This window comes from Helianthus annuus, unplaced genomic scaffold (assembly GCF_002127325.2).
Source record: "Helianthus annuus cultivar XRQ/B unplaced genomic scaffold, HanXRQr2.0-SUNRISE HanXRQChr00c001, whole genome shotgun sequence".
Lineage (NCBI taxonomy): Eukaryota > Viridiplantae > Streptophyta > Magnoliopsida > Asterales > Asteraceae > Helianthus > Helianthus annuus.
In genome coordinates, this window is record NW_023395517.1 from 304,702 (window position 1) to 376,432 (window position 71,731).

The following is a 71,731-nucleotide window of genomic DNA, read 5'->3' on the forward strand; positions in this document are numbered from 1 at the left end:
TAAATTGCCATTTTAGTCCATGAGGTTTGTCCAAATTTGCCATTTTAGTCCAAATAGTTTTTTTTCGCCTCTAGGTCCCTGACTTTTCCCTTTTTTTGCCATTTTGATCACAGACACTAACTCCATCCAAAAACCTTATTTTTAACTAGGGGTATTTTGGGGATTTTCATTTTAAATATTTTCAATTGCCATTTCGATCCAATTATAAAAAATAAAAAAAAAATTCTAAAAAATAAAAAAATCATAAAAATCTAAAAATCATGAAAATTTTTTAAAAAATCAAAAAAATTCAAAAAAATCATAAAAATTCTAAAAAATCATAAAAATTCTAAAAAATAAAAAAAATGCTAAAAAGTCAAAAAATTCTTAAAAATAAAAAAAATCATAAAAATTCTAAAAAAATAAAAAAATATAAAAAATCAAAAAAAATTATAAAAAATCATAAAAATGCTAAAAAATCAAAAAAATCTAAAAAATTAAAAAAACTCTAAAAAATCATAAAAATTACAAAAAATCAAAAAAAAATCTAAAAACTCAAAAAAAAAAATCTAAAAAATAAAAAAAAATTCCAAATATATATAGATATTCACATATAGATCTATGATAAATCTACCGTTTCTGTTCGTTTAACGTCGTTTGATGACGTATCGGTGTGATTTGACGTTTGTTTAACGGTTTCTGATGTGAATTTTTTTGCCTGTTTAGCGTCGTTAAGTAACGTATCAGAGATTTGTCGGTTTCCAATGAGATTTTTCTCTCCGTTTAGCGCGTTAAGTTGTTTATTAACAGATTTGACAGTTTTTGATGTGATTTTTCCTTTTATTGTCGTTAGATAACATATGAGAGAGATTTAACGGTTTTAGATGTGATTTTTCTGTTTGTTTTAACGTCGTACAGCGAACACAACGCCTGAATCGGCGGATTCCGGCGACTTGGATACCGAACCCGAGAATCAGTTGGTTAACGGATCTAACGGAAACCTAGAAACTGGTGACAACAAACCGAAAAGCGGAAACGGAGTGAAAACCAGCGGTGAGAATTTTTTTTAGATTTTTTTTTATTTTTTTAGAAGTTTTTGATTTTTTTTTATTTTTTAGAATTTTTAGAATTTTTTTTTTATTTTTTAAAATTTTTTGATTTTTTAGAATATTTTGATTTTTTTGAATTTTTATGATTTTTAGAAATTTTTGATTTTTTAGATTTTTTTTATTTTTTTTTTATTTTTTAGAATTTTTTGATTTTTAGAATTTTTTTTTTATTTTATGATTTTTTTTTTAGATTTTTTTAAATTTTTTAGATTTTTTTTGGATTTTTTAGAATTTTTTTGATTTTTTAGAATTCGATCAAAATGACAATTGAAAAGTCTTAAAATGAAAATCCCCAAAATACGCCTGGTTAAAAATGAGGTTTTTGGATGGAGTTAGGGTCTGTGATCAAAATGGCAACAAAAGGGAAAAGTCAGGGACCTAAAGGCGAAAAAAAAATTATTTGGACTAAAATGGCAAATTTGGACAAACCTTAGGACTAAAATGGCAATTTACTCTAAATTAATAAAACGCCAAAACAGTCATAATTATTGTGAAAACGCCATAATGCAATAAAACGCCAAAAACTCCCAACCTATAATAAAAGTAATTTGGAGAAGTATTATTAAAAGCTAAAAATGGGAAAAAACACCAAAAGCTACTTAAAGCCATTAAAAAACGCCAAATTTGGAAGATGGAATGTCTAAGACCATAAAAACTCATAAAACCTGAACAAAACAGTAAAAAAATACACACAATAACTGAAAAGACGGCTACTTTATTAATATCATTTATTATAAATAAAATTCCCGCCTAAATAACGCGCCAAAAACATCCTATAAGAGAGACGTCTGCACAATTAACTGATCACACCACCAAAAAAATAAACGTCATCTTTCCAACAAACCATTTACTTTAAAACGTCAAAAAAGATACTTAAAAAAGCCACAGATGCAGAAACTCATTTCTTATATACTGAATATTGTTCTGAATGAAGATTCACTGAATGGATTCTACTCTGAGGTGGGTATCTCTATAAGCTTTTACTGAATGAGATGGACAAATTTTCATGAAAAAACGAAGAAAAAAAAAGACTTTTACCCCTTAATGAAGATGGGCGTTATGTAGGAAAATAAGGATCTAGATAAGGTATTCAAGACAGGTTCAAAACGCCAAAAAGGTTAAAGTAGAAGAGGCTGATGACAGTGAAGATTTGGAAAAGAAATTAGATTATAATTTTTTTTTTCAATTTCTATTGTTTGTTATCTAATTCTCTGATTTTATTATCTAAATCTCTACTAAAAAAATTTAATATAAAACCCCAAAAACACCAAAACGAACGACTGATAGTGTGAAAACTGAGAGAACGGATGCTAGCAAAGCACGATGTTGCTATAAAACGCCAAAAATGTCAAACAAGGTATTAGTGAAAAATCAACACTAATTCACCGATGAAACTGAACGAAACAGAAATTGCCAAAAAGTAAAATGAAGAGATGGTAACATTATTGCCAAACATTTAGTATATTAAAAGCCACTACATGGAAAACTAAATTTATTTATCTTTTCAAAACGCCATAATTGTCTGTCAAATTATAGACCTGTATCCTACTTGATATAATAAACATCAAGAAAATTACTAATGTTTTTTAAATCATAGACATGCATACGGATTTAAAAAAACAATAAAAACGCCAAAACATACTTAAAACGCCAAAATTTTTTCCATGATCCTGATCTACAAACAATAAAACGCGGCGTATTTATTAAACACCAAAAAATGGAAACTGGATGTGAGACGCGTTAAAAAAAGAAACATGAAAGGACAAAAAAGCCCCTCCGCCCTCTCTAAGCGGCGTGACACGTGTTGGGCCAGGAAGCGTTCTCACCGTTCTCACACTTTTGAGCTTTTACTCCTGATCCCGTTTATATATATATATATATGTGTGTGTGTGTGTGTGTGTGTGGGTGGGTGGGGTTCTAGAGTGAACACTAGTGTATTTGCGAACTGAGTGATCAAATCCTGGCCATTAATCTACACACGTTTATGACCAGGATCTTATCATCAAATCGTAAAATACATTAGTGTATTTCAACATCAAATCCTGGCCATTGATCTACACACGTGTATGGCCAGGATTAGTTCACTCAGTTCGCAAGCTACACTAGTGTTCACTCTTGAACCTAATCATATATATATATATGTATATATATATAGGGTAAGGTTTCATGCGAGAACCACCCTTATTGCGAGAACCAATGTGTACACGAAATAAAATCTAAAAAAAATCAAAAAAGCACTCAATTTTTTTTTTATTTTTTTTAAATATTTTTCTTCAAAAAAACGCTATATTTCGTTACCATAAAAAAACGTTTTTTTTTTTCGAGTAATAGTTATCCATGCACATGTGCATATGTACATGTGCATATGTATCATTACTTCGACAAATTCCGTAATACGTTATCAGGAATAAACAATTGCACTTTAATTTACAATAACATTCGTAATACACTACTTTTTACATTACCAATATTCAAAATGCACATGTGCATCATTAGGTATAACCATGATATAACGTGTTTTGATACAAAAAGTTTGTGATTTTGAATGGAGAAGTAGGCTCATATACATGTTTTTTGGGTAGTTATATCTAGTGGTTGATGGTTTGGTTATAGTTGTCAATTTATGATGTAATATGTTGAATGGATGGTATAAATGGTGTTTACAAACATGTAATAAAGTGAAAATATTGGTAATGGTATTGTATTATGGATGGTAGTAGGTAATGGTAGTATTATTGTGGATGGTATGATAGATGAAAGAGAAAGTGTATTCAAAGTAGTGTACCAAAACATCTTATTCATATTGATACATATAGATGCACATGTGCATTTCTAATATTGGTAATGTAAAAAGTATTGTATTACACATGGTAGTGTAAATGAAAGTGCAATTGTCTAACAGTTGTAATGGATTACGGAATTTCTCAAAGAAATGACAAAGATGCACATGTGAATGTTTGTGCATTATGGATAGAATGATAGATGAAAGAGAAATTACTGTACCAAAACACCTTATTTCATGTTGATACATATAGATGCACATGTGCATTTCTAATATTGTTAACGTAAAAAATAGTGTATTACACGTGGTAGTGTAAATGAAAGTGCAATTGTCTAATACTTGTAATGAATTACGGAATTTGTCAAAGAAATGATACAAATGCACATGTGCATGGATAACTGTGACTCGGAATTTTTTTTTTTGAATTTTTTTTTATTGTAAAGGAAATATAGCGAATTTTACAAAAAAAAAATAGTAAAAAAATAAAAAAAAAAAATTTTGGGTGTTTTTTAGATTTTTTTAGGTATTATTGTTTGTGTTCACACTCGTTCTCACGGTTCTCGCAATAAAGGGTGGTTTCTAACGGATCTTTGTCCTATATATATATATATATATATATATATATATATATATATATATATATAAACACAGACCTAACCCAAAAGCCGAATAACCGACACCTGAGTATCCAATTTGTAATTCGGTTACGAATATGGTTACATCAGTTGAAAGGAAAATAACCAACCCGAAACCCAAAAGAAATAATCGATTAACACCTCTAGTGTAGCAAGGCCCATGCATGATGACAGAAGAAATATACAACTCTAGTTAATGATATTATTTTTTAGATATGAATGCCATTTTAGTCCTCGTGGTTTTGACCATTTTGCCAGTTTAGTCCAAAGGTTTCATTTTTCGCCTCTGGGTTCAAAAAGATTTCACTGTTGCCATTTTAGTTCACTGGTCATCCATTATTTTGTTAACGAGAAGGGCGATTCGGTCATTTTATATGGCCGAATTGTTTTTCTAGTTAACAGAATCACATATAAAATGACTGAATTGCCCTTCTGATTAACAGAAAAAATGGACGAAGTTAACCCAGTGGACTAAAATAGCAACAGTGAAACCTTTTTGAACCCACAAGAGAAAAATGAAACCTTTGGACACAACTGACAAAATAGTCCAAACCACAGGATCTAAAATGACATTTAACTCTATTTTTTAAGTAATCAGTAGGTGTGTATTATTATTTTATAGCCATGCGACATGATGTGAGTTTGTTAAAGGAAATAGTATCCAGATTGCAGATTATTTATGATTATTTTATAAAGTTAGGGATGGCAATGAGTTGGGTTTGGGACGGGTTTAGGTAATCATTAACTCAAACCCAGTTAGATAAGTTATCTCAAACCCGTCAGGTTTCTAGCGGGTAAATACCCATTGGGTATCAGGTATACCCACGGGTTTCGGGTAAACCCGTTAATTTAAAAAAAAATTACTTGTTGAGTATACCTGACCCAAAACCCATCGGGTAACTACGAATCCGTTACATTTATTATCACTATAAAAATGTATGAAATAATTACAATGTATATACGAAATAAAATACTTGTATGTATAAAAAATGATTGTATCATATGTATACATATTTAAGAATATAAAAGAAATTATGTCAGGTATACAATCGGGTAAATATGTACACTTTATCAGGTAATCGGGTCGGGTAAATAGATATATCACTAAATCCCAAACCCGACCCAAACCCGCGAAAAAAATAAAAACCAATCCCAAGCCCGTCCCAAACCCGACTACTCGACCGCCGCCAGCCCCTTGGCTCTCCCAGATGCGCGGAAACCCGACCTCCACCCATCCCGAAGGCACGACAATGAAATAATCGGTAAAACCTTGCCTCTTATCCAAGACGAACCGGCGCCACCCATTTTCGCCATTCGCCTGTATGCCGCAAAATATAATAGAGAGAGTAGGAGTCGAATCTGGATCACAAGGAACACCAAATCTTTTCCCAAACGCTACACCACTAAGTCATTAGCAACAATCTTGCAATTAATTTGATTTCATTGGATCTGCATGGTTTTTTCTTCAAATCTTACGTGGCTCTTTTAATTCTCAATCAATGTGATCTTTTTATATTAGTTGTTTAGAGTGGACTTCAATTATAAAATGTAATAGTCAACTTAAGTGTAGTTAAAGTATCATTTTCTCAGCTGGAAACAAGGTAATTGCACCTTCGCACGTTACCATTTATAAATATCCTAGCTAGCTCAGCTTCATTAAATATTACTTAAGTATATATGATAATAGTTGTTCAGACTAGACTTGCATTATAAAATTAGCAAGTCAGCTTATCATTATCTTTGACCAGCTCAAAACATGATGATTGCACGTTACCATTTTATACTTAGACGTTCAAAAAACAAAATAATATTTAAAAAATCGATCATCTTATATATTTTATACAGCGACTATGAAATTAAGAAATAAGAAAAAAAGGCAGGACGGTACTCTACCCATCCCCTTGAACACTGTTCTATTTACACTCGTTTCCACTCCCTTTCCCCTTGATTCCCTCTCACTCACATTCCTTCAACATCTCCAAATTCCTCTCACGCCACTGCCATTCGATCACTTGCTATCTGGATCTCTTCCACCGCCGCTCGCTGTTGTCCAGATCTCATCTACCGCTAGCCGCTGCTTCTGTTCAGAGCCTTTTTCATACCCATTACCAGGTTCGATCCGGCCTCTCTGTTTGGCACTACAAAAATTTCTAAGGTAGTTTTGCTTTTGATACTTTTGGTTTTCTGGCGCCAGAGGCTGTGGACCTACTTAGTCGAGTTCAAAGGGTCATGCATAGTAATGTTATGACCCCGAGATCTATGGACGTAGTTTTTAAAAGGCTTAGTTTTGCTATTCAAAAAGGGGTAGCGGCGCAGCTTGTAGCCCGTTTACCAACTATCTCGATGTAAATTATTTATGCTTTCACGTGAAAATTAAGAAAAAGAATAAAATAATTTGAAACATGTATAATAAAAAAAAAATAAATAAATAAATCAATGAAGAAACCAGAACCCGGCATTACTAACCCGGTTACAATACTTTTGAAATCTAAAAGAAAATTTTTTATAATGGTTTTCTTATAAAACAAATTGCTTCAAAATATTTCATATATAATGTGCTTGCCCGTATGTGTTACATTGTCATTCATTTGTAATCCATTGATTTTTCACTCTTTATTACTTTATAAACAGAAACATGACAACAACAATCACCAAGTTTGCTCACTTACAAATTCCACTTGAAGACGTACTAAACGCCACCAATAACTTTCATGATGATAACATCATTGGTCGTGGTGGATTTGGACCAGCATACAAAGGACAACTCCAGCGGTCCGGGAAGTTGATCAAGATTGCTGCAAGGAGGTTAGATCGTACGCATGGTGAAGGACACGTTGAGTTCTGGACAGAAATTTCAGCGCTTTCAGATCTCAAGCATACAAATCTGGTCTCTATCATTGGATTTTGCAATGAGAAAGATGAGAAGATCATCATAACCACATATGCAGCCAACGGAAGTCTCCAGGAGCATCTAAACAACCCCAACCTCACATGGACACAAAGATTGAGGATAAGTGTTGGTGTGGCTCGTGCGTTGAGTTACCTCCATTATGATGAGAGACGTGGTTATGGTGTTATACACCGTAACGTTAACAGCTCCACAATTTTATTAGACGAGAATTGGGAAGCTAAGTTATCCGGTTTTGAAATATCCATCAAACAAGCAGTTAACCGAATGGACCAGATCACCCTTTCTGAACCTATTGGCACAATAGGGTATATGGATCCAGAAATTGGAAAGACCAAAGGTGTGACCTGCAAGTCGGATATCTATGCATTCGGTGTTGTTTTGTTCGAAATATTGTGTGGGAGGAGAGCATATATTAAGAACGATGCTAATAGGTTACTAGCTACATTGGTCATGCATCATTATGAAATGGAAACATTGCCCGATATAATCCAACCCGATCTAAAGAATCAAATTTCCAAATATCAAATATCCGTAAGATCACTTAGAATATACTCAGAAACGGCATATTCTTGCCTAAAGGAAGAGCGATCACATCGCCCACATATGCTCAATATTGTTAGCGAACTTGAGAAAGCCTTGGAGAATGCATTGAAGTTTCAACCACGACCTGAAAATTTTGTAAGACTTTTTTGGCTTTTTTGTTTTTCATTATGCCTTTAAGTTCATTTCCCTTTGTTCTTAATTTGTTTACTTCAAAGATTATCACTTTAAGAGGGAAAAAACCGATATTGCCATATAATATTTGTTATTTGTTAATTTTTATCAAAGTAATATTGTTAATTATAATTTAAAATTCATTGTTAGTTACAACTAAAATAAAATTAATTAAAAGAATTGCTATGTAACAGTTGTTTATTAAATAAAGAGTTAATTACTGTTTTCATCCCTATGGTTTGTCAAAAATCACTATTTCAGTCCATTCGTTTAAAAATTACGATTCAGTCCCTGTGGTTTCACTATCGTAACCATTTCAGTCCCTGTGGTTTCACTTTCGTAACCATTTCAATTCATTTAATCTATTAGTAAGGGACTGAAATGGTTACGAAGTGGACTGAAATGGTTACGAAAGTGAAACCGCGGGGACTGAAATCGCAATTTTTAAACTAATAGACTGAAATAGTGATTTTTGACAAACCACAGGGACGAAAACAGTAATTAACTCTTAAAGAAAAGTTGTTTTTATATTGTATTTATAAAATTACCTGCAATCGTGGGCATGAGTGGCCTTTACCCTATAGGTGCACCTGTGGTTAGTGCAGTGGTGGACCCAAGATTTTTTTCAATGGGGTTCACTTTTTTTGGTGTTCAAATTTTTGACAAACAAAAGTTAAAATTTTCAGGTCGTCGTCGTTTGGTCGGGTCGGGATGAGGAACATGATAAAATACAATACCATAACAAAATTAAATAATCATTACTCATTAGAAAACACACAATAAACATACGATGTCTTTCGAAACGAAAAAAAGCATTACAAACTTTTAGAGTTGTTCCGGACGAGTTTTCATCTTCTGAAAACGATCCATTACATCGTCGACTGAGACAAGAAGGTCTCTTTCGATATAACAAATGCAACAATCGTTCATATAATCATCACAAATGCGGCATCCGATATAACAAATGCATCTTTTTGACCACTTTCTTTGAACACGTAGCAAACCAAGCAAAATACGGCATCTGATTTTACACTATATTCTAACCAACATCCAAATTCCTTAAACCAGTCGGGACTAAATTGTATTAATCTACCACCAATATCTCGTTTTGGAAACATGACCTTGCGGTTGACATGGACCTTTATTCAAATACGCCCATCTAATTTCATCTCTTTGGTTAAAGTCATAAGACAAAATTGGTTTTCGTTCGGCGGGATCCCATGGAAGATCTTCCAAATCAATTCTCATACGAGTATTACTTGAAGAAGATGAGACATGAAACTTTCTTTTCAATGATTCTTCCATAATTTGGCCTGTAATTCAAGTTTTAAGATGATAAGTAATTACATAAATAACAAAATTCAAGTAGTTACAGAAGTAAAAAAAAAAAAAAAAAAAATTCATAGCAAACCCTAAACCTTAAATTCAAGTTACAGAAGAAAAAAAAATTCTGTAGATATATACAAAGATTCATAGCCAAACAGTCCTTAAACAACTAGATATATACCAAAATGCAAGTTACAGAAGTAAAAAAAAATTATTACTAGTGGAGACGGATAGGGCGGCAGAGGGCGGAGGAAGGGGGAGCCGGCGGTGGGAGGCCAGAGGAGGAGGGAGGCCGAAGGCGGAGGAAGGTGGAGGGTTTCTTGATTCTTTTGAAAGGCTATTAAAATACCCAACTTTAAAATAATATTTAAAAAAACACAAAAAATGACCAAACAAACAAGTATCGAATCTGGGACCTTTTGTGTGTAAACAAAGGGTTTTACCAATGCACCAGACTCACTCTCATTGTTATGGGGTCCAACTAAATTATTTTATGGGGTCCATAGAAAAATTTTATATACCGCTTCTACTACTTTTTAGAAAAAAGATTGGGGTCCGGGGTTTCCGTTGCATTTAACGTGGGTCCGCCCCTAGGTGAGTGGTGGTATGGCTGTGTTGGACGTTCAAAATAATATTGTTAATTATACTTTAAATTTCATTGTTCTTAATTACAACTAAATGAAAATTTTAATTAAAATTATTTCAAAATGATCATATATCAGTTGTGTATTAAGCTAGTTAAAGTCCCGCCCGCGTTGCGGGGCGATGACCGAATAGTTATCAATCAATTAAAAAAACACTAGTATAATTTTGCTAGGAAAAAAAACTAAAACGATGATAAGACAATAATTTTGGTCTCAGGGCAAAACTGTAATTTTTCAGGACTAATAAGCGAGTGTTAGACAGCTCCTTTATACGAAAAAAAAATAAATCGAGTCAACCAATTAAAACAAAAAACTTTCATAGTTTTGCTAGAAAAATTAAAACGATGGGAAAACGTAGAGGGGAAATCATAATTTTGTTTCAAGGATAAAATCTTAAATTCAATGGACCAATGGGGTTGAGGGCAAAATCGTAACTTGGTTGTGTAAGTAAAAAAACTAATGTCAAAACTGTAAATTTAAACGGGGCAAAATTGAAATTTTTAGCTGGGATGAAAAGCGAAAATTTATTTTTAAATGAGGGTAAAAACATAATTTTGAACAGATGAAAAAATCGTTATTATAAGGAAAAAAACCTAATGGCAAAAATGGGGCAAAATCGTAATGTTGAACTGAGGGAAAAATTGAAAATTTTTATCTGGGAGCAAAAACATAAATTTATTTTTAAGTGAGGGTAAAAGCATTATTTTGAACCGATGGTAAAATCGTAATTTTAAAACGAGATAAAATCGTAAATTTATTGGGCCAATAGGAGAGTGTCATGCATGACTATAAATATAAACGAGCAAAATCGTCATTTGGCAAAAAAAAAAAAAAAAAGTTGTGGGTGGCATGTGGCCGCCCAACTCAACCAATCCAATGAAAGTACTATTACCCGCCATGTGTTTTGTATACGTTGAATAATGTTTTAATACGAGTTGACGCTATCCCGCACATTGCAGCGGGTTATTAATTATGAAAGTCTTTGGGTTCACGTATGAGATGTAGATATACTTTTTGCAAACCATTCTTTTTAATATTGTTTTATCCCTACCCTAAATCATGGCACTATATCTATCTACTATAATAAAAGAAACCAATAAGTGACACGTGTCATTCATTGAAGACGTCTACATTTGTAATTTCCTGCATTTTCATACTTATCTGATATCAATTAATTAAATAATAAATAATCAATTAATATTAAATCTTATCTTACTTTGAATGTCGGATAGAATCATTCTATTTTTTCTGCTAATATATTATCTTCAAATTTAAGTTATAAATTAAAGATATTTTTTAAATAATAACACAAAACAATAATCTTAAATTTAAAAAAAACAATAATACGCTCATATAAAAAATTTAAAGTACAAACAAAATTTACAAAATAACTTATTAGACATTAGATCAAACATTCAGAAAAAACACTAATTAGGAAGAGAAGCTAATAATATAATTTTGTTTTTGATTTTTCAAATCGGGGTTCTAATCAATTCGAATTAAACTTAACCAAATTTGTGATTTGATTCGAATTAAAACGAACCAAATTTTTGATTTTTTAAACCAATCCAATAGCATATTATTAATATTTACTATACAAAATCACATTTATTTAACCCGTGTAATACATGGTGTTTTTTAAAGATATAACCTTTTTTTTTATTATTTAGTATATATTCACCCCGCATCCGGTATACAAGGTTACAAAATTACATTTATTTAACCCGTGTAATACACAGTGTTTTTAAAGATATAATTTTTTTTATCATTTAGCATATATAATAAGATTTATTCAACCCGTACAATACACGGATTTTTATTATTTGGTATATAAAATTATATTTATTCAGTACAATACATGGAGGTTCTTAGAGATATAATTTTTTTATTATTTAATATATAAAACTACATTTGTTCAACTCGTGTAATAAACGAGATTTTTTAAAGAATAACTGCTTTAATTTAGTATATAAAGTTACATTTATTCAACCCGTATAATACACGGGGTTATAACCTAGTTATTTATAAGAAAGCCCTTAAAAAGAATTGGTCAAAACCAAATTATATATAAAATAGCCACACAAACAAAACACAAATTACCAATCTTGCAAACGGTATTTGATTGAATCTTTTGGATTAAATCATTTTGCTGATGAAAAATTGAAAGAATACTTGAGTTATAAAATTATCAAATAACCTTAAACGTATATAATGATACATGATGGAATTAGGCTTTATTGGTTTTTTTCTTTATAACATGAGATTTTTTATAAACGATCATCATCATACTCAATAAATGTCACCTTTTGACCACAGTGTGGGCGTGATTTTATGGCGTTTATGCCATATCACGTCGCACACACCACCCCGGGAACAACGTTGTACATGGCGTTTATGTTTGGGCCTGGGGTTTTCCATCGGCGTGGGGGCATTTGGGTTGTGAGTGGAGGCTCTTGATTGTTGGGTGAAATTTGAGTGTGTTTTAATTAGTTGATGTATATATATATTTTTTTCAATAAAAACGGTTGATGTCTATATATATATTTTTTTTTTTATAAAAACGCCACTAACCACACCACTACCACACCGTCTATTTAGCATCATGCCACATTCTGACGCGTGGTCCACATATCGCATGTTGCCTCATCTTCAAACCTCTTCACACCGTGTGGTGTTACCCGTCAAGTAATGATGATCACTCTATGTCTAAACAAAATAGAGTTAACGGTTTACATGTCTGAACAAAATAAAGTTAATGGTTTATCTACTCAAAATAATTGCCTTTCAAAATAAAATCTACTCAAAATAATTAAAATCAAAATTTAAAGTCAATGTCCTTTTATGCACGCTATTAACAGTGTAATTCATAACAAACATGGACAAATATTATACCCTGTGCGTAATAATAAAACTTGTGAATTCCTAACTTATATTATATTCAAACTTCCATGCAAATCACGATTTTGCGCTGAAAAAAAAAAAAAAAATACTTCACATACTTCTGTGGGTAAGTTAATGAAGAATATATCAATGTAGTAGTTGAGTGGTTGAGAAAAAGTTTGGTGTTTCTTGTGACCCAGGTTCGACCCCACTCTCCTCACTATTTTCTTCGACACCCAGGTGAAGGGCGAATACGGGTGACGCCGGTTCGTTTGAATGGGAGGCGAGGTTTTACCGATTATTCCACTGCCGTGCCTTCGGGCGGGTGGAGGTCGGATTTCCGCGCATCTGGGAGAGCCAAGAGGCTGGCGGCGGTCGAGTAGTCGACCTTGACCACAGCACCCGGTCTCACGATGATTGACACGTCATTCCTTACCGTTAAAAAAAGTTAATGAGAATATAATTCAATACTTCTGTTTGAAAATTTCAATACAACAAACATTTTCAACCGACCTTTTTTTAAAAAATTCCCATGATCATAAACACACATGACCTAAGAAATCAAAGTAACTCGCACCAACCCAAGAAATCCCTTATTCCTTATTCTCTCTTAAAACCGACACACAAAACACACACTAGTTTCCTCTGCAAAGGGGCAATCAAAGACATACATGTTGTTTGTATCTGTACATACACACGTCATAAACGCCAATTGAAATTCATTGTTTTCGTTGATGCATACACATGCGAATTGTATTCATGAGTCAATCGCTAGGCCCACGTTATGATAAACAGGTTGATGCCGGGATTCAAAAAGTTTTAAATTAAATCCGGTCACCGGCGCCAGCGTTGGCGATTACTTTCGCACCCATGTGTCACCAGAAACTTGTCAGATCACGATACCGCGATGATTCCAATGTAGTGTTCCTTGAAATCGACCCTTCTGGAAGCAAATTCAAGGAACAAATGAAAATTATGGAAAAAAGGGTAAATTACTTTTTGAGTCCCTGTGTTTTAGTGGTTTTAACTAGTTGAGTCCAAAAGCAAAAAGTTTAACGACCTGAGTCCCTATAAGCATTTTCATTAACCATTTGAGTCCTTTTGAGTCTAAATTTTAACCTTTTGAGTCCATTTTTTTACTCAAATCGTTATAAAATGAACAAAATTGGACTCAAAACGTTATAAAATAAATGGCTAGGGACTCAGGGCGTTAAACTTTTTGATTTTGGACTCAAGTAGTTAAAACCACTAAAACACAGGGACTCAAAAAGTAATTTACTCTAAAAAAAACATATGTTTGAAACGAAAATTTAATAAACGGACCTTTGATGTCGAGCGAAACTGGGGAAGGTTTTGAGATTATTTAGAAGGGGATTTGAATATAATGAACATGCTGGCTATTTGGGTTCCTTAGGGGATTTAAAGATGGTGGCGTTTGGGATTCCGTATCGAGGAAGCGGTGGCGCGATTCTTTAACAAAGGTGGCTAAATGGTTGCAATTCATTTGGTTGCCTAAAAAGTTTTTCTAACCTACGCAATTTATGAACAAAAAGGTGCGGCCATTTCTATACGAAAGGGTATTAATCGACATGAGTTTTAAACAAAATAGTACAATCTCCTTATCTAAAAGGTTGTGTCCTTTGAATGTACCCCAAGTTTTAAGCGAAATAGTATAACCTCTTTATCTAAAAGGTTGTGTCCTTTCAATGCACCCCAAGTTGCTTTTTGTATTATATAGTAATAGTAATAGTAATAGTAATAGTAATTTTAAACGAAATAGTATGACCTCTTTATCTAAAAGGTTGTGTCCTTTCAATGCACCCCAAGTTGTTTTTTGTATTATATAGTATTGTTTTTTGTATTATATAGTAATGAACAGAGATAATGCGAGCATTAGCGCCGGTTCAATTGAGGCGAGTGTCGGTAAGGCGACTTTACAGAAACTTCACACGATCTGGTGACGACTCCAGTCTGGAAATATCAAAATTTGATTCACATGTGTCAGATTTGAAGGTATGCAAATGAATTGAAACGAAAAGTCGGGGATTATATCTTTTTCGAAAGGGTGTGTGTCGTTTAATAAAACGGTGAAACCGAAAAGGTATGCCTTTTCAAACCCCTGTTTTCCACTCAAGAAATTTGTTCAAACCAGAAAAAGGTGAAATCATTAAAGCATATTATTGGTCATCAAAGAATAATTTAGACAACCGAACGATTTAATTTGATCACAATTTACAACAACAATCCAAAGAAATCTTCTCTCATTTTCTTATCTGTTCTTATTTTGCTTCATATCTTTCATGGTATCTATGAATTAATCGGTGCCTATCAAGGTGTGCCATATTATAAAAGGGTGTGTCGTATAAGATGAATAATGTTAGTATTTTGAACGGTTATTAACACAAACGGTTACCATTATATGCATTAGGTTTAGGGGCAAGGGGCAAATGGCAAATAATTAACACCGTTAAAGTGCTTTTTGCAAAGTTAAGTTGGTTTTTGTATAAGGATATAATTATAATTTTTAATTGCCAGTACTAAAATTTATTAAATCTTCGTATTGCTTCTTTGGTACCTGTATATATCGCAGCCATCTTACCGCCGCCACTACCCAAAAAATTATGGGGGCTACTAAATGTACCCCCTCTTGTTACTTTTTATACCCCCTTTTCCATAAACTCATATTTAAACTTGTCATATTCACCCCCTAAACAAGTCATATTTTTTTAAAAGTATTCTTTTTTGTTACAAAACAAATTCAAAAGTGTAAAAATATATTATAGACGTTTTTTTAATTGTTTACTTTTTATGTTTATTTAAAAAACGTTATTTTTTAAAAAGTTTTCAGATATTTTTTACACTTTCTCAAATAGTATTTTGATTATGTTTTCTTTTATTGCACATCTTTACAAATTACTAATAATGTTTTTCATATAAAAACAATAATAAAAAAGTTTTGAATTTTATTTTTGATAAAAGTCTACATTATATTTTTTTATCCTCTAGTTTGTATTTTAAATGTCTTATATTTATTATTTTTAATATTTTGAATTGTTTTTTTTATTTTAGAACTATTTGAAGTGGGTATCTGATGCGTGGTCGAAAACCGATGATTATTCGTAATTAACTTTTTGCTTTTACGTTACTTTTGGTTTCGAACGACCTACTTTTGATTACAAAAAAAATCCACATATATTTTCGAAATCAAACAGTTTAATATATTTTTTAAAAGAAGAAGAGAAAATGTGAATCAAACCTATTCATTTGTTTTGCTTTAGAAAATTGTTCACTTCGATCCGAGTCTTAAACTGGTTTTCACGAAAAGTGTTCACTTCGATCCAAGTCTTGATGGGTTGATAATCTTTTTTTACACTTTTGAATTTATTTTGTAACAAAAAGAATATTTTTTAAAATGCTGATTTGTATAGGGGGTAAAAATTACAAGTTTAATATGATTTTATGGAAAGGGGGTATAAAAAGTAACAAGAGGGGGGTACATTTAGCCTACCCCAAAATTATTTTAACGAAAATAAGAAAATTGTACTTTTGTTCTATTAACTTTGACAATTACCCTTATCCTCCTTTTGGTTTAGCATTTCTTACGTATCCATCCTTTCAGTAGATGGACTTTAGAAGGGGATGTTAAATGTAGACACGTTGAAAAAATTCCGTAAGTTGTACCCGTTCATAAAATAAAAAAAGAAAAAAAGGTTAAATAATTAGAGAAAAACTAAAAGAATTTCACCATCACTACTCTCTCTTTTTACACCATCCCCCCTTAAGAATTTTACACTCAATCAAAAAACCTCTCAACCGAATCCCAAATACTAAACTAAAGAAACACCATCCATGGAATCACTCAATTCATGACCCCACATTTCTTGTTTTCATAGAGCCTTTAGGATTCAAACTTGGGTTCTGGGTTCTCTCATTACGCTTTTCATTTACATAAAGCCTTCAATATCAATTTTATTAACCACAATTCATTCTGATGTATCTAACAGGTATATATAATTTCATAATTTGTAATTCTCTTTTCCCTGTCACATGTTTGCAGGGAAATAACTTGGAACACTTGAAGATTGAGCTTCATGATATAAGGTTAGCGACCCATAATTTTTCAGACACATATAAAGCTTTCTCAGGGAGATGCTATACGTGGTACACAGTAGAACTAGGCCATTTTGATAAAGAAAACCCTTCCTTCATAGAAGAGATGAGTAAATGTAAACTATTTAAGAGACACAGCGCAGTTGTGATAAAGCGCTTCCTTCCTAAAGTTGACGAGCACGAAGAAGAATTATTTTATACAGAACTTGAAGTGCTTGCTAGTGTTAAGCATCACAACATAGTCACTCTAATAGGATTTTGTGTTGAAAGTTTTGAGAGGATACTTGTCATCGAGAAATTTTCTAATGGATTCCTTAGTGATTATTTGGTTAACGTAAAAAAAATGCATAATTTGACTTGGGAAAAACGTCTGAAAATCTGCATTGACGGTGCGCACGCACTGAATTACCTTCATTATGAGATGGATGATAAAAAAATGATGATACACAGTTATATAGATCCTTCAAGATTTGGGTTGGATGAGAATTGCAGGGCAAAGATCGAAGACTTTGAGTTCGCAGTATTCCTGTCTCCAAATCAAAAAGACGAAGCTCTATGTAAAAGAACAAATTTTAAGTCAAAGTTCCATGTGGATCCAGAATATGCGAAGACCGGTAAGCTAAAAAGAGAGTCAGATGTGTATAGCTTTGGAGTAGTTATGTTTGAAATTCTATGCGGAAGAGTAGCTTGGGACCAAATTTATCTTAAGCATAGTGAGAAAGGGCTGGTTCATGTTGCAAGACAAAACTTCTCCAATGGGACAACAGATGACATTATAGATCCTATTCTAAAAGAAGAAACCAGTAAACAGAGTCATAATCCAATTAGAGGAGCCAACAAGGATTCTTTGTACACATTTTTAAAAGTTGCAAACCAGTGTGTGGCGGAGAGTCAAGACCAACGCCCAACAATGAAAGTTGTTCTCAGTGAACTTGAGCAAGCATTGGTCTTTCAAGTAAGTCGGGTATGTTTGTGTTTTTGTATTATCATAGGGTGCATATTCTCTTAATGCATAAGAAATAAGTATTAGGCATATATAATACTACAATTTCTTTTGGCTAAATTGTTACAAAGAAAGGGTCCTGAAAATATCCAAATAAGACACAATCGAAGAGAAGAACCCAGTCATTTAAACACAAATCCTTTCAAAGATTAAAGCCAACCTATGATAATGCTATTGAATCTTAAGCTAGACTTCTTACAAAGACATCAAAGTTGATCCACAACTAAAACTGTATGTCCAAACTTTTTGTCAAATAAAGTAAAGAGTTAATTGCCAAAATCGTCCCTGAGGTTTGGGTACGTTTGTCATTTTCGTCCAAATGACCTTTTTGTAACATTTTGCCCCCCACGTTTGGCAGTTTTTGCCATTTTTATCCAAATGACTAACTTAGTTAAAAAAAAACACCGTGTTTAATGAGGGTATGTTTGAAATTTTAATTTACAAGTAGGGGTATTTTGGTCTTTTCGCTTTATCATTTTATTTTAATAAAAAAACATTCTTCTTCATCCCTAGTCACCCCACCTGCACCTGCACCTCCACCACCACCACCCGACCAGCCATTACCACCATTGCCAAATTTGAAACCCTACCATACCAGCCATAACCACCATTGTCGGATCTGAAACCCCACCCAATTCTATCAAAATTCGTTCAACAAAATAACAACAATTCAATTTTTCTTCAATTTCCCGTAAAAAAACTGTTGACATCTCCTTGATTTGACTCAATTCTTGAACAAATCCGAAACGTATTGAGCCCTACTCGACTCAATTAAAACGAATTCTAAGGTTTCTAAAACAAAATCAGCATGATGAATGAATGAAACTGAAGCAAACGTAACACCGTTTCATCTGAGCAATTGGGCCAGTTTCTACCTCCTTCACGTCTCCCTTGAACACACCTTTACCAGAAGTCAGATCCACACCCGAACATAACAACTGACCCAACCCGGACAGTATGATGACCCCCGCAGAGTCGTCGGAGTTTAGAGAGTTGAATGCATGCGCCAAATCTGTCATCATCGGCTTCGTCAACGACTTTGGGCAGTGGTAGAGAGGAATCCGGTGATGCCAGGTGGTTGGTGGAGGTGGAGGTGATGGGGGTTGATGAAGATGATGGAGGTCGTGGCAGGTAGTGGCGGGAGTGGTGGTTAATGGCGGTGATAGTTGTCGCCTTGTCGGAGATAAGTTGAGTGGAGAAGTACTGTCTGCGATGATGCACATTTATACAAAGCCAAAAGACCAAAATAATCAAATATACATTTTTATATAATATATAAAATGATAAAGCCAAAAGACCAAAATACCCCTACATATAAATGTAAAATTTCAAAATACCCCTCATCAAATGGTGTTTTAACTAAGGGGCCGTTTGGCAACTTCTGAATGGTTAAGTGCTGAACCAGTAAGAGGTTTGAACCATTAAGTGCTGAACCATTAAGAGGTCTGAACCATTAAACGCCAATATAATGCTTAACCGTTCAGAAGCAAATGTCTGACCAATTCAGATTAGAGGTCTTAACCATTCAGGCCTAGTATAATGTTTAACCATTCAGACATCTGCTCGCTAAACAAACAGTCTGAAACATTAAGTGCTGAACTAGTAAGAGGTCTGAATCATTAAGAGCCTCATTAAGAGCCTCATTAAGAGGTAAACAAACAGCCCATAAGTTAGTCATTTGGATGAAAATGGCAAAAAAATGCCAAACGTGGGGGGCAAAATGGTACAAAAAAAGTTATTTTAGACGAAAATGACAAACGTGTCCAAACCTAAGGGATGATTTTGGCAATTAACTCTAAAGTAAATTTCTACTTTACAAGAACCCAATCTCTAGTGCTTCCATTTAAAGAATTGGTTAGGGAGGCTACCCCTTGGTTGAAGCTTATGGGACTTAGATGGGGACCCCTTGAAGGTCATGCCCTTGCCCTTGCTAATTGGCAGCCCCTTAGGGTAAATACTAATGTGTTTTTGTCACTTTCTCACCTTTTTATTCGGATTTGAAATATTGCATGTTCCATAAGATTATACGCATTGTTCAACACATAAAAAAAACTAATCTTCAGTTTACATCCATATGTTGGATGAATTCTGGCCACCAATCTTTTTCGTGTATAGAAGTTACAATAGAACTCCCACTTTCTTTGATATTCATTATTTTGTTACCAAATTTGACTTGTTTATGGTATTAATTCTATAGTTTGTTAATTTTCTTTTCGTATTCATTATTTTGTTACCAAATTTAACTGGTAATTTATTGTTAAATTTATTTGATGATTTTTATTTTTAAGGTAACATCTTTGGATACCAACTTCGTTGACATCTTATCATCTATTATATTATCAATTATTTCATTGTTTTATAGTTTTTATAGTTTTCCTTAGTAAATAGCTTTCACAGCCAATTTGTAGTTTTATCACAAATTTATAGTTTTGAGCATTAATTTTATTTTCTCAAATACTATTTCTTAAAGGAGGAGCAAGTACATGAGCCTAATAAGGACCAAGTTGTCGGGGAACTTCAGATAACAACTTTTGAAATTCATGTAAGACCTTCCTTTTTTTTACTTCTTCTTTTTTATTTATAAATTTTTTATGAATGAAACTAAATTATAATTTGATAAAATAGAGATAATGTGTCATTGTAAACCAGTAAGGTGCAACCCGTGCTGTACTGCGGGAAAAACGTGAAAAAAGGATTTAAAGTATATAGTATATTGGGCACATTTTTGCCATCCCTATGCTGCTTAAACCTAAAAATTAACTGGGTTTGTAATAAAGGACTTAACCTGAAACAAAAAGCACATGTATGTAAAGGTCAGCGGGTGAAAACTTAAACGCACCTAGGGTCTGTTTGGTATGGGGTAATGAAACATACGAGAGAATGGAATGAGCGAGGTAATGGAATGGACAAAGGAATGACATGGCTCATTACCATTCCATAGTATTGTTTGGTTACATGTGGGAATGGAATGAATGATTACCTTGTGTTGTTTGATAGGCAGGAAAATAAATGGAATAAAATCGGTGATGGGTTGTGGAGTTGGTTGTGGATGGCGGCGGCGGTAGTTGGCGCGACAGTGGAGGGTGGTGGGCGGCGACGGGTGGTGGCACCAACAACGATGGGTGGTGGTGTTGGCCGATAGTAGCGGTGGGCGGCGTGGCTGTTGGACCCAGAATGGCCTTAACAACTTCTTTTTACGTAATATGGCAAGTGATTTCAGTATATGTGAAAAAGATGTGCGGAAATGGAAATCAGACTTTCAAGAAACAAGACCTACAGAATTATCAAGTTTATATCACTTTGAAACAAATTAGTTTAACAAGGTGATTGTAAGATTATTATCTAATACAAATGAATCTTGATTTCTGTGGGTGAGAAGAGCAGTGGAGTTTGGGTGTATGTATGTGAATGCTAAGCATCAAACTCAAGTTTCTTCTGCCTCTCAAGCCTTCTATTTATAGACGGCTGGGTACATGAATAAACAATTGTTTATTCATGCAATAAGTCCTGCGTAAAATAGCAATTTGACAAATTCATTGAATCCATCGTTCAAGTTGCATTTGTAATCATGATAACCAGTAATGTCATGCTTCGGTCATGGGTGGCAGGATAGAGTTGTGATTTTTAGACAAGTGGGGCTTTCATCAGAAATTCTGATAAACCACTTCATCAGAAATTCTGGTGAACAAATCATCAGAAAGTCTGATGATCAGAATCGTCAGAAACTGATGATATTTTCATCAGAAATATCATCAGATCCATCAGAAATGACCTTCTCTGATAATCCAAATCAACTCTTGATCAACTTGTGATTCTTTGAAGTAGATACTTTGTATTTCAGTTGTCCTATCTGATTTTCTTCTTCTTGCTATGATCTTCAGGACTGTTATCTTCTTCAGAGATCCAGTTGATTGATATTTTCTTCAATACTTACAAATAAAGTTTCCTAACAGTTTCCCCCTAAGTATTGTAAGAAAATGAACTACCACATGAATATAAAATTTCCAAACAGTGGAAACTTAATACTTGCAAATTTAAACCAATTGCTAAAGTTTTGAAAAACAAATTACATAAAAGATGAAGAAAATAAACAAGTTTCTTTAATTCAGCTTCACTCTCTTATGCACATCTCCTTTCTTTATCTTCTTTTTGTAGGAGATATATTTGTTGCAGCTAATATACATGTCTTTGTACCATTCTCTTGCTTGGATCCATTCTTCAATCATTTGCTCAATTTCTTTTCTGCTTTCCTCCAAGTTCTTTTCTATCTTCTGAAGATGTTCTATCTTCTGTTCATGGTTTTCAGGATATACCTCAGAGTTTGATTTGAGTACTTACAGATGTCAACACTTCTGAACAAAGCTTTGTTATTATCATAGTCTCTGAAGATTACACCATATTCTTGTTTTCCATCTTTGCTTGTCTGCATAATGATGTCTCCAGATCTTGCATCATCCAATATTTCTGAGGGAACCTTTGTCTTTGGTGATCTGAAATACACCTTTTTGTTGTGCACATGTTCATAATTGATGCATAGATCAAAGTCTGAAAAAGCCATTCTTTCAAATAATAATATTCCAGCCTTTGATATGCCATTTAATGCCCTTCTGACCTCTTGGTTATTTTTCTCTTCCTTTTCATAGTGATTCTTCATGAACAAAATGTCTAAAGGATGCAGCTGGTCAGCTATTTCTTCATCAGTCACCATCTGTTCATACCCATTTTCTCTTTGAAGTGTGTATCTGTTTTGCACATAGGTTCCTCCTATATCATCAGTTGCAACTTTCACTTCATCCACCTTTAAAATTCTCCTTACCGGATTCTCATTATGCTTGTGAATGCTACCTGACCCTCTTTTCATTCTTTCTTCTCTTAAACCCAGTCTGGTAGGAGCTAGTGATCTTGGAATCCCATCTTCTTTTGTCAAATAATAACTCACCAGATTGTATTCAGGAAATATCATTACATCCCTGGCAATTTCTTTAACCATGACAGACTTGGGTTCAGAAAATTTTCTCTTAACAATCTTTGATTTTGCCACTGAATCACCTTCTTGTTCCCATTCCTTCATCGTTTGTATATTCATATATTTGCTTATTGCTGAGTCATCAGATACTGTTAGATTTCGAACAACAGCTAGCAATTTCAAATTTGTAATACATTGAGATTTTGCAGTTGCTAATCTTTTCAGCATTTCATCTTTTGGGATATTTGGAGGTGGACCCATCATTGTGGTTTCAGCTTTGGGAATTGGTGTGGTTGATGATTGTTGTGGAGTTGACTTTGGAGCTTCCTGAGGTGAGCTTTCAGCAGGAATTTCTTTCATGAGTTCTTGAGGATCCATTTTGGCTAATTTTGCAATATTGAATTGCATTTTCTCCATTAGTTGTTGTGCTTCTCTTACCAGTTTTGAGTTGCTAGCCATGTTTTTCTAAAGTTGATAAATTCAGTTTGAGCTTTCATCTGACTTGCAGCCCATTCTTTTGACAACTTCTCAAGGGCATCTGTGATACTGTTATTACTTGCCCTTAGAATGGTAACTTCTTCCAAAACTTTGTTTCCACTGCTTGACTGCCTTGACTCCATCACATTTGCAACTTGTGCTTTGATCTTCTCTATTTCTGTGAGAATCATCTGGATTTCTGATGCAAAGATGTTGAGTTCTGGTGCTTTTTCTTTCATCTTCTGAAGAGACTTTAGTGTTTTAGAGTTATCATCAGTTTGTTTCTTTATTTCTTTTACTGATTCTGATAAAGTCTTCATCTCAGCCCTTTGACCTTGTATTTCTAACAACAACATGTCAAGTTTTTCTTCCAGTAGATTTCTTTTGCAGACTTTGTAAACATTTTCCAACATAGTTTCCAGAGTTTCTTGATTCATGGGTTTTTCAGGGATATTTGGAACAACAGATGTTCCTGCTAACATTACAGCTGCAAACATATTTGCTGCTGTTTTGGAAATGATAGGGTCACTCTTGGCTTTACCAGAATTCGGTGCAACCTTAAGTTACCAATATCATATCCACCAGTGGTGAGTGACATACTCTCATCCTGGATTTCCTTATATCCTTGAATCACATCAATATGTGATTCTCCATAAGTTTTTAAGGTAAACATGTTACCTTTTTTAAGATTTCCTTGATCAGTTTCCTGATCTCCATCTGTTAAGATCTCCTTCTCTTCCTCATTTTCTGATTCAGAGTTGAGATTAAAAGCACTAGTAACCTCTTTATCAATATCAGTTCTTTAATGTTCTATGTTGTAAGAAACATTTACTGAACTTTCTGATTTTGTTTGTTTTGAGTGAGTATCAACTAAAACAGTTCTTGAGATAGATGTACCAGCGATATGGGATTCATCATGATGTGTTACCTCAGTTGCTTCAATTTCAGTGCCATCAAGTTGAGCTTTTTCAGAATGACCTCCAGCATCTTCATGAATTCTTCCAGCAATATGTGATTCTGCATGATGTTCTTGTGCTGTCTTTTGTAGTATATCAAAATCTGGATGAATTCTTCCTTCATGAATTTGGTCATCTTCAGCGTCATCTGGTGAGTTGGTAATCATCAGAATTCCTTCTCCTCCTGCCTCTTTTGATGATTTTGACTTCTGTTCTTCATCTCCTTCTAGTGATGAAGAGCATTTGAAAACTTCTCTACTGGCTCTTTCTGTTGTAGAGTCTGATTTGGTTAGAAGTGCTTCATGCGGTATTCTGAACTGTGAATCTGGTGTAATGAGACATAGCATGCTTTCTGGTAATTCAGGGATATCTTTGTCAGATCCCCAACCATGATTGGAACTCCAGGCCTTCATAGTGTTTGATCTCCACAAATTTTCCAAAATTGGAATTTCTATTTCTCTTTCAGCAAATGTTTCAGAAATGAAAATGGAAATTAACCTCGGATATGGCAGATGTGTGATTATTTTTCCATTTTTGGTGATGATTGACCTCTTGATTAGGTTGAAAAATTCTGACCCATAATCAATTTTGAACCCAGTTATGAGTCCATACATGATTGTTAAAGTAGCTTGATTGATCTGATCAGTTCCTCCGATTTTTGAGGTGAGACATTTGTTTAATACTTCCATCATCACTTGCCATATAGCTGGCATTTCATTTCTTCTGATTGAACCAATTTTATTGATCTTCTTGTTTTGTAACCAAGCCCAATGATAAAGCTTAATAGCTCTTTTCTGCTTGGTGCTTCCACATAGTTATCAAGAATAGGTAGTTCGAGCCATTCTCTTACCCTTGTAGGAGTCAATATTACAAAAACATTTTCCCATACATGAGCAGAGATTTGGTTTTCTTCAACTTCATCAAAGGTGTTAACAAATTGTCGTAGCAGCTTTTCTGGTACTTCTCTCTCTTTTGTTAGAGCTCCTGAAATTGGACAGTTCATGAGATACTCTATCAGAAGTTGACATCTTACATCATATTCTGAATGCTCTGTATTCATCAGCAAATTGTTTTCTTTCATTGGCAGATATTCAGTGTCTTCAATGAAAGATACACCGTGTTGAACAATTGGGATGTTGAGGTTTACTTCGGTCATTTTTAGAAGTTTGTGAATTAGGGTTTGGAATTTAGGGATTTTTGAGTGAGGAACAGAGTCAGCTTTAGTTTGGAATTTGTGAGAAAGGTGTGATTTTTGAATTTTCTGCTAAGTGAGATTTATATAGTGAAGGGTTTTAGCAGAGAGTTGTGGGTTTATGGAGTTAGAACGTGTCATGTAGTGGCGGTTAAAGGATCATTAATTGTCTTTATTACCGTTTGATCATGGGATGTCGGTTTTTTGTTCATGATATAACCGTTAGATCGTGGGTATCAAGACTTTAATGATGATTAATCGTGTAATCGTGGTTGTGCCCTTTCAACGTGTTCTTTTAATTTGTAGTTTCACTGAAGAGCTTCATCTGAGTTCAGATTGGAGGAAATTATCGGTTGTATGACACCTTTCCATTTTCGTGGACCCTACTCTTTTGAAGAGGTCCAATCAACTTTCTTCATCTGCATCCTTTCTTTCCTTATAAGTCAAAGTTTCATGTCCTCAGACTTTCAACAACTTCTGTTAAAAAGTATCCATTTCTTTAGTTCTGACTTTTGTTTGACCCCTTTTGATATGGTCAATAAAAGTCAACAGAAGTCAACAGAATTGATGTATTTTTCCCCCTAAATTTGTGACCGTTTTCACCAGATTTTGAAGTACCTACTTCAACACTTTTGATATTAAGTAAGCAATCCTCCTCCTTTTTTTTTCTTTCTTTTTTTTAAGAAGATGAGAGGGAATGAGATAAATTTTATTTTCTTGCTTTTAATTATAAAAAGATTGTTTTACCAGATTATATTTTTGGTTATCAGAAAATTAGATTTTTTTTCTTTAAAAATTTATTTCTGATGATCATTCTTATTTATCCATTTCCTACTTAGCAACATAAAACAAGAGTCAACTAAAACAAAACAAGTAGCATATTATATAAACATATTTATCATACAAACTATCTACACACATAAGATCCAATCATGGAGAGTTCTAATCAATATCTATTCCATCTCCATGTTCTATCTCAAGAAGTACCCAAAGTTCAGTTACCAAACCAGAATTTTTATTTGTTGGTCTTAGTAAACTGATGCTTGCATTCTGTTGATAACCAGCAGGTATACCACCAAAGCCCAGTTGGCTTGTGATATCTTCATTAGAAAACGAGGATACATCAAAAATGGCTTGCCTGACCACATGTTACTTGCAAAGTCTCTCATTAAATAATAAGAGAAGTTGTAAGGAATGTTCAATGTGATGGCTCTGCAAATTTCTAACAACTTATTAGATGCTTCATGATGATTTATGGCTTTCTTTGAGAAGCATGCACCTAGTTGAGTAATCAGAAACTGTCATGGCTTGATAAAGTCATTTTTGTTGATTACTCTGGGATTATTTTCAGGATTGTACCCCATGTGCTCCAATGTTTCTCGAATCTCAGAGTATGAGAACATCAGTACATCGTTGTCATCATTCAGTTGAAGAGCCATTCTGATGTTACTTTCAGTTACTCGGATTCTTTGATTGAGCACTTCACTTTCAATATATATTCTCCCTCTATCCTGACTTTCTGACAAAGTTGCGTTTTGCCAAAAGGTTTGAAGGATTTCAGGGAATATCGTTATGTTGGCAGTGAGAGCATATCCTATGTTGCTTTCCATGAGCATGTTTACCACCGTTTGACACCCATCCCAGAGAGGACCCTTAAAGCTAGTTCTGAGTTTGAGGTTATGGTATGGATGTTGAGTAAGTGGAAAACGATCAGCTCTAATTTTAATCTTGTTGTGTGTGTGTTTCTGAAAGTATGTAGCAGAAGATAAAGAAGTTTTCTGGTGAATTTCTAAGTGATGGTGACGGACTTTGCTTAATGCGGTGAACATATATAGTAAATTTATGAACTGCCATAAATGGTATCTACCCACTGTATCTTGTCTACCACAATCTTGGTTATTTTAATTGTTTATCAGATGACGTAAAGAACAACCCAGATAGAACTCTCTTCATTAAATGATTTAGGCGGCTATCTTTCAGTTTTATCTATCATGATTACCTACCATTGTCACTTCAGTGTATTTAATGAAGAAGAAAATATCTACACCTACTATCAATCCTCAGAAAAACTTCTGTCAAATGATTCAATTAAAAAATAACGACAAAATAATAATAAGAAAATAAAAGTGAAAGAGAAAAAAAATAAGAATATGTAAAATTTCAGATTATGAATTTGTCAATTTGAATTTTAAATAAAGGTAATGAAATGTATGAACTTGTTCAAATAATCATTCAATAATTTTGTTTCAAGAAGTTTTTTTTATTTGTTACCAGAATTTCTAATCATTTGTTAACTTTTCTGATAATGTATCAGATTTTCTCATAATTTATCAGAAGAATTTCTGGTGCTTTATCATATATGCATTTTTTTCTTCTTGTGATTCTTTTATTTGAACAAGTTACGTATCAAAAAGAATTTTTTACCATGATTTAGCAGATCATACCTTAAGCCTTTTAATCATAGGCTACTTTCTTCAATGATCAAATGATCCTTCCATTTATTTCATTTCCAAAGTTCACCATTTTACCCAGTTTTGAGACAAGGTTGTTGAGTAAGCTCCTATCCACAGTCATGTGCTTGGAGCTTCCTGAGTCGCAGTACCAGATCTGCTACACATGATGGTCCTAAAATGAAATGGTTAGAGGCTTTTAGGTACCCAGGCATGCTTGGGTACTCTTTCTGATGATATTCTGGTTTTATTATTTTTTCTAAATGACCTTTCATCAGAATTTCTATTAAATGCTGAGCCATTAACAGATTTTTTCTTTTTCTTTTGGAGATAGTGTTGAACAAGCTTCAGTATTTCAACACACATACAAGAGTCATCAATGTTCCTTCTTGTGATGGAATGAGGTTATAATTTTGAAAAGATGAGTGAACTGCTTCAGGAGTTTTTACAAACTCTTGATTTAATTCACTTCTTTTTGGTTCAAAATTTGGCTTATCAAAGGAGTATTCAGAACATGTTGATTTGCAAGTTTCAGAATCCGATTCTGATATAAATTTATCAGAAATCTGTTGAGTTTCTTTTACAAAGACAGTGGGTTTGTTATTGTTTGTTCTCACATAACCCAAACCCTCTCCTTTGTTCTTTGGAGTGGACTCTATGAAATTTATGAATTCTTTTGCTTCTTGAAAACCTCTTACATTAATTTCTTTATCATTGATTTTCTTGTAAAGATCTCTTCTTTCATTTTCATAGAACTCAATTTTAGCTCTTTGATCTAAACTTTGTTCTATTAGTAATTGATTTTCAAGAATAATTTTATTCAAGGTCTGCTGCAACTCATCAGATTTTTTACCATCTGATTGATGTTTAACTCGCAAGTTTAAAAAATATGACATGAGCTCATTTAGCTTGTGTCCAAGATCAAGATTGTCTAAACTTACCTGTTTTCCTGAAGTCTCTGGTATGTCATCAGAAAGTGCCATGAGACAGAAGTTGGCCATTTCTTCTTCGTTTTCATCAGAAGAGTCATCAGATAGCCATGTATCTGTCCCAGCAATTAAGCTGACTTGTTGTTGTTGCTTCTTAGCTTCCTCAAGCTTCTTTTCATAGTAAGCAACATCTTTCAGCTTCTTGGTCTTGCACTCAGATGCATAATGACCATTTTGCTTGCACTTGTAACACACCACCTCAGACTTTCCTTTATCCTTAGATCTAACTTCTTCTTTAGATCTACCATCCATCCTCCCTCTATCACTCCTCTGGTATCGCTGACCTCCTCCCCTCAACCTCTGCTCAAAAGTTTTGGTGAGCAGTGTTATTGCTTCAGCAAAAGCAAAAGCTGAAAAATCTGATGATGTATCAGAAGTTTGAAGACTCTGGTTGTTTGATGGTTGTGGATCATTGGAAATTGTTTGTCTTTGTGGGTTTGAGATAAGAGCTAAAGATCCCCCTCTTTGAATGGTTTCTTCAAATATTTCTTCCTCTCTGGGGATCAAGATGCTGTATAAGTCATGAAGACTCATGTTTCCTAGTTCTAAGGTTGAGGACAAAGTCATTGTGAGACTCCTCCATTCTCTAGGCAAAGCATCAAGAAATTTTATGTTTCTTTCATCATTTGATTTGGTTATTCCAAATTTCTTTAGCTCGTTTAAAAGTTTTGTGAACCTTTGATATGTGTCATTTAATTTTTCATTAGGTAAACTTTTAAACCTTTCATAGGATGAGACATTGTTTGTTCTCCTGTTTCTTTTCATCCTTTCTCCTCTTTCACAAAGATTTTCCAACTGATCCCATATTTCCTTGGCTGATGCACAAGCATCAACTTGAGAAAATATGTCATTTGGATGGCCATTATTAAGAGTGATTTTGCTCTTTCATCCCCAGCTACCAGTTCCTTGTCTTCCTCGCTCCAAAGTATTTCACTTTTCGGAGCTCGGGAGGCAGGGATAGCTAGTAGTTGGTCAGTTGCTGGAATTGCTGGTATTTCAGTTATTGGTATATGCGGACCCCTTTCAATGGATTGAAACAGAGCTCGGTCATGACCATTAAGGAAATTGACCATCTTGATTTTCCATTGGTGGTATTCCTCTCTGACCAGAGTCGGAGGTTTGGACATAGAACCAATATTAAAAGCATTATTCCAGGATTGAAAGTTGGCCATATTTAGAAAAAAGAAGAAGAGCGATTGATCGTTTGAAAATAATTTATTCAATCTACTCTGATACCAATTGTTGGACCCAGAATGGCCTTAACAACTTCTTTTTACGTAATATGGCAAGTGATTTCAGTATATGTGAAAAAGATGTGTGTAAATGGAAATCAGACTTTCAAGAAACAAGACCTACATAATTATCAAGTTTATATCACTTTGAAACAAATTAGTTTAACAAGGTGATTGTAAGACTATTATCTAATACAAATGAATCTTGATTTTTGTGGGTGAGAAGAGCAGTGGAGTTTGGGTGTATGTATGTGAATGCTAAGCATCAAACTCAAGTTTCTTCTGCCTCCCGAGCCTTCTATTTATAGACGGCTGGGTACATGAATAAACAATTGTTTATTCATGCAATAAGTCCTGCGTAAAGTAGCAATTTGACATATTCATTGAATCTATCGTTCAAGTTGCATTTGTAATCATGATAACCAGTAATGTCATGCTTCGGTGATGGGTGGCAGGATAGAGTTGTGATTTTTAGACAAGTGGGGCTTTCATCAGAAATTCTGATAAACCACTTCATTAGAAATTCTAAATTCTGGTTAACAAATAATCAGAAAGTCTGATGATCAGAATCGTCAGAAGAAACTGATGATATTATCAGATCCATCAGAAATGACCTTCTTTGATAATCAAAATCAACTCTTGATCAACTTGTGATTCTTTGAAGTAGATACTTTGCATTTCAGTTGTCCTATCTGATTTTCTTCTTCTTGCTGTGATCTTTAGGACTGTTATCTTCTTCAGAGATACAGTTGATTGATATTTTCTTCAATACTTACAAATAAAGTTTCCTAACAGTGGCCGACAGTGGAGGGTGGCAGTAGCGGTGGTCCGGGTGGCGGTGGAGTTGGTTGGCGCAGGGGCCGGTGGTCGATAACGGTCATTGTGGTGGTGATGGAGGGTGGTGGCGTCGGTGGTGGTGGTGGGCGTTGATCGATGGCGAAGTGTGGCGATGGCGGGAGGTGGTGGTGGCGCTTGTCGGCGGTGGAGGGAGGCGGCAGAGGGTGGCGATGGTGTCGGTTGGTCAGCGATGTTAGGTGGCGAAGGGTGATCGCGAGGGTGGGTGGCGGTGGCGGGAGGTGACAGCAGTGGTCGAGGTGGTGGCGGTTGTCGGTGATGGTCTGTGGCATAGGGTGGCAGGTGGTGGTGGTCGGTGGATGTGCCAAAAGGTGGCAGGTGGTGATGGTGGCTGGTTGTAGGTGATGAATGGTGAGAGGGGGAATGGAATGAAAAAAAACAAGGGTGGCAGATGGAACGAATTTGAGGGAATAAAATGTCTTATATAATAGGTGATTTCATTAACTTGACCAACCTAACACATTTATTTTCATTGGCTCGTAATAGTTCATTCCATTATCCCTCTCATTTCAACATACTATACACTACCCTAGTGGAGTTTAAAAAAAAACTTAAATCTTGTATTTTCTGTAAATTTGTCTTAAAGATTTATTTAAGCATATTATGTAATTTAATTAAGGATTTATTTAATCATATACTTCAACTAAAATGGTAAATCAATTTCATTTATGTGGGTTGAAGGTGGGATAAGAGTGAAAATACATAAAGTTGGGTGACCCATAACCTAGTGTTCTAGCGATATGATGTTTGTCTTCAACAAAAGTGATTTAGGTTCAAACCGTTAAAAAAAGTAAGGCTAATCTTAGAGCACTGAGCTAAACGTATAGTTTTAGTACTATTATTATATACTACATAGTTTTACGTATTTTAGTACTATACCTATATATATAGGGTAGGGATCCTAAGAGAAGTCCACCTTATTTGAGAAACTTAGAAGCAATCTGTACCACACATTTTCCCTAACCAAAAAATGCAAAAAAAAAAAAAAAAGTGAAAAAATGCATAAAAGTTTTTTTTTTTTTGGAAAATCACAGTTATTACTTTAAGAATTTAATTTTTTATTTTTGAAAATTTTTTTTGGGGATTTATACACATGTGTATATTGTTAATCTTTTAACTATACATATATGTATATTGTCAAGTATACATATATATATATACATGTTTAAAATTGAAAAAATATGTGTTATAAACCGTAAACCTTAAACCCTAAACACTAAAGCTAAATCTTAATGCTAAACTCTAAAGCTAAAGCCTAATTCTAAACCCTAAAACTAAACCCTAATGCTAAACCCTAAAGCTAAACCCTAATTCTAAACCCTAAAGGTAAACCCTAATGCTAAACCCTAAAGCTAAAGTTAAACCATAAAGCTAAACCCTTAATGCTAAACCCTAATGCAAACCCTAAAGCTAAAGCTAAACCCAAAAGTTAAAGCTAAACCCAAAAGCTAAACCCAAAAGTTAAAGCTAAACCCTAATGCTAAACCGTAAATACTATTGCTAAACCCTAATGCTAAACCCTAAATACTAATGCTAAACCCTAAATAACACTTATTTTTCAACTTTAAACATGTATATACATATATGTATAATTGACAATATACATAAATATGTATAGTTAAAAGATTAACAATATACACATGTGTATAAATCCCAAATTTTTTTAAGAATGTCTGAATGAGTTCTTTCTGAAATGCAATGGCCTAAATACACAAAAGAAAGTGTTTTTTCTAAAACGCAATAGACTAAAAACACATAAAAATGTGTTCTAACTAAAGCGCAATGGACTAAAAACACTTCAAAATGTGTTTTTTTAAACGCAATGGACCAAAAAAAACACATAAAAATGTTTTTTTTTTCTAAAACGCTATGATCTAAAAACACAAAAGAAGGTGGTTTTTCTATAACTCAATGGATTAAAACACATAAAAATGTGTTTATCTAAAATGCAATAGACTAAAAGACACTTTAAAATGTGTTTTTCTAATACGCATTAGACCAAAAACACATAAAAATGTGTTTTCTTAAAACGCAATAGATAAAAACACAAAAGAAAGTGGTTTTTTAGGCAATGGACAAAAAACACATAAAATGTGTTTTACCTAAAACGCAATTGACTAAAACACAATAAAATGTGTTATTTCTTAAACGTAATGGACTGAAAATACAAAAAAAAAACTGTGTTTTCATTCCTTTGTAAAACACAATGACTTAATTCAAAAACTCAGATTGTAAAAATGCAATTCAAAATTTCTTACATAGATCGAAGCCGATTTCTTCAGATTTCTTCAATGATTGACGAAATTTGAATGCTAGAAACATTTATCAGCGATCGAATGGAACGAATCGAGTGATTCGCTTCAAAATCACAGGAAAAAAATGAGATATTGTATGAAATTAAACTGGGTTTCTTCAAAAAAGTTAAAGAACATGTTGATTGGGTGTTTGAACATTGATTGGTGACGAAAATCACACTATAATGTAGTGATTATTGAGATAGAAAGTGTAGAAAGTGTTGAAGATGGTGGGTTTTGAAGTTACAGAGAGAAAAGGGAGAAGATTGGATAAAATTGACTAAAATACCCTTCCTCTTTATTTTAAATTTGGGAAATTAGTCTATAATAATCCCACCTAGACCTTATTGGCCATTAATAATCTCACCTAGACTTTATTGGCCATTAATAAATAGATTTTTTAGGGATTTTGATCAGAACGACGATACAAGTCCATTGATGTAAAACTTGCCTCGAAACGGTGCTCCAAACGATGAAAAACGACGCTTCAATTCAGGTGCTTAAATTTTCAATTAACAAAAATCAAGTCACTTGGAGCACCATTTCAAAGTAAGTTTTACATCAATGGACTCATATCGTCGTTCTGATTAAAAGCCCTAAAAATCTGTTTGTAATTTAGAAAAAATCTTAACTCCATTAAATTTTTTTAACGGGGGACCGTTGTAGGAAAAATAGGTTAAAGCATAGTTACCTAAATCGCGGTACGTTCCGGTACGGGTACGCGGACCGGGTACGCGATTCGCTAGATTTGGTGTATTCGGTACGAAGAGGGGTAGGTTCATTTCGGTACGAACCGGTACGGTGTACCATGAAACATGGTTCAATATAGCAAAATCATTACTTAACATATAAAATATTATAATCAAAACTAGATAGAAATATAAATTTCCATCATAAATAAAAATATAAATTTCCATCATAAAATTAGATAAAATATAAATTTCCATATACATTATTATAGCTTTTAGACTTCCATAATTTCTCTTTACTTATTTATGGAATCTTGGTAGATAAATAGTTAAGTAATGAAGGTTAATTAGAATATAAGGTAATTTAGAAATTTTAACAAACATTTAATTCATTTCCATAAATTCTCCATATTGTAATAATATATTATTTTGCTCACTCTCTCTTTAATGGTTCAATAACCTCTTATCTCTCTCAAAACACCATAACCCTAATTCCCTAAACTCTTCATCCCATCTCATCAGAAAGATTCCTTCATCTAATTTTTATAAAGTTCCTTTCACGACACAAGAATTGAAATCAGATGGTTCTTGTACACATTTTAATTTCGATTTCCAGTGATTGATTGATTGGAACGTCCCAAAAACATCTAGCCGGCGTATCAGTATTGAAGAACCAAGTCCCGAGCGGGTCGATACTTCTACGATGATGGATACGAAACATGGCCACACCTCGTCTTCTCCGTCTCATCCTAGACCTGCAAACAAGGAGAGAGAAACGTGGGCAATGTAGAGACGACCGGTAGAGGAAGAATCCCCTATTTCCAGCTACAAAAGTGTTGCCCTATATCTCATGCCCTAATGAGGAGGTGGAGACCTCCTTATATAGGAGATATGGGAAAACCCTAACCTCAATGGGCCAGGCCTAGTTAGGGGTTATCTCTACGAGCCCACAGCCTAGTGTAGTATAAACTACAATGTGCTGGGCTTCGCGGGTTAGTACACAATAATAATAATAATATATAATTAATATAAAAGTGATAAATAGCATAAACGTCCGACCGTTCGGGTCGGGACCAGTACCATACCTCGTCATGTCCCCCAGTCTAGTGGTGCTCCCGCGTGCAAGCGTGGGAGGAGCACTTAGACTTATTAGGAGCTCGGGAGTGAAAATTACTAATTTTAGGCTTACATGTTGTCCGGGTGCGAGAAATTTGTTGGCCACGTTTGTTGTGGTTGTCGTTGGCTGTGAGTAAAGATAATGGAACAATGAATAGTATACGATTGTTCATCGTGGAAATTGGTTGGGCAAACCTGACGCACGCTGGTTGGTTATAGACAATTGCCATTTGTACTGGCATATTACCCCGAGCTTGCCCAGGCTATGCGTATGTGGTTAGATCTCATGCATGAGTCTTGGAACATGCTGAGTTTTGGCAGTTAAGTACCTCGCCTTTGGATGATTTTTCAGGTGTGGCCCTGCCTTAGTGGTGCGCACACAGTCGTGTGGGCTACTGTAGAATATTCACCCTTTGATGTGATTTTTGTCAGTTAGCATATGGTGCGCTAAGGACATTCAACCCATTGAGAAAGTCGATGTTGATGTGATGATGATCCCTACCACGCGTCCGTGTCACCGGGATCCCCGTTGTCGTAATGTGCAGCCATTGGTGGTCATAGACGCATATACGGATGTTATGCCACCTTAGGCGAATGTGAAACCGCTGGTGGTTGTACCAGTCGTTGTTATTGATAATCCGATTATAGCAGTTATCGTTGCCATTGGAAAGAATGATATACAATGCACTCCTGCAGAAATGCTTGTTATGCTCAGTGACCTCAGAGGGGTGCTTAGAGCGTTATTTATGCTCCCCACAATGTTTGTATAATTGTAGGACAAGTACTTGGTTTTTCATCAGTGGTTGTGCATCTATTACCAAGATACCCACTGGAGTAGTAGTGGTTGAATACATCTATTACCAAGATGCCCACTCTTAGCGCTGTATAATTTGATCATCTGACTTTGTTATTATGAAAAATGTGTCGTGTCAGAGTTATTTTTTACCGTGATATGCAGTTCAAATGCGGTGGTATGTTGTGTTTACAAATGTTTATATGAACACTTGTAGATATCAGAAAGTGCTTTATAACCCGCGCGGCGTTAACGAACACTTGAACAACAAACTGTTTTCTACGCGCTTGGCGTGAACGAACACTCATTGAGATAATAAAATGCTTTATACGCGCTACGCGTGAATGAGCACTTTATATAAGCTATTACGTGCTTTCCCTGGACGCGCACTGCCGTGTGGAATGCTTATAGTAGGTGGCATGTCTGTTTACCTCGCCGACTGTGGCGTGAGGGTTTTCTGTTATCCATGTCGCAAACTAGTGTGGAGAATACATATCCGAATAAGTATTTTTCCTGTCGCATAGCGTGTGGAATACTTATTCGAATAATCAAGTATACTAGTTTTGTCGTGCATTTATCTTGACTACAAAATTGCATATGTTGTGTCAAGTGGTATAGTCATAGTCAAGATGATGTGAGAAGTATAAATATCGTCTGGCATATTGAAAACACCCACATTATATAAGAACTGATGTGGGATAATGTGCAGTGGATATCATCTTAATGGGTAGCCAAAGAGAAGATGATCACTTTTAAGGCATAGTGGCGCTATACCCTGCTAGTCCCCCAGTTCAGTGCTGCTAAATAATGTTAGTAGCATTGAACTTTAGCAAAAAGTGCTAGAAAACCATCATACAAATGCATATCTAAATATATCTCATAACAAAAATATAGCCTTCGTGTCATACGTGCGAGTCTGCATGACTAGACATAATTTCTCTTGAGCTTTGTTGTTTAATTATGCCCATAGATAAACATGAACTCCTGGATCAGCAGATCATACAACGTTTTGGAGGTTGGATAAAACTAAGGAATTTGGGTAGATTCCGCTTATTCATTAAACCACCTCTTTAGACGGTTTGATTCACAGTGCTCTAGGATATGAGGCATGGGTGTGCCTATCACAAATGATTGTAATAAACAAAAGGACATATCTATATTTGTGATTTGTCGTGTTTGTCTTCCATTGAATATGTGTTGTTATCTTACAACATTATGTGGTTGTGCACAGGTATGGAAATGGAAGTGAAAGCAATACTTTATGATTAGTATATGAGCATCCTGTATTTAAGGACCGGCTCATTGCAAAGTTTGTACGCCATACTTAACATGTAAAGAAAAGAAGCTGGAACTTACAGATGTCTCTTGCACGTGTTCAACAAAGAGGTGGTTCGTTGAGCGAGTAGTACGGCCAAGAGGTATTCGGGACGCGAAGTAACCCAGCGAAAAGGTGGCATGAGTGAGAGTAAGCTGTGCGACACACATACTTTTCGACGAGAGGCAATGCTGCCAAGAGGACGAGGTGACCTAAATATAGCACGATAGCATATGTTCTTTGTAGATATGACTTGTGACTTCGTTGTTGGCGTGACTCGCAGCTGATGCGACGTTGTCGATAGTAACATCTATAAACCAAAGGTTCTTCCCACGGTGATGGATGAAGACATTTTTATCCACACCATTACCAATATAATCATGTGCTTACATCTAAAGCCATTGTTATCCGCGTTGTTCTTGATTTTGTTAAGAAGCCAAATGTAAATATTGCATAAATACCTTTGAAGGATTATTTATCCAAAGTTGTGTCTTTGGATGCGAATCATTTGGTGTGCCAACCAAAACGTCTGGCAATCATTACTGAACAACGTCCACATCACCTATCATCATTCCTGAATCGGGACATTTGGTGTATATCTTGGGCTTCATGAAGATTATGACCGTTTTTAATGAGGATCGGTAATAATAACCTTACACCGTGCCGATCCCCATATCGATGCAAATGCGTGCTTAGATGGTTGCTCGTCCGCAAGGTTATGCCAACTTTCGTGTTATCCTGTATAGAATCAACACTTGTTTGCCAACAGTAAGTGGTAAAATGACAATAATTCCTTTATCTTTATGACGAAAGGCAAGGTTCATCTCCTTGCAAAATCACATGTGTGAACATGTTCTAGTATGAGGCAATATTGGGTAGAGCGTATTGTGTAAATTTCTTCCTAAAATGAAAATTCATTGCCCTCCAAATTATACATGATCAAAAATAAGAATGCATGATAAGCATGTTAAATTATGGGATGGCGTACCACTTTCGATATTTAATGAAAATAACCTGATGTCTTGAAGGCAGGTGGCGTGAACCGGATGGTGCAATAGCCCGTAAGTTTCGCTTCGATTTCTATTTGGTATATAAGCCATGATGTCGGAAGCGTATTTGCCGTTTTTGATGTAGTTACATCACAGCAATACTATACTATGCTTGCTCCCAAAGTTCAAGGCAGTCGAATATGTTAGAAGTATTGCGCAGATAACATAATTAAATCAAACTTTTATTTGAAAGCCATATAAAGCTGCAAATTTTACTAGAGCCAATATAAACAAAGGATTCACGTAATTGAGCTTTTCAAAAAGAGATGAAATGCTATTTATACACCCATGAATTAGCTATACACGTTGCAAAGCGCACGGATGTTCATAGGCTTAGCTTCTAGTGTTGTATAGCCAGTTTATATTTTTATTATTCTTGCTATTATTATTACATCCGCTAGATCGGCTAGATCGGTCGGAGTCTTCACAACTGAGGAAGAGTGTCAAATTAAATAAGAGTGACAAGGAAAATCATCCCCCGTGGTCACCGAGCGAACAAAGAGTACATCCGTCCGGGTTGTACGCTCTACGTTCAGGTTTATATCACTCGGTGAAATTGTATTGACGTGTAATGATTATCAACAACACTATGGATAAAAAGCTTAAGTAACATGACAGAAGTTAAAAGACTTATCCGATCTGACATGAAACTAGGCGATTAAAATCCTCTCTGGTGGAGGTGTCAAGCCCATTTATAACTTCTGCGCGAGGGCTGGTGGCGTAAAGGCGGAAGGCCGGTAGCATGTAAAGAGGCGATATGATGGCAATCACCGTTTATCAAGGAGGGTGCTACCTTGTAATGAGATGTTGCGGCATGGCGGTCATCTAACAAACGTTTCCCATGTGTGCACGACCTTTATTGAACGTCGGTGGCACGAAGGACGGCGCGCGGATGCCTGTGGCGTGAACTAGGTTACGCCAAGGAGGGCGGACTTCAAGACGGTGGTCTGCTATAGATGGCGGAATGGTACGGTCCCGCCGAAGATAGGCCATGGGCGGACATGATTGTAACCCGCTGGAGTTGGAGGAGTCGGGTAATATGTAGCGGGAATACGACATTAATCCGCCAGTGATGAGCGGAATGACTTTATCTGCTGCCAGAGGTGGCATGACCAATATAACCATCCGCCTGAGATGGCGGGACCAAAACTATTGGCTGCCAGGGACGGCGCGACCAAGAAGGTTACTCACCTGAGATGTCGGAAAGAAAGGTCATGCCCGAAGGACAATTTTTAGTAAGCGGCAGAACGAATCCAGCAAATGAGGGTCTCACGGAAGAATAATGCGTGTTCTCTGTTCGAATCAGATGTCAATATTTGATCACATTATGGCTGTACATATGGTGCTTCATGCTTTGTAATATGTACAAAACCTTTTCGAATGAATAAAGAATTCATTATATCCCACCTATACTTTTTTTTTTTTGCATTAATTCCTGGTACAAAATTTTGTGCCCCAAGTTTATAATTGACTTTCACTTTTTGTTACAAAGTTCGTGTTTCAAAAGATGAATCACATGAACATACGAATATATTTGAAACCTCAAGCATGCCAATTATTTAGTATAGATTTATCATATCTTTAATTAACCACACTTTGGAGGATATGATTTATATCACAACAGCTTGGAAAGTTTAAAACGTAAAAGTACATCTAACGTATCTACAATCGATCATCCATGGTTGCATGTATTTAAGGTATTTCAATGGAGGAAAAAGCATACCAGATTGAGCCTTGAGAAAGTACAGAACTGATCGTTGTTGATCCAACGAGTCACGTGTGGATCTAAAAAAAGCAAATCTGTAGATAGAAGCGAAAAACGCGAGACGCGACCGATGTTGATCCCACGGACGAGCATGTCTGACAGGTGAGGTGTACTCGCATGGCGGCAGAGAGTGTCCGGCAAGCGATGTGTATTCACGCTCGCGGCGGAGTGTGTCCGGCAAGCGGCGTATATTCGCACGCGCGACGGAGTGTGTCCGGTAAGCGGAGTGTATTCTATCTTCGGCGGAGCATACCTGCACGACGGCGGAGCGTGTCTGACAAGCGGTGTGTATTCGCACGCGCGACGGAGTGTGTCAGACAAGCGGAGTATACTCGTGCGGCGGCGAAGCATACCTGCACGACGGCGGAGCGTGTCCGACAATCGGTGCGTATTCGCGCGCGCGACGGAGTGTGTCTGGCAAGCGGCGTGAACTCGGGCGGCGGCAGAGCATACCTGCACGACGGTGGAATGTGTCCGACAAGCGGTGTGTATTCGCATGCGCGACGGAGTGTGTTCGGCAAGCGGAGTGTACTCGTACGGCGGTGGAGCATGTCGCAAGCGGTATACCCGCGCGGTGGGCGTGTCCGGCAGCCGGTATATTCGTGCGGCCGAATTTTCATGTTGTTTAATTATATATTTTTATCGAAAGAACCGTGAATTTTCATACGAAGGAAAGAGTTCACGGTCATTAAAAGAAAACCCAGATCTGGAATTATTTATATTATGTTATGGGATTTTTCTGGGATACCTATCAATACTTGAAGAAGAAGGAACATGGCTGGACACTTATTGAATTAAGCTGATTTGCAAAAGAGGGCACATTTTCAGCCCATGCGAGTGTGCACTTTGGAGTGTTGGGTCTTTAACAACAATTATACATTATCTTACGATGACATTAGGAAAAACCCTAATGCAAATAAAATAATTCATACTTGAGTAGAATTTTTTATTCCATACATACATCAGAAGCAAGAAAAAAGATCTAAAAGATCTAAAAATTTCTCCCAGATATGAGGCCTTTGATAAGCTTTGCAAAACTCTTTTCTTTTTAAGACTTTTTGCCAGTCAACAACTTTGTTTCACATGACTTTTGTCGTGACTTTATTTGGTGAAAAGAGTTTGGCTTGGAAATAGTAAAGTAGAAGACTTACTAGGCTTTATGCATGAATGCGGAACTCATTAATGGAAATAAGGACCCCTTTTGGGCTGTGACTTTAGATCTTCTCCAAACAAAATCCTAGGTCTAAGGGGGCATTTGGTTCGCAGGAATTCAATGGAATTTAAGGGAATTGGAATTTGAATTCCATCACTTAACATGTTTGGTTCACAGAATTTGATGGAATTGGAATCCTAATTCCAATATTCATGTGTTTGGTTGACAATGGAATTGGAATTGGAATTAGGCATGAATTCCTTCAAATTCCTTTAACTAAAGGATTTCAAAATCCTTCCTATATGTGAAGGAATTAAGGTAAATTCATTTGAATGTTCATCCGTTTCGACCCGCACCGTTTCGACCCGTACCGTTTCAACGCGAACAGTTTCGACTCGTATCATTTCGACGCGAACAGTTTCGACCCGTAACGTTTTGGACGCGAACCATTTCGACCCGTACCGTTTCGAATCGAACCGTTTCGACCCGAACCGTTTCGACCCATACCGTTTCGAACCGAACCGTTTCGACCCGTACCGTTTCGAACCGAACCGTTTCGACCCGTACCGTTTCGAACCGAACCACCCGTACCATTCCGAATCGAACCGTTTCGACCAGTACCGTTTCGAACCGAACCATTTCAACCCGTGCCGTTTCGAATCGAACCGTTTCGATGCGAACCGTTTCAACCTGAACCGTTTCGAATCGTACCGTTTCGACCGGTGCCGTTTCGACCAGTACCGTTTCGACGCAAACCGTTTCGAATCGAACCGCTTCGATCCGAATCGTTTCGACCCGAACTGGTGGTTGTGGGTGCCGAGGTGATGGATTCCAACTCATTTGATAACCAAACACAACAAAAATGGAATTAAGATTCCAATTCCAACAATTTCCAATTACAATTGGAATGTTTAAATTCCAAATCCAATTCCTTCAAATTCTAATTCCTGTACAAATTCCAATTCTAATTCCAAATCATTCCGTGAACCAAACGTCCCCTAAAAGTTTGGGTGGAGGAAAGTGGAGTTATTTCTAAAATGGTGTTGGTAGAAAAAGTTTTACTAAAATGGAGTTTTAAGAAAAATATTTACTAAAATAGTGTTTTGTGAAGATTTAATTGTTTATCACTCCTAATCTCATTGGATGACTCCAATTCATTCAATAATTATAAACCTAGCTATCTTTCTTTCTTTTTCCTTTTTTATAAAACCTACTTTGTAAACAAAAAAAACTTGCTTTAAAAATATGTATTTAACATGTTATTCGGGTATAGTTATGCAATATTTTATGTCGGTCTTTAAAAAAAAGTTTTGCCCTATTAAATATATATTTAACAAATATAATATTTTAAAGAAAACTAAATATTTTGCTAACGAATTTTCAAAATATGGTAATTTACTCAAATCAATAACAACTTTTCAAGACGACAAGAACGAAGCTCAATTTTTGCTAAATGTAATTTATTATCTAGTTATTCATCCATATAGAATGATATATGTATATTCATAAACATACATAGCGATCAATATTTTATGGTTTAACTACTACATAAAATATTTAAAATATTAAGGCCACATTTTTTTGAAAAATATTTTGTAACCGTAACCCACAAGAAAACTAATGTATTTAGTGTTCAAACACAAGAAATAGTAACTGAATTTGAATCTAATTCTTACCTCATTTGTTGATATTATAAAAATAAAAATAACATACTTTTTTAATTAATTTTTTTGAACGACTTTTTTTATTAATTATAAAATCACGAGGGTATAACTGAAATGATTATAATCACACGTTTAAAAAAGTTCTTCAAAATAAGTATTTTTTTCAAAGTAAGTTTTGTAAAAAAAAACGTTTAATTTATGAGTCATGAAAAAATATAGTTATATGATAATTTATGATTAAATCAAATATTATTTAAGGGAATTGAAGTTATCTAATAAGATTAGCAGTGAGAAATACATAAAATCTTCAAAACACCATTTTGGTAAATATTTTTTATACAACACCATTTTGGTAAATACTTTTTCCACCCACACCATTTTGGAAAAAAACTCAGGAAAGTGACAAGATGCGGCTCGTTGTCTGGTCCCACGGAAGGCGCCAATGAAGAAGCAAGTCCCGAGCGGGTCGATACTTCTACGGTGATGGATACGAAACATGGTCACACCTCGTCTTCTCCGTCTCATCCTAGACCTGCAAACAAGGAGAGAGAAACGTGGGCAATGTAGAGACGGCCGGTAGAGGAATAATCCCCTATTTCCAGCTACAAAGGTCTTGCCCTATATCTCATGCCCCAATGAGGAGGTGGAGACCTCCTTATATAGGAGATATGGGAAATCTCTAACCTCAATGGGCCAGGCCCAGTTAGGGGTTGTCTTTACGAGCCCACAGCCTAGTCTAGTATAAACTACAATGCGCTGGGCTTCGCGGGTTAGTACACAATAATAATAATAATAATAATAATAATAATAATAATAATAATATATAATTAATATAAAAGTGATAAATAGCATAAAAGTCCCACCGTTCGGGTCGGGTCCAGTACCATACCTCGTCAAGTATCATAAAATTCGCGATTGGAATCATAGAATTCGCGATTGATTTTCTTAATTGGATCAACGATTGGGATCCTATAATTCGCGAATTCCCACCGATTTGGATTGCGATTTCACAGCGATTGGTACGCCAACGATTTTCGATTGGGTACATCACGTACCAATACGAAAATCGCGGCTCTTAGAGCGAATTAGGTAACTATGGGTTAAAGGTGGGACCTGTGGGGGGAATATTCTGAGGTGGGATTATTAATGGCTAATAAGGTCTAGGTGGGATTATTACAGGCCAATTCCCCTTTAAATTGTGTCACATATCATAATCCTATTGCTTCATATCCTTCCTAGCCAAAATAAACTTACTATTTGATCCTCTCTCGAACAATTAATTTAATTAAGCTAACATAGAGGATATAGATTTGTTTCTTAGAAAAAATCTAGCAAACTATCATTATATTAATTTGGTTAACTAGTTATAACTTCATGTATTTGGGCCTTATTCACTTACTGGCTAAGTGCTAACCATAAATAGGTTGTGGGCTTGGGAAATGCATTGGGCTGACCCTTAGTAAGCTCAACCTTGATATCATAAAGAATAATTAGGGCACATGAAAAATAAGATGAAGAAGCAGGGGGTCGGGCAAATTTTATTTTCAGTTGTTTGCAACTTTCACACAATTCCCTTCTCATTCTTGATTTTTCTACCTGTAACTCTCTTTTCAAACTTGAATCAGGTAAATAACTTGGAACACTTGAAGATTCCTCTCAGTCATATTCTATCAGCTACCCATGATTTCTCATACCAATACAGAATTGGATCTCTGAATGACGTTCAACTGTACAGAGCAGAATTGGAGCATTATGATAAAGAAAATTATTCATCAAAGAGATACAACACTGTAATTATAAAACGCTATCCTTCTGATAGACGTCCCAAGTACTCTGGAGAAAAACATTTTGTTACAGAAATTGAAATTCTTAGCAGCGTAGTTAAGAATCCCCACATAGTCAATCTGCTTGGATTTTGTGTTGAAGATTCTGAGATGATCCTTGTCATTGACAATTTTTCTAACGGATTCCTTGGTGAATATCTGAAAAACTTGAAAGACAAACGTGTTTTGACTTGGGAAAAACGTTTGAAAATCTGCATTGATGTTGCACATGGGTTACATTATATTCACTGTCAGATGGAAGACCAAAAGATGATAATAAACCGTGATATACGTAGCTACACCATTGGATTAGATGAGAACTGGGGGGCAAAAATTGTTTCCTTTGGCAAATCCATATTCTTGCCTCCAAATCAAGAAGACAAAGCTCTCTATCCCAAAAGTTGTATTGGCAGATCGTCCTACATAGATCCACAATATGAGAAGACTGGTAAGTTAAAAAGAGAATCAGATGTTTATGGTTTCGGAGTAGTCTTGTTTGAAATTCTATGTGGGAGATTAGCCAATGACCCAATTTACCTTAAGGAGAGTGACAAAGGGCTAGCCCCCGTAGCAAGACAACGCTTCAGCATAGGAACACTAGAAGAGATGATAGATCCTATAATAAAGGAAGAAACTGCTAAAAACACATTTGTTCTAAATAGCGGACCCAACAAGGATTCTTTGCACACATTTATTTCAATTGCACGCCAATGTGTGGTGGAAACTCAAGACCAACGCCCAACAATGAAAGTCGTAGTCAACGAACTTGAGAAAGCATTATTCTTTCAAGTAAGTCATCGTTCTAACTTCATATTATGCTTTCCTAGAAGTAAAATAGTTTGATGATTCATTATAATATCAAAAACAAATGTAGATTGCTTAATGAGGTTAGATTCAATTTATTAAAGCACCTAGCGTTCAACCTTATAGACATTGTAGGGATTCCTCAATCCTACCTTTTATACTATCAATTTAGGACTTTAGGACTTCGCTAAATTTCTTATATGGAATTATCAAAATAATAATCTAAACCTTTTTCTTTAAAAAACATAGGTGTTGTTTGTTTTTTCTGAGTTAAAACGTCTGCAGTCTGCGGACCACCTCTGCAGACATCTGCAGCAGAAGTGCTGGACCAAATGTCTGCAGTCTGCAAGAAGAAGACTGTTTGTTTTTTTACTTCTGCAAACTGCTGAAATAAACTGAAATATAAATAAACTGATTTATTAAACTTATAAGAGTTTTTCAACATTCAAACATAAATAATAGTTATACAATACTGAAATAATATTCATAAAAAAGACGATAACATTTTTTAAAGCACTGTATCCATGCTTTGCATTAACTGCTCAGCAATCTCATCTCGTAACTGAGTCATATATTCCCGATCCGCTACGGTACCATGTGCTTCAACCTCGTCTTCATCAGCATCAACGTGCACTAGCCTATTATGCATCGAAACATTGGGTTGATCGTATTCTGTAAACAATCCATTGCTCAAACCCTCTTTCCTTATAAAATTATGTAGCGTGAAACATGCAACGGTAATGTTCCTTTGTGTAACCAATGGAAATGGTGCCATCCTTTTCAAAATAAGGAATCTTGCTTTCAAGACACCAAAAGCACGCTCAATTACGTTCCGAAGTCTTGCATGAGCATGGTTAAATTTCTCTTTATTAGTCAACGCACGTCTTCGGCGAAAATCTCCTAGCCAATACCTCACATTACGATATGGAGCCATAAATCCCTGTACGTGTGCATACGCGGCATCACAAAGATAATACTTGTCTGTAAAGATATACAATTATTTAGAAAAGTAAACCAAGTGATAATATTTAACAAAACATAAACATACCTTGTGGTGGAAAGGGGAATGGTGCATCTGGATCTGATAATGCCTCTAATAATATTCTTGCATCATGTGCTACACCTTCCCATCCGGCCACGACGAACGTAAAAATCATGTTGAAGTCACGAATTGCTAATACGTTTTGATAATAATCTCCTTTTCCTCTTCCTCTATATAAATCTTGTTTACTAGTAGGGATAACAGCATGTATTAAAGTTCCATCTAGTGCACCAACCGCTCCTTTAAAAGCCTGTCGTAGTCTCTTGTTATGTCCCGGTATGTTTGGATTAGGATTGAAAGAAGTTGGTACTATCATTTCTTTGGAAAAAAGCATCATTTTATCCAAGACTTCATAAAAATATTTATGAATTGTTTGCTTTGAGTGTTGAAATCTACGCTTGATAACTACATATCGTTGATTATGACCGATTATCATAAAAAACATAGCCATCTTCTCCTCAACCGATACATGTTTACTATCCTTTAACGAATAATTTACTCTAAAATGTGCACATAGTCGGACAAATGATACACGAGACATACGTAGAAGTTCAATGCATTGTTTGGGATTTCTTGTCAATAACTCTAACGTGTATTTATGTCCCGTCATACGCGAATCATTGTCTCGCACTCGTTTTAAACCTCTCTTCCAAAAAAAAAACGGACATACAAGTACATAAGAATAACGAGAAGTAATTTCTTATTATGCTCCATTATGAACCTGTTTTAACAATTATAAACAACCAAAAGCATAAGCATAAACCAAAGGATACATTCATAAAACCATACAATGTCTTAAACATAAACAAAAGCATAAAATATCTCAAACATAAACAAAAGCATAAACAAAAGCATAAACAAAAACATAAACAAAAGCATAAAATGTCTCAAACATAAACAAAAGCATAAAATGTCTCAAACATAAACAAAAGCTAGCAGTCGTGTTAAGCATGTAAGGTCTTCACTACTTTAGCAGGCCTAAACTTTTTGCCGTCATCCCGATCCACCCTCTTAAGTCCTCGGGAATTTCTGGCAATGCCATCCACGCCTCTCTCATGTCAGAGGACACCCCAAAAATATGAAAAGCAGCTAAGAATATAGGATCTACCGGGTCTAACCCAACCAACTTTAACTTCTCAGAACACTCACGAACTGTCAGCCCTTCTTTGCCTTTAATCAAAACCTGTAGAGCCTTCTGCATATCACGTACTAAATCATCATGGTTAATAGATGATTTTGAGATTTTGGGCCTTTTGTTTGGATTAGGCTCAGGATTAGGCTCAGAAGTGGGCTCGGAAGTAGGCTCAGAAGTGGGCTCAGGATTAGGCTCAGAAGTAGGCTCAGAGGTGCCGGCATCATCTTGTGTGTCAAGATAATGGGTGTCCATAATCATAAGTGATTGGACACGATGACAAGAAGATCCAACCCCGGATGTTGTTTGGGTTGAGGTCCACTTGCAATTATTTCCATCAAACATTTCTCCACAAAGTTCGTTCTGGAAAAGGCAACGGAACTGTCTTCAATGATGCAGCCTTTGGATGCCCCTAAACCCAAAGTATAAAAAAATGTTATAAACCTTTTTTAGGATTATGTTTAAAATTTATATAAACGAATATACCTTCTTAAATTCTTCCCATTCCTCGTTCGTTAAGGTAAAAGTATTTGTTTGAGGGTTGTATATGTTGCCGGTTTTATTTTTCAAATACACCCAACCTACGTATTTGGCTTTAAGATTATCATATGCATTCTTCATTTGTTTTTGAGTCAAATCCAAGCCAAATTTTTCCTTAAGAACTTTTCCGAATTTATTCCACGAGTCTTTATGCAAACTCAAGCCTTTTCTACCCACCGTGTTTATCTCTTCAATGCAAGTCTCTAATAAGCATTTTAGATGGTCGTTTGACCATTGTTGTTTCTCTCCCATTTCTACTAATCAAAAACAACCAAAGGAACAATTTACAATTTTAAACTAACAACAAACAAGAAAAGGAACTAACATTACAAATTATATCTCTTATAGAAAATAGGTAACCTATCATGGTTTTTGTTCATATCATGTGTAACCTATCAATATTTAAGTGCTTCTCACAAGAAGATAGAAAATAGGTACATCATCTAAATGAAACTCTAATTACTGTACAACATAATTGGATAGAAAAAATTAACATTGCAAATATGAGTGTACAACATATATGAATATATGACTATACATTTAAATGAAATTCTAATTACTGTTAATATATTTAACTTATTAATAACAGATATGTGCAATAATTATTCATATAGAAACTAGCAATGCAGATTTTTCACATACTTGGTTATTGCCCTAGCAATTTGGTCACCTTATATTATTTGCTATTCAACATTATTAAAAACAAAAAGCTTCCATGAATCTTCTTTTTCTTATCGTTGATATTATTGCATATGAATAATTGAAAGGGAACAAGCGATGCTTCAGATGAATTACTATGTTCAACTAAGAACCAAAAACAATTCCTTACTTCAAATCAGAAATATAAAACACTATGTTCAACTATGTTCAACTAAGAACCAAAAACAATTACAACACTACAAATCTGAACTTACAACACAATTCAACCAAAAACAGCTTTACTTTAGAAATGTATGTATCATTTACAACACAATATTAAATGAAAACCTAGCTTTACTTTACAAATCAGAAAAGTATGCATCATTACAACATTTTAAATTCAAATCAAACCCTAATTTAATCTACCAAATGTATGTATGTGAGTAGAGATTCTGAATATTGTACCTTTATGCAAGAAAGAAAGGAGAAGAAGAGGGGATGTGGTCGATGTTGTTGTAGCCGGCGAACAGGGCTGTGGTCGATGTTGATGTAGCCGGCGGATAGGGCCTGTGGTGACCGGCGAACAGGGCTGTGGTCGATGTTGATGTAGCCGGCGGATAGGGCCTGTGGTGACCGGCGAACAGGGCTGTGGTGACCGCCGAACAAGGGCTGGGCGGCGCTGGAGATGTAGCAGCGAAGGTGGAGAGCGTGGGAGAGGAGTGGGTCGCCTGGAGAGGAAGGAGATTCGATTAGGTTTTTTTTTGTGATGGAGAAGTGTTGTGAAGAGCCTAGAAGACATAAGCCAACGTCTGTGCGAAAAAGAGGTGGGGAAGAGGTTTTTTTAATGAAAACCCTTCTGCGTGGGGAAGAGAAAAGAGGTTCTGAAGTAATTTTCTAAAAAAACAAACACCCCCATAGTAATGTGCTTATTTACTTCATAAGGGAAAAAACATAGTAGTAGAGAAGGAGTTGGCCAAGTTTGGTATTATTATCAACCAAATCTTTTTCCAAGGCTGGGGAGGGAGAAAAGGTTAAGGTATGGATTGATGGATGGTTACCGAGGGGCCCTTTATGTGACCATTTCCGTAGCATCTTTCGATTGGCCAATGACAAGATAAAAAGGCGTTGATTAAAGATTTCTATAGATATGTTGACTCAACTGTTATTTGGGATTGGGGCCAGAAGAAACTACCCAAATCCTCAGAAGAAATGTTAGAGCTGGTTGACCTCCACAACATTCTAGTTCTACAACAGCAAACAATTACAAAGGAAGCTCATATTTGGTTGATGAAGAAGAATTATCTATGAAGAAAGTTGGGGAAAATGGCCATTAACAGTGTCATCCTCAACAGCAAAGTGTATGTTTTTCTAGAACAGTTGGGCAACCAAAAGTTATGTGTTTGTGTAGTTTAGAGCTAGTAAATCTAGGAATTGTGATGTCCTTGCTGTGGTTTAGAGTTGGAAAATGCAGATCATATTCTTCAAGAAAAATTAGCTGCTAAAGTTAACCTACGTTTAGTAATTAGCCCTAATTTTGCCCATAAATTCTCCTCCAATCCCGAGAGACCCAACGCCATGAGTGATTAGTGTTAGTGATAGCCGATAACCTAAAAAATGGAAAGAGCAGGTTGCTATAGGAGGTAGGAGCGATGACTGTGGCTCAATTTTAGGGATTTTTTTGCGCTGATTCATGGAATTCGGATGAGGTTGAGTGGTAGATGGTTGCTACAGACTGCAATTATGTCTGTGGTTTAATTTCGAAACTGGGTCTTGAATGTATGCCTTTTTTCCTAAACAATTTTTATCTTGTGTTACTTTATTAAAAAAACATGGTTTACTTTTGCTTTTTATTTGAGCCTAATACATATACAATATATAAAACTTTACTAAAAATTGGAGGCCCTTGATTTTTGGTGGCCTAGGCCCGTGCCTAGATTGGTAAGCCTAACGGGTCGGCCCTATATTCTTGCAACCTTCCCTATTGCTTAATCCATTTGGTGTGGTGGCAAGTTTGCGCTTGGATCAAGGTTCCTATTCCTACGAGTTTCAATACGGCCGCAGAGGCGTTGAACTTTGTCGCCCTTCTTAATGTTGGAAAGCTGAAGAAACATATTATAAAAATTGCTTTATTACATGTTGGAGGTTGTGGGTCAATCGGAATGATTTCTGTTGCAAACTGGTGGATGACATTAAGGTGAACTCCTTTTAGTGGATGCACAATAGAGCCAAAAGGCGGAATTTGGCTTGGGGGAGCTTTAGAATACATTCTGATGTTGATTTGTAATATGGTGTTTTGTTCTTGTTTTCTTTTTGCTGCGATTCTTACTATATTTCCCTGGGTTGTATCGGGCCTCCTTAGGTTCTTGCTAATGTTTGTCCCTTGTTTCGTTTTTAATGGAATCCCTTTTTATTGTTCAAAAAAAAAAAAATCATAAAGGATATTTATCATCATATTAAAGTCATATTGTTCAGTGTTTTAGGTCTAATACCACCATATTATAATTGTCTCATCATTATATACTTTTCCATAATATTTAAAAACAATATTATGAATTTAGTATTTTTATCACTATTTATAGTTATCTATATGTGTATTTTTATTTGGTGTGTCATGATTGACAGAAAAACAACAAGGACAACCCCAAAATGTCACTTGAAGACATAAAACAGGCCACACACAACTTTCATAATGACAATTGCATCGGGGGAGGAGGATTCGGGAGAGTCTATAAAGGAAACCTTCAAGATGGTGATGGATTTAAAACCATTGTTGCAAAGCGATTGGATATGGGGTTTGGTCAAGGGGAACAACAATTCCTAAGTGAGCTCCAAATTCTTTTGGATTATAAGCACGAGAATATCATTGGTCTTGTAGGCTACTGTGATGAAATGGATGAAAAAGTCATTATTTATGAGTATGCGTCTAGAGGAAGTCTTGATAAGTATTTGAATGATGCTTCTCTTACTTGGGTGAAACGACTTAATATATGCATTGATGTTGCAAGAGCGTTATATTTCTTTCATGGAGGAGGTGGAAAACAAGCAAAGGTGATACATAGAGACATCAAATCTGCTAACATATTACTAAACCATGATTGGAAAGCAAAACTTGGTGATTTTGGGCTTTCTTTAATTAGTCCATTAACTCATGAAACAGACTATGTCATCGATCATGCATGTGGCACAGCAGGATACTTGGACCCAGTTTACAGAAAATCAGGATTCCTAACTATAGAATCTGATATTTATTCATTTGGTGTGGTATTATTCGAGATGTTGTGCGGGAGATCAACGTTTATAATCAACAAGCATGAGGGACACTATCTACCTGATTTCATTAGAAACAAATTTGATGAAGGAAAGCATGATGAGGTAGTGTTCAAGCAAATAAGGGAACATATAGAGCCAAAATCATTAACAACATTCCAAAAGGTTGCCTACATGTGCTTACATCATGAAAGAGAAGAACGGCCAACGACAAACGAAGTTTTAATGCAACTTAAGAAAGCATTGGCATTTCAAGTAAGTTATCTCAGTTATATGAAAACAAGGTTGTTTATGTGCATTAGTATAAACCATAACTTTATCTCGTATTCATTGTAAAAGGTTATCAATGGTAATTTTTTATACCACTAATCTTTTAACGACAAGAACAAACACACACATATTAAAATATTGTATTTTCAATTTTAATTTATTGTTTTTGCAGTGTATATATGTTTTAATTATTTTGTATCTTTATGATAAAATTTTGAATACTTATAAAACAGCTAATAACCTAATAAATATGGTATGCATATACTTTTGTATAGATGTATTAAACTTACAGAGTTTTATAAATATTATGTACACCTTTTACATCTTAAGTACCACAAAATTCATTCATATTAACTTAAGAGGAATAGAAAGTCATGGATGTAGGCTGTTAGATCCTATATATTTATGTCCGTGTTGTTGCTCATACATCTTGTTAGATCTTACCTTCTCATTCATTTGTAACACATTGTTTTTACACTACTTTATACTTGATAACAGAACATGACTTCAACAATGACCATGTTTGCTCCCTTACGTATCCCACTTGAAGATGTAGTAAAAGCCACCAACAACTTTCATGATGATTACATTATCCAACACGATGCAATTGGTACCACATATAAAGGACAGCTCTTGTGGTCTGGAAAGGAGATGAAGATTGCTGCACGGAGGTTTGATTGTAAGCACATGGAAGGAGACCTCAAGTTCTTGAATGAAATTTCAGTGCTTTATGATTTCAAGCATACAAATCTGGTCTCTATCATTGGGTTCTCTGACGAGAAAGATGAAAAGATCATCATAACCACGTATGAGGCCACTGGAACTCTGGGGCAGTACATAAACAGCCCAAACCTTACATGGAAGCAAAGATTGAGGATATGTGTAGGCCTGGCTCATGCATTGAGTTACCTCCATTATGACGAGGGATGTGATTATGGTATCATACACTGTAACATCACTAGCGACACAATTCTATTGGATGAGAATGGGGAAGCCAAGTTATCCGGTTTTGAATTTTCCATCAAACAATCTGTAAACTATAAGGACCAGGTGTGCCCTTGTGAACACACTGGCACAGTGGGGTGTGTGGACCCCACAATTGAAAAGACGGGAGGTGTGACCCACAAGTCGGACATTTACTCATTCGGTGTTGTTTTATTTGAAATTTTGTGCGAGAGGAAAGCATTAATTCATAACGTGGCTGATAGGTCTCTACCTCAGTTGGCCAAGTATCATTATGAAAAGAGAACATTGCATGATATAATCCATCCTCATCTATTAAATCAAATATTGTCTCCGCAATCACTCCTTATATACTCACAGGTAGCATATTCTTGCTTAAGTGATGATCGAGCACACCGCCCAGATATGCACCATATTGTGGCTAAACTTGAGAAAGCATTGGAACTTCAGTTGCGTCGTGAAAATATTGTAAGACCCTTTTTCTATTTTATTATCTATTTTTTGGCATTCATCGTTCTTGGATGGTAATTTTCCTTTGTTTCTGTATCTTTACTTCCTATTCTATTTGAAAGTAAGTCAAAATAGGATGGTAAAAAATCCAAATTGAACCATAAAACCAAAACATCTAGGATGGGTAGCATAGTTTTATTTTTTGCGGGTTTGGACATGTATGGTATTAGGTGATACCGTCCAATTACGTCATAGAATATGATATATGAATTTAGAAATATAGTAAATAATATCTTTAAGTTACAAACTGAAAATTACTAAAGAAATATAAATTTTGTTAGAAGTTTGTGTGAGTATTCGATACTTTTATTCGATATTTGGCGAGTTTATGATTGGATTTTGGATGTGGTAAAAATTACCCGTTTTTTAAGGGTGAGGGGGATCAGGAGGGTACTGCCCGCATGACCATACGATCCCCCTCACCCTTAAAAAACGGGTAATTTTTACCACATGACCATACGAGGATATGTGCGGGTATACCTTGTAGCCGACGGGTAATGTATACATGTATGATACCAAATATTAGACACAATTTATAATCGGGTATGAAATTGAGATTACCAAAACCGACCCTTTACCATTCATAGTGAATGAGATGGAGTGGTTGGGTTGACGCATTGGTTTTAAACTTTTTATGTATTGATCACAATGGTAATAATAATTTATACTTTAAAATTAACCTTTTTTGTGCTTATCTTTTTTGACTTGCAATCTATTTAAACATATTATTTTTAATTACTTAATTTATTAACAGTTTACTTCGATAATTATTATTATTTTTTATTTTTATAGCACTTCTATTATGGTTAAATTTTAGTTTTAGTCTTCTATCTATACTCGGCTGTAACCTTTGAATATTTGTTTCTGGTGTAATTTTTCTTTTGGTTATCATTTCTTTTTGTTTGAATTAGAAAAACAAAAAAAAAAAATTCAAGGTTTTGGTGTTCTTAAAAAGCGCATGTTGCATATGGATGCCTATTGTTGGAGAAAACCTTAATGATTGGTTTTAAAAAAAAAACGCCAAGATTCTTAAATATCTAAGCAAATCACGGTTGGGTTTATGAAGAGCACCATTTTTTATTATTATTCGAGAGGAGACAAAAATATCCAGGCCAGTTGTTTAAGGGTGAGGGGGATCAGGAGGGTACTGCCCGCAGTGAAGATGCAGGTTGGGTCTTGCAAATTTATTATCATGGCTAATATATGCAATAGAAATTTTAATTTAATTAAACTTTACTAAACCACAGGATTCAGATCTTGCTATACATAATTTTAATTTATATATCTTGCTATACATAATTTTAGTTTGTGTTTGGGTGTTATTTACAAACTAGGTAACTATAAAAAGTTTATGGGCTTGGTAAAACGAGTTGGACCACCTTCCAAGTCCCAGTTATGATGTCTTGATGGAAAACTAGGGCACGCGAAACACAGGGAAAAGGGAATCAGGGTTCGGCGCCATACTCACTTTAGTTGAGGTTCTGGTCTGCAACAATTGAATCAGATAGCAACATTGGGTTGCTATACTTTGTACACAGTAGAACCCATTTGCCTTATATAATTGTAGTAGTGGCTAACTGTCAATAGATTCGAATGTCCTCTTTAGTATTTCTGAAAGGAACATAATTTCTTCTCTATTTATATTCAGTTTTGTAACTCACTTTCTCCCTTTGTCACATATTTGTAGGAAAACAAGTTGGGACACTTGAAGATTCATCTCAATGATATTAAATCAGCAACAAATAATTTTTCAGAGACATACACAATTGCATCTTGGGATGACGAATATACTTTGTACAGAGTAGAACTCAACTGTTCTGATAAAGAAAATCTTTCATCCGAAAAGGGGAAGAACATAGGAGAACATCCCAAGGGACACGACATTGTGGTTATAAAACGGTACACCTCTGGAAATCAGTGTTTCGGAGAAGAAGAGCGTTTTACAGAAATTGAGATGCTTTCGAGTGTTGAGCATCCGAACATAGTCACTTTAATTGGATTCTGTATTGAAGATTCTGAGATGATCCTTGTCATTGAGAATGTGTCTAATGGATACCTTCGGAATTATTTGAGAAACGACAACGATATGCGTATTTTGACATGGGAGAAGCGTCTGAAAATATGCATTGAAGTTGCAAACGCATTGGAGCACCTTCACTCTGAGATGGAAGACCAAAAGATGATAATACACCGTGATATATGTAGCTGCAACATTGGGTTGGACGAGAACTGGAGGGCAAAGATTGATGGGTTTGGAGACTGTGTATTCTTGCCTCCATATCAAGAAGACGAAGCTGTCTATATCAAGTGGCGTGGCAGATCGCCCTACATAGATCCAGAGTATGAGAAGACTAATAAGTTAAAAAGAGAATCAGATGTATATAGTTTTGGAATAGTTTTGCTCGAAATTCTATGTGGGAGGGTAGCCGATGACCCACTTTACATGAAGGAGAGTGACAAAGGGTTGGGCCCTGTGGCAAGACAAAGCTTCTCCACAGGAACTCTAGAGGACATGATAGATCCTATACTAAAGGAAGAAACCAGTGAATACAATTTTGTCCTAAAGAGAGGACCCAAAAAGGAGTCTTTACACACATTCATGAAAATTGCATATCAATGTGTGGCAGAAACTCAAGATCAACGTCCGACAATGAAAGTCGTTGTCAAGGAACTTGAGAAAGCATTATCATTTCAAGTAAGTCAACGTTCCAAAACATTAATCCTTTTTTATACACATGCTAAATGCTTCTAATAGTATTTATATGTATCATAGTATTTGTACTCAAATCATTACGTTTATATTGAAAAAACACCCTTCAATTTTTAACTTCTAGTGTTCTTGTCCTAAGCCCGTTCTTAACTATTGATGAAGTTATCAAAGCTTCTCTTTAAACTTACTCTTTCCCTTAACTATTGATGAAGTTATTAATGCCCTGATGTAGCATCCCCGGGGGCTGCTATTCTCTAATCACAATTTTCATATTTATTTGTCTTTCTCACTGTCCCAGTTGAATTCAGAGGTAAAATCTGATTATGTGGAGGAGAAGAGTCATGCTTCCATAATTGAGACACAAGTAGTTGAGCTTTCCAATGAATTGAATAGTATGAACATGACTGACAAATCTGAAAATTTTGAAATTCATAACAAGGAAAATATGTTACATGACCAAGCGGATGACCCAGCTGAACCTAATTGTTGTAAGTTTGCTATGTTTTAAAATTTTAAAATTGATTTATCAAGTGGAGTCTTAAGCTGGTGATATGTGGGTACAGGAAAGTCAGAGTCTCAGGAAGGCTGCTACACGTTCTTGGCCAAACATGTCAGAAACAAGTGCACAGATATGAAAAGGAGGCTAAGTTGCAGGTTCTTTTGGTTGTTGTATTAGGTGGGTTTGGCTGGACAGCAGTTCGCGTTGAAACTAGTCATGTTTATATAGGTTAAGTTTAAACAGGCTGGGTGGATTCTGTTGGACTTTTTTGCATAAAAGTTAATTTGTTTGTATAAGTGAATGTCATGTTGATGCTTCTCTAGTTCTTTATGTACTTGTTTATATTGATAATTAACTTTCTTTTAGTTTTTTTAAACAAGTATCAACTTCATATTTTTGTTGTAGGATTTTATTTGTGCCATTAAAACTCTCAGACAACCCCGTTAATTTCATGACGTGTTTTATTTGTCATGTGTACTCGTACTGATGGTTTCTTAGGAGGTAATGGTCATGACTTAAACATAAGCATAATTAGGTAGCAAATAAAGCTTCTTTTGATTTGAGGTTTTATCCTACTAAACAATTGATCATTACTAAGTTTGGGATCTTCGTTTATGGTTTTCTTTTTAATCTAAATCCTATACCTCCTCTCATATCATCCTTTTAGGATGATATATATGAAATGCATAGAAACTAATTTGTATAAACAATTAGTTAATGTATAGTATACAATTAGAAAGTTAATTTGTTTTGGTAAAATGATTTTTTATGGTTTTATACATTAAAATACGCACAACTGGATCCGACTCATTGGCTGTTCTCTTGTTAGCTAATTTTTATATTTTATGGCCGATAGTGAAAAAGAATTTGAAACCACCCTTTTAGTCTTTAGCTTGTAAAATGAATTGAAATGCCACCTCATATCGAAGTAATCATCCTATTCTACTCAGTTAGCTCATCTACAAATCTTTTAGGTAGAGATTCACAAATCGGTTCTTAACGCTAAACAGGTTTAGGTTGGTTAACAATAAGTCAAAACCGGTTCGGGTTCAGTCGGATTGTTGACCATTTTTGTCCAGAGCGATTCAGTTTCAAAACGATTTTGAACATTTTTTACTGGTATGTTTGGGTTCCAAGAGACTTTGACCATTTTTTGCTTGTTCGGTTTGTGTTCAAACCAGTCTCAAGGATAGGAATCCAAACCGATCCCAATCCTATCGTTTCAACGGGAAGAAACCGATCTATGGGTTTATAACCAGTTCTGTTTCGGTTCCCCAGTTTTTTGTGCACCACTACTTCTCTGAGGTAGTCAAGTTTTTCACTGTTCAATCGAGCTGTTTTTAGATACTTAATTTTAATAAAGTTCTTCACTGTGATTCTGATTCTGAATCATCACTTCTTCTCTCATTCACTGTTAACCTGATTACCTAATGTTGATAAATGATACGACAAACATCTGATAGCTGTGATTACTTTGATATTAGTGTTTTAAATTGCTGATATCTGAATTAACATGTGTTCATGTTTTCAGTCCATCTTGATATCGGGTTTATAGAAAGAACTAATTTAACTACTTGATTGCATGAAGTTACATTAGTGCTATAGAAGACTTTTAGCCTCCACAGGACCCACCTTTTAGTTCTCTGCTTGCTCGTCAGCCTGAAAATTCGCCCAGTGACAACAAATTTAAATATCTAGAAACAAAAATTCAATGTTCCAATGAACATACAAACAAGAACTTGATCATATCTTACTTTAAGAGATTGAACGGAAGGTAAATTGTTAATTTGACAAACATGAACAAAATTAATTATTGATATGATGTCTTAGGTAAATTGTTAATTTCACACAACACTACCAAGTATCATGCTTAAATAAGGTCTAGTAGAAAAAAAATTTCCACTTAATCCGATTATTACAAGCCCAAAGGTTTATCACTCCCTGCTGCATTAAAATTGTCTTCCAGCCAGTTAAGTGAGACTTCTGTTGACTTTTTGGTCAACATTGACCAAAAAAGTCAACACTATTTTTCCCAGCTTCCAAAGAAAAATAATTTTTAAGCCCAGGATACTGTATAAAGTTTGGACTTGGGAATGTCTAAAGCTAGCAAACCAAACAAGTGCTTTGTCTATTGTACTTCTTCTTCACAAGTTGGAGTGCTTTCCTGCATTGACTTCTCATGCTTCAAGTGTTGACTTTTGACTACATTGACTTCTAGTTGACTGAGGCCCACCTTTTAGAAGCTTTGACCAAATCCAGACCATCAAAATTCCAGATACGTTCTACATTCACTTTACCATATTTCACTTCAAGTGTTGACTTTTGACTGCATAACTTCAAGTGTTGACTTTTGACTGCATTGATTTCTAGTTAACTGCCATGATCAGGTGCTTCATCCCTTGTCCATATTTTACTTTCAGATAAGTAATTAACATACATACTCCTCCCTTTACCATATTCATATCAAACTTTGACACATGCATTTGACTTCTGATATTTTTACCGTTAACTTCAGTTGACCTGCTAGGTTATTATTGTAATGGACCAGGACATTTAGTTGGTAAAATGTAAAAATTGGGGAAGTAAAATCACCATATCAGATTATAAAAATATGTAAAATCTTGAAATACGTATAGACTTGAATAGTAGTGCAGATACTATTAATAAACTAACACTTAAAATAACAAAAGACCATGCAATGTGAAGAGTTAATTACACCGTTAGTCCTTATGGTTTATGCAAAGTAACAACCTAAGGTACTAATAGTTTAAAATAACAATATGAGGTATTAACTTTTAATTTTGTAACAAGCTGGGGTACTAACACTAACCTTTGTTTATTTTTAACTGATTTCAAGGGTATTTTTGTCCCGTTACAAATAATAATTAAATTCTGGTATACAATAGAAACTTTGAGGGATCATTTGTGTAAATCAATTTTTTTAAGTGTTCTACAAAGATAAATATTCTACAGGGACTCTTTGTGTAATTTCTACAAAATTAAAACAAAATCTAGCCTATTCTTCTTCTCAGTCTCTCTCCATTTCTTCCTGTACACCAAATCAAGAACACCCTGTCCCTTTACGTTCATTTGCTTACTGATGAGCTTAAATCCATCGTCTCGTCGTTCATTTGATTACCGATGAGCTTAACGACGTCACTGAATTCACCACCAAATAACAATTTATCATCATCGCTGCTGATACTAAAAGACCTCCCACACAACGGCACGTGTTCGTCAAACGTCACTTTTGGTCCACCGGTGGGAACTCTCAAACGTGCCGCCGAAATCACGAACAAAACACGGTTGTTTCAATAAAAAATTGGCTCCTTTACAAATCTCAGCGAACACATTTATATAATCCCACAATGACGCCCCATCGTCGACGGCGTGATTGACGGAAAACCTAATGAAACGCCGTCGTGAAGCACTGAAGCTCCTCCCCTGAACGTGCAAAATCGGCTTGAAATGACCTTCGTAGCTCATCATCCTGTCATCAGTGAAAAACAGTTTGACGGAATCAGGAACGTGAAATAAAGAAGAGAAAACTTCCAGTTGGTGAACCCTAACCAAATTCTCTTCCGCCATTCTGTTGTTTACTCTGCTAGTTGATTTTGTCATTAAAAAACCAGCAACAACCCAACTCCACTTTCTGCAAATTTCAACAATTTGAACAATACCTTGGAGATTTTTAAGGATAATGTTAAGAACACGATATCACAATAGAACTGATGTTATAAGATTGCAGTCGGCAAAGATTGCCGTGATAAATAATCAAAACTGCACAAATTGCTGATATGGTTACAAAGTTTAGAATATGCAGAAGTATAAAGAATTCTGCTGTAAACAAAGAACAAGGAACAGTCTCTCAGCTCTCGAACAAAAGGGATGAAACCCTACACTTCAGCCGGATGACGAACCAGAAAGATTGCAGCGATGGATGGGGTTGACCAATATTGTCGATGTAATGATAGCTGCTGTTATCGTTGTTTTTTGTGTGTGTCTCCCCAAGGCCAGCGCCTTCTTTATTTAAAGGAAAAAGGGTTGTAGCCCTACACGAATAGAAGAGGCCCAAAGACAGCCCAACAAGACCATAAGCAGCAGCAGCAGCAACGGATAGATGAAATACAAAAGGAAAAGGTTAAAACAAATGGAAACATATTGAATTGGTAATATAGACCAAATATATAATTCAACACCCCCCCTCAATTCAATATGCGAAACAGTTAAATAAACCAAGTTTTTCACAAACCTTATCATGAGCTTGAACATGCAACCCTTTCGTAAAGCCATCTGCAGTTTGATCTTCAGACGAGACACCAACGGTCTTAATGACACCTTTGGAAATTTTTTCTCTTAAAAAGAAGAGATCAATTTCAAAATGTTTTGTTCGATCGTGAAAAACAGGATTAGCAGCTATTGAAATAGCTGCTGTATTGTCACAAAAAAGCGAAACAGGTAGTTTAACATCAATTTTAAGTTCATTTAAAATGTTAAGAAGCCAAATGATTTCACATGTCGCAGCACACATGGCACGATATTCTGCCTCAGCAGAAGATCTAGAAATGGTAGACTGTTTTTTGCTTTTCCATGAAATAAGAGAGTTTCCTAAGAATATACAGAAACCAGTGATAGATTTCCTAGAGTTAACACATTTGCCCCAGTCAGAATCAACAAAGGCTTTAAGATCTAAGGAATCCCCTTTCTTAAACAGTATGCCTTTCCCGGGAGAACCCTTGAGATATCTTAAAAGCCTTAAAGCGATTTTGAAATGGGCATTGGTGGGACTGTGCATATATTGACTTAGATATTGAACTGAATAGGCAATATCAGGTCTAGTATGAGAAAGATATATTAGTTTTCCCACTAATTTTTGATAAACAGATATGTCAGGTAAAGTTTGATTATTTTTTTCACACAAGTGGGTTAAAATATGATTAGGCTCAATTGGAGTGTTAACTGGTTTACATCCAGTCAGACCAAATTCAGCAAGCAAGTCAAGACAATATTTCCTTTGTGATAAACATAAGCCATCTTTGGTTTTTAAAACCTCAATCCCAAGGAAATACTTTAACATTCCCAAATCCTTAATCAAAAACTTAAATTTAAGAAGGGATTTAATTCTAGAAATCTCATACGAACAGCTACTAGTTATGACTATATCATCCACATAAACAAGTAACACAATGAACACAAATTTACTTTTTTGACAAACATGGAGTGGTCGCACTTACTTTGCTCAAACCCAAGTTCAAGCAAGACATCAACAAGCTTCTCATTCCACATCCGAGGAGCTTGTTTAAGACCATAAAGGGACTATTTTAGCTTACAAACTTTATTAACATGGTTGGGATTATAACCATCAGGAAGGGTCATATAGACTTCTTCATTTAAATTACCATATAAAAAGGCATTATTCGCGTCAAGTTGATGTACATCCCAACCATTGTTAATAGCAATAGTTAGAACACATCTAACAGTAACCATTTTCACAACTGGTGAAAAGGTTTCAAAAAAATCTATACCCTCCTTTTGACTAAAACCTTTGGCAACAAGTCTAGCCTTGTACCTTTCTATTTCGCCTGAGGCTTTATATTTGATTTTGTAAATCCATTTACATCCTATAGCTTTCCTATTAGGAGGCAAATCGACTATTTCCCAAGTATCATTCATGTGTAAGGCTTCTAATTCATCATTCATGGCACTAACCCAATTGTTATCAGATTTAGCTTCAAAATAGTTTTTTGGTTCACAACTCTTATTAAGCATAGAGGCAAAGCACATACTTTCAGAATCGAGATTAGCATAATTCAACACTTTTTCAAGACCATATTTAACTTTACCATCAATAACAAAGTCATCAAGTTTGGATGGAAATTTTACATTCCTAAAAGATTTCCTTAAAACAGTGCTAGGATGCCCTATATTATCTCCCTCAGAATTGCTTATGTTTTCCTCAACGTCTAAATCAGTCTCAACCCTACCAGTTTCTAACTCAACATCACTTGGTTGCTGTATGTGAGCCCTTCCTAAAGTATTGTCAGAGTTATTAACAGGTTGCTGAGAGTGATTAAAGACTGCAGGATTCATGCTTGTGTTATCATCATAGGGAGTAGAGTCAGCTTTAGAGTTTTGGGTGTCATTTTGATCAAATAAGTCAAAAAAATTCAAGGTATTAACTTCAGGATCTGGACCAAAGGTAGTTTTCTTTTCTTTAAACGGGAAAACAGATTCATAAAATCTGACATCCCTAGAGTAAAACATAACTCTTTGATCTAGACTCCATAATTTATACCCTTTTTTCTCATTAGAATATCCAACTAGAACACATTTTTCAGCATGACTATTAAACTTGTCAGAATTATTTAAAACAGTGCTAAAACAAAGACACCCAACAATCCTCAGCTGACTCAGCACAGGAGCAAAGCCAAATACAAGTTCATAAGGAGACCTACCATTTAAGACAGAAGATGGAGTCCTGTTAATCAAATAGGTGGCAGTTAGGATACATTCAGACCAGAATTTAAGAGGAAAACCAGCTTGAAACAATAATGCTCTAGCAACATTTAAAAGGTGCCTATGTTTCCTTTCAACTATTCCATTTTGTTGTGGAGTATGAACACACGAGGTTTGATGAATAATACCATTATTGTAACAAAAATCTTTCATTTATTTGTTTATAAACTCAGTACCATTATCACTTCTGAACATTTTAATGTGTTTACTGAATTGGGTTTTAAGCATGTTGAAGAATCCTTTTATGTTGTAAAGCACTTCATCTTTATTTTTCATAAGGTAGACCCAAACAGCTCGTATGTAATCATCAACCACTGTTAGGAAATATCTAGAGCCATCCCTACTTTGAACCCTATATGGACCCCATACATCAAGATGTACAAGATCTCCTAAAGACTTAGTCTTATGGTCACTTAAAGGAAACGGTTCCCTATGTTGTTTTGCCCTATGACATGTTTCACAAGGTTCAATTTTAGTATCCTTTTTAATATCAAGTTTGCCTTTTAAAACACGTGTTGGGATTGAACCTTATCAGAGGAACAGATAATTAAAGCCAAAACTGAATCAGAGCAGTGGATCCAGAATAAGCAGATGTTTATATACAAATCTCTCCCCTTGAAAGTGATTACAACAACTGATGACCTCCTATCTGCTGATCTTGGTAACTGCTGACCCACAACTGCTGCTCAACTAAAGATCTGATGGAAGACTGAAGTCCTGCTGATTCAATCTACTGTCTTGAGTCAAGCACTGCTGATCCGGACAAGTGCTGCTGGGTTCACAGCAGTAGAAGGTTGCAGCAGCTGTTCTAAAGTCTGTTTTGTAATAGAATGTATTAGCAGTAGTTAACACAAGCAGTGTCTGTATAGATCAGAGGTTAGAGTTTGTTAGGAGGTTAGATGTCACTTTCATGGTGACGTCAGCTTTGATTCTTAGTGGTTTGATCTGCACTATAAATAGAGCAGTACCTGTACTGTTCTATTTGAGCTTAGAGCTTTTTGCCCATCTCCTTTCATCTTGTACGATCAACCAGGGAGTATCAGGCTGAGGGGGAGTTTAGTATGTAAACATGTATGTAATCTTTTGATTTGAATCTTTCGACTAATGAGAATCATTTGTTTATGAAAAACTATTTTCCCTTTGGTTGTGTTTACAAAGTTTGCTACTCATTTCCGCTGCACTTATATCATTTCATATGTTCTGATTATTCATTTTAAGCAAACAAACACAATCATGACAGCCTCAGATCTTAACAATTGGTATGAGAGCTTGGACAGTCAAATTCGATCTAACAATCAATTTGACATAACAGTTCGGCTCAAAATTCATTGATACTAAGGTTGGTTGTATTCAGTTGAAAAACAGAGTAACGAGTGAATCATGATCAAAATGGTTAGTCAGATACTCTGTAAAATCAACCAAGATGTCATATGACACACAAATCTCACACAACAAGTGTTATCATGCATATGTCACTCATAGTTTTCAGATCTGTAGAATATCTGACAAATTATGGGATCGTTCGATGTTTTTAAAATTGATTTCAATTGTTTGTTTCGATATTTGTGATGTCTTCAATAAACACTAAAGTATGTACCTCAGATCAGCAAAACTTGTGTTCATCTAAAAACACTAGTATACTGCTGACATAGAAAGAGGGAAATAAAACTTTAGTCCAAAATCTCTCATGTGCTCAAGGGCAGGTTGAGAACCTTCAAAAGGACCAAATCAACTTTGTCCAAAACACATTGAGAAAATAAGGTGTCAAAACAGTCCTAATCATAAGTAATGTGAGATCTATAATAAAACACGCTCAAATATGGTCAGATCTCTCAAAACATTGCTTCAAAGTGATCATGGACAAAGAATGTTCAAAATATAATCTCCTAGTGAGTATTTCTGAACATATGTATAAAAAGGGTAGAAAGGGAAAAGGAAAATGAACAAATCTCAAAGTGTGGCTATCTCAAAACTTTTGAAATCAAAAGAAAAGAGTATAAGCATAAAACACTTTTGAGGTTAAAAGTTAAATCATCAGTGGATATCATGCAACTGTGTGCATTCATCAATACAGAAATTGTTCTGGTAACAATGGCATCTCCAGTGATTGTGCTTAAAAGGAATTTACAATCAATTGACATGAAAATGACCCAAACAGTGGTCAAAATAACTTGAGAATAATATGATCATGAATTTACTTGAAAAACTGTCGGATCCTTTTTGATTATCTTCAAAACATCCTTTAATTTTTTTTAAGGTGTTTTCCTCTTAAATAAAACCAGATACATTTTATTTTTTATAAAATATATTTTGTCCTTTTACTCATTTTTTTGATAGTAAAAGTTCACTTCTGGTCAGGATGTAATTATCTTGTTTTTGTGTGTAATTACTATCCCTAAAACTGGTCAAAAGGAAATGACACACATATCAAGGTCATGTTAAGCTCAAGTTTGGTAGTAACAGGTCAAAAATTGATTGCAAATTAATTCTGAACTACTGAGACACTCATGTTCTAGTTCAAATAATTAGACGCAAAATGTGTTGTTCTAGTAGAAAAAGTCCTCATCATCTGGGATGCTAAACCACTGTCTGAAATAATAGACAGATGGCAAAACCTTGAACAAAATTTCTGAAGATAACTGCTGACAATTAAATCTTGATATTATACATCTAAAATGTGTTTTGTTAAGAATAGCATTTCTGGTACTCAACAGATGATAGACAAGATATTGTGCTTTCACAAGAACAAATCATTTTCTACATCTGAACAAACAGATGCTAAAATTATTTGTCAAAAGTCAAAACACTGCTGCACAAACAGTTGTTAAACATATGATCCTCATTTGTTTTCAATCCACTATTGTATCTAAAAAAATGTTGTTGTGCCTCAACCTCTGCTCTCTAAAGTCTGTCAACTGCTAAGTGTCAACCTCTGTTTCTTCAAAAACACTGATGTTTAAAATCATTGTTCCATCCACTGATACATCCACTGTTTCATTTTATTACCGTTGTAACTGCTGATGCTTGATCCGTCAGTAGTTGTCAAAACAACTGTCCTCCATTATTTACCATTCCATCAGATGTTTGTCACGTGGGCAGTACACAGCTGTCAGACCTTTTGTAACGGCTGCCACGTCAGCATTCACTCTCTTTCCTATAAAATCCCCCACTCACCACCAAAACAGGGTTTTACTGTCGAATTGAATTCTTAAAAAATTCTCTTCTCAAAGCAGTTTTTCCTCTCATCTCTCACAAATTCCTTCGATCATTCGTTTCAAAAATGACAAAATCGAAGCCATCTGCAAAACCCAAATCAAAATCATCGTCGAAAACAGCCTCTAAAAAGGCAATCTCCACTGAAATTCCATTCCATTCAAATCATCTCACAATCTCCTGGGTCTTCTCACAAAACGAGGAACCACCAATGTTTTCGATTCCATTATTACCATCATGGCAAAATCAAAGTACAAAACTTTGTTCCTCGCCGATGCACCAATCTATTTGGCAACCCAAAGGGAGTTTTGGAAGAATGCAACCCTTGAAAAACAAGGGGACATTGCAACCACCATTAAATCTTCTATAAAGGGTAAAGATGTCCAAATTACACCACAATCCATCTCCGAAGTCTTTCAACTCGATGATCAGGCAGGTAAAACTTCCTTCACTAAAAACGAGTTGCACATTGACTTGAAAGAGGGTATGAAGCCACAATGATGAAGAAACTTACCTTAGAAAAAGGTTATTTTCCTCCTGCAACCAGATTCCTATTTCATACCCTCCTACTATGTGTTTCAAACAAAACCACTTCTTTTAATGAGATCCCTATAAAGATTCAAAATCTGGGATATGCAATTCTTCAAGAAGAAAATTTTAACTATTCTCGGGAAATCTTTAAAGATTTGGTTAATAATGTTGAAACCAAATCATTCTTACTATTTCCAAGGTTTTTAAGTTACTATTTTGAAAAGAAATTCAGTAAGGATGATTTAGCTTTAATAAACCAAGGTGAAATAACTGTAATAAATTGCCTAACATCTGAAACTTTTTCACGAATGTTAGCACCTTGCAAAACACAAGCAGGGGTGCCTGAGTAGAATTTAGCAGCTACCACTGCTCCTCAGGTATCTGCTGCTGAGCCTACTGCTCTAGGTGATCAAAGCAGCAGACCAACTGTTTTGAAACCCACACCTACAAATCCCAAAAGGCCATACAAAAAGAAAAATCAAAAACCCCCAAACCAATCAAAACGGCAACTCTGGAGGATGATATACCAGAGTTAATGCATGTGACAACACAAATGTCACAAGAAACCACTACTGCTGCTTCCTCACAGCAGTTGGTACAAATATCTCAACCTATAACCATAACTCCTCCTGCTTCTTCACAAAAAGAACAGGTTGTACACAAAGGGCCACCACATTATGATGCTCTGGATACACTCGTTTCCATCATCCACAGCTCAATGCCAGGAGCAAATCCGCTTTCTACACCCACCATCACATCCACAATTCCACCAAAAAACACAACTACTGTTGGATGCAATTGATTTGAACCAGGCATTACCCAGTCCTTCTCAATCACCTGTCAATGAGAATATGCCTCAACAAATGACTGAGCCTGCTGTATCATTCATTGCTAACCCACCAACACAACCTGAGGAGGTTACTCCCATAGAGTTACAAGTAACTCTTTGTGGTAATCCAAGTGAAGCAGCCACTACAACTGTTGAACCCACTGGTTTACAGTTGGATAGTGGTTACATCAATAAGACTTCCTTGGAGGCAATTCCTTATATAGCACCTCTGCCAACCACCAGTGGATTTATTTATCCTACTGGCAACATCAAAAGGTTGTCAAGTGTTGAAGGAAGAAGACCCCAGTACCAAGAAAAAGGGGCATTAGTGGTTAATGTTTGGAGTAAACTCCCTACCTCTACCACTGATAAAACCACTGTTAGTGGGAAATCAGATGATCCCATTAATTTGGGTGATGATTTAAAGTACCAGAAATTGACGGCTCGTGTTGAAAAACTTGATAACTCTGTTGCAGAGCTCAAAGATATGCTCCAACAGTTGTTACAAGTACAAAAGGTACAATCCACTGCTGTTCCACCTCAAGCATCTGCTCTACAACAGGCACCTGCTACAAATGAGCTCTGGAATCTCTTTCAACCTTTTCTCCATCATCAAGCACAAATAGCAGATCAGCAACATGAAAAACATGTTCAACAGCTGAGAAATGCAATGGAGTCAAGGTTCAAGGACACTCAGCCTGATCTAAAGGCTCTCAAAACTCAGATCCTGCACACCACTGGCACTGGTCCTCCACCAGTTTTCTTCATTGATCAACTCCCCGAAGATAATGCCAAAAAGGGGGAGAAAATTCAGGAGTGGAGAAGAAAGGGAATAAAGGATGGTCTCTACATTGCACCAGAAAATTCAAATATGACCAAACAGATTCCTTTGCCAGATGGGAGTAAGAAAATTGATGTGACCACAAATGCACTTGCAGAAGCACTTGCATGTGTAAAAAGGGATAGAGAGGCCAAAAAGAAAGCCAGGGTGGATTATCCGGATCAGGGTACTTCAGGGTCAAGAGATGATGAAAATCTTATTGATGAAAAGAAGAAGCCTACAAGAAGAGTAAGGCTACCCAAATCCATTCCAGTCAGACGTTCAAAGTCTGTTCAAAAACCACCACCTAAAACAGCTGTTGTAACTCCTATTGTATCCGCCGTTGTTGGTACTTCAGTAGTTTCAAAATCTGCTCCCACTCCAACACACACCACCTCAACACACACTACATCTACTGCCTTACCACCATCACCACCAAAATCAAAATCCCCTCCTGCCAAAAGGCAGAAGACAGCAGTTGTTAAAACATCTGCTGTAAAGACAACAGTGGTTGGGACACCAGTTGTTTCAACAACTGTTAGTCTATCACAAATCACTGCCACTACAACCACCTTTCCATCCAAAACATCATCAGTCCCACCTCAAATAAAAAGGAGAAGGCTAATCCCTAAAGATGATGTCACTTCACCATCCCAAACATCTTCAAAACCTTTAGCTCTTGTCAAAATACCAAAACCTGTTCCTCTTTCTTCAGTTCCAATGCACAAGCCCTTACCTCCTGTAGGTGTTCAATTTCCTCTTGAACTGGAAGCTGTTAGAGAAGAAATAAAATCTTTTTATACTGAGGATGACCCTGCCAAAAGGAGCTTGCCATCAGTCAAAGGATATCCCTGACCCAAAAATATTAATGAATATTTGAAGATAAAGGCCAAGCAAGCAGAGGATATCTCGAAAAGAAACACACAAGGGAAATCTGACAAAGAAGTTTCAAGATACTACCAATATCTGCTCACACAAGTCAGTTCCCTAGAACGTTTTGCAAAGAATGTCAGTCAACAAATTTCAGAAAGAGCAGCTGAAACTTTGAAGAAAGACTACATTGAAAGCATTATGTTTCACAAAAGATACAAAGGAGAGAGACACATGTACAAAGAGTGGACTGTTCCTGAGCTTGAAATTGAAGCAGCAAGAATTCAAGACATGATAAAAAGGAAAGTCACTCAAACTCCTCTTGATTGGGCAAAGTTCAGAGAGAATGTAAGAAGAACTGGTGGAACTGAAGAGAATGAAAGAAGAACTGGTTGCTGCTGAATTTGGTACCAAAAGACAAATTGCTAGATGGAAAGAAGATGTGGTCAGGTCCACCTACAAAAGGTTGGAGGAATTAAGAAAGACAGATCCAAAAATTCCTCAAAAACCTGACTATCCTGAAGCAGAGGTTTCAAAAAGGCCAACAAAGCTGCAAATCAGGAAAGCCACTGCTCCAACTGGTACTGCCTTTTACAAAAGAAGGAAACAAAGCCAGTTAGGAGTTGAAACAGTTCAAGAAATTCTTACTGGAAATGCTGTTGTAAAAGAAGGCTTGTTAAGAAAGTTAAAAGAAGAACTTGAACTGGAAAACTCTGCTACCACTGCTCAGCCAGTGATGAACAGGCCAGCCTCACCAAATACTTCTGCTAATAAACATCTCCCAAGAAACCCACCAGGCTCAAAAATACAAAAGTGGGAAACTGACAAACAGACCTGCGTATTGACCTTGCTCAGGTCTGGTGGAGAAGTGAAGAAAATATCAAGGGAACAAGCTCTTGGCCTGAGTCTTGAAGATTTGCAGGATCTCCTTGATCTTCCACTTAGCAGGGATGATGAAGATACAGATGCCCTTGACTTTGAATTACAATTTAAAGGACAGATAAGGGAGCTGTTAATGAGGCAATAAAATATCCACAATAATGAAGAGTTTTGGCATTATCTGTTCCAGGGGGAGATTGTTGGGATTGAACCCTATCAGAGGAACAGATAATTAAAGCCAAAACTGGATCAGAGCAGTGGATCCAGAATAAGCAGATGTTTATATACAAATCTCTCCCCTTGAAAGTGATTACAACAACTGATGACGTCCTATCTGCTGATCTTGCTAACTGCTGACCCACAACTGCTGCTCAACTAAAGATCTGATGGAAGACTGAAGTCCTGCTGATTCAATCTACTATCTTGAGTCAAGCACTGCTGATCCGGACAAGTGCTGCTGGGTTCACAGCAGTAGAAGGTTGCAGCAGCTGTTCTAAAGTCTGTTTTGTAATAGAATGTATTAGCAGTAGTTAACACAAGCAGTGTCTGTATAGATCAGAGGTTAGAGTTTGTTAGGAGGTTAGATGTCACTTTCATGGTGACGTCAGCTTTGATTCTTAGTGGTTTGATCTGCACTATAAATAGAACAGTACATGTACTGTTCTATTTGAGCTTAAAGCTTTTTGCTCATCTCCTTTCATCTTGTACGATCAACCAGGGAGTATCAGGCTGAGGGGGAGTTTAGTATGTAAACATGTATGTAATCTTTTGATTTGAATCTTTCGACTAATGAGAATCATTTGTTTATGAAAAACTATTTTCCCTT

The 71,731-nt window shown here is 35.6% G+C and overlaps 8 protein-coding genes across 8 annotated transcripts; 4 read left to right on the forward strand and 4 right to left on the reverse strand.

The window, feature by feature from the left end:
- Window positions 1-6,497: 6,497 nt before the first annotated feature.
- On the forward strand, window positions 6,498-8,184 carry LOC118489670 (probable receptor-like protein kinase At2g23200). The gene is made up of 2 exons (XM_035987193.1): window positions 6,498-6,617; window positions 7,137-8,184. The coding sequence occupies exon 2, from the start codon at window positions 7,141-7,143 to the stop codon at window positions 8,134-8,136; it is 996 nt and encodes a 331-aa protein (XP_035843086.1). The 5' UTR covers window positions 6,498-6,617; window positions 7,137-7,140; the 3' UTR covers window positions 8,137-8,184.
- A 6,680-nt stretch (window positions 8,185-14,864) lies between these two features.
- Window positions 14,865-21,235, forward strand: LOC118489680 (calmodulin-binding receptor-like cytoplasmic kinase 2). Its single transcript, XM_035987206.1, has 3 exons — window positions 14,865-14,993; window positions 17,038-18,045; window positions 21,095-21,235. The coding sequence occupies exons 1-3, from the start codon at window positions 14,865-14,867 to the stop codon at window positions 21,233-21,235; spliced, it is 1,278 nt and encodes a 425-aa protein (XP_035843099.1).
- A 9,908-nt stretch (window positions 21,236-31,143) lies between these two features.
- Window positions 31,144-31,482, reverse strand: LOC110888996 (leucine-rich repeat extensin-like protein 5). The gene has a single exon (XM_022136488.1). The coding sequence runs from the start codon at window positions 31,480-31,482 to the stop codon at window positions 31,144-31,146; it is 339 nt and encodes a 112-aa protein (XP_021992180.1).
- A 7,940-nt stretch (window positions 31,483-39,422) lies between these two features.
- On the forward strand, window positions 39,423-45,754 carry LOC118489681 (probable receptor-like protein kinase At2g23200). The gene is made up of 3 exons (XM_035987207.1): window positions 39,423-39,500; window positions 44,674-45,660; window positions 45,746-45,754. Exons 1-3 carry the CDS (start codon window positions 39,423-39,425, stop codon window positions 45,752-45,754), a joined length of 1,074 nt encoding a protein of 357 aa, XP_035843100.1.
- Window positions 45,755-46,183: 429 nt separating this feature from the next.
- On the reverse strand, window positions 46,184-47,033 carry LOC110869323. The gene is made up of 2 exons (XM_022118621.2): window positions 46,724-47,033; window positions 46,184-46,656 (listed from the first exon to the last, which is right to left on the reverse strand). Exons 1-2 carry the CDS (start codon window positions 47,031-47,033, stop codon window positions 46,184-46,186), a joined length of 783 nt encoding a protein of 260 aa, XP_021974313.2.
- Window positions 47,034-47,630: 597 nt separating this feature from the next.
- On the reverse strand, window positions 47,631-49,832 carry LOC110866136. Its single transcript, XM_022115438.2, has 3 exons — window positions 49,494-49,832; window positions 48,336-48,643; window positions 47,631-48,261 (listed from the first exon to the last, which is right to left on the reverse strand). Exons 1-3 carry the CDS (start codon window positions 49,825-49,827, stop codon window positions 48,187-48,189), a joined length of 717 nt encoding a protein of 238 aa, XP_021971130.2. The 5' UTR covers window positions 49,828-49,832; the 3' UTR covers window positions 47,631-48,186.
- Window positions 49,833-51,674: 1,842 nt separating this feature from the next.
- Window positions 51,675-57,612, forward strand: LOC110891462. The gene is made up of 5 exons (XM_022139150.2): window positions 51,675-52,550; window positions 53,064-53,996; window positions 55,726-56,733; window positions 57,047-57,236; window positions 57,312-57,612. Coding segments are annotated over exons 1-5 (3,009 nt in total). The 3' UTR covers window positions 57,314-57,612.
- A 3,041-nt stretch (window positions 57,613-60,653) lies between these two features.
- On the reverse strand, window positions 60,654-62,533 carry LOC110888997 (uncharacterized mitochondrial protein AtMg00810-like). Its single transcript, XM_022136489.1, has 4 exons — window positions 62,482-62,533; window positions 62,216-62,404; window positions 61,500-62,113; window positions 60,654-60,737 (listed from the first exon to the last, which is right to left on the reverse strand). The coding sequence occupies exons 1-4, from the start codon at window positions 62,531-62,533 to the stop codon at window positions 60,654-60,656; spliced, it is 939 nt and encodes a 312-aa protein (XP_021992181.1).
- Window positions 62,534-71,731: the final 9,198 nt, after the last annotated feature.

Coding starts and splice junctions, on each gene's coding strand:
- LOC110869323 (XM_022118621.2), bottom strand. CDS start 47,033: ATGATAGTACCAACTTCTTTCAATCCTAATCCAAACATACCGGGACAT. Junction 46,657..46,723: donor ATTCCCCTTTCCACCACAAG/GTATGTTTATGT, acceptor ATATCTTTACAG/ACAAGTATTATCTTTGTGAT.
- LOC110888996 (XM_022136488.1), bottom strand. CDS start 31,482: ATGCCACAGACCATCACCGACAACCGCCACCACCTCGACCACTGCTGT.
- LOC118489680 (XM_035987206.1), top strand. CDS start 14,865: ATGCGAGCATTAGCGCCGGTTCAATTGAGGCGAGTGTCGGTAAGGCGA. Junction 14,994..17,037: donor CACATGTGTCAGATTTGAAG/GTATGCAAATGA, acceptor ACATGTTTGCAG/GGAAATAACTTGGAACACTT. Junction 18,046..21,094: donor AGCAAGCATTGGTCTTTCAA/GTAAGTCGGGTA, acceptor TTTGATAGGCAG/GAAAATAAATGGAATAAAAT.
- LOC110866136 (XM_022115438.2), bottom strand. CDS start 49,827: ATGTCTTCTAGGCTCTTCACAACACTTCTCCATCACAAAAAAAAACCT. Junction 48,644..49,493: donor CCTTTCTTTCTTGCATAAAG/GTACAATATTCA, acceptor TTTGATTAGTAG/AAATGGGAGAGAAACAACAA. Junction 48,262..48,335: donor AATGGGAAGAATTTAAGAAG/GTATATTCGTTT, acceptor CTTTGGGTTTAG/GGGCATCCAAAGGCTGCATC.
- LOC110891462 (XM_022139150.2), top strand. CDS start 51,675: ATGTCACTTGAAGACATAAAACAGGCCACACACAACTTTCATAATGAC. Junction 52,551..53,063: donor AGAAAGCATTGGCATTTCAA/GTAAGTTATCTC, acceptor ACTTGATAACAG/AACATGACTTCAACAATGAC. Junction 53,997..55,725: donor AGTTGCGTCGTGAAAATATT/GTAAGACCCTTT, acceptor ACATATTTGTAG/GAAAACAAGTTGGGACACTT.
- LOC118489681 (XM_035987207.1), top strand. CDS start 39,423: ATGGCGGAATGGTACGGTCCCGCCGAAGATAGGCCATGGGCGGACATG. Junction 39,501..44,673: donor GCTGGAGTTGGAGGAGTCGG/GTAATATGTAGC, acceptor AACTTGAATCAG/GTAAATAACTTGGAACACTT.
- LOC110888997 (XM_022136489.1), bottom strand. CDS start 62,533: ATGTGGAATGAGAAGCTTGTTGATGTCTTGCTTGAACTTGGGTTTGAG. Junction 62,405..62,481: donor TGAACTTGGGTTTGAGCAAA/GTAAGTGCGACC, acceptor TGGATGATATAG/TCATAACTAGTAGCTGTTCG. Junction 62,114..62,215: donor TGAATTTGGTCTGACTGGAT/GTAAACCAGTTA, acceptor ATCAAAAATTAG/TGGGAAAACTAATATATCTT.
- LOC118489670 (XM_035987193.1), top strand. CDS start 7,141: ATGACAACAACAATCACCAAGTTTGCTCACTTACAAATTCCACTTGAA.